This window comes from Triturus cristatus, chromosome 5_2, assembly GCF_964204655.1.
Source record: "Triturus cristatus chromosome 5_2, aTriCri1.1, whole genome shotgun sequence".
NCBI classification, from domain to species: Eukaryota; Metazoa; Chordata; class Amphibia; order Caudata; family Salamandridae; genus Triturus; species Triturus cristatus.
The window spans coordinates 463,123,626-463,195,714 of record NC_140588.1 but is presented as its reverse complement, the minus strand read 5'-3'; positions in this window follow the sequence as shown (position 1 = coordinate 463,195,714).

The window sequence follows — 72,089 nt, the reverse complement described above, 5'->3', positions numbered from 1 at the left end:
CATGTGCCTCTTGATATTCAGAGATCCCTGCTAACAAAGAAGAGGTTGGGCCTCCATTTGGAACACCTGCCCATGAAATGCTGGTGGGACATGCATATGTGTTTTTGGCTTAAAGAATGGCATAATATTACAGCAAATTATTATAAGTTGCAGTGAAAGGTATATTTGATGTGAAAATAATTGAAAATTGTAGGCATGTCATGTTTCAGATGAAGCTGCAGGTGAATGGTAAAGCACATAAGAAAATGCTGAACGGTCAGGTCAGAAAAGCAGCTAACCACCAGTTGGCTGTAGGACTGCATTTATGGAAGAAGGCAAGGAAAGAGAATTTGGTGGAGACAGTGGGTGTCCTTCCTGCAATTGTCTTTGATTTATACAAAAAGAAAAGAAAAGAGGGCAAAAGGTAAATTATAGATGAGAAAAGAATGAAAAGGGAGAGAAGAGAGTGATTCTAAGATTGTAAGAGATGAGCTTGTTTGTTGGTTGATGCAGGATCACCACTTCATAATGAAGATCACGCACAAGAATGAGAAGTAGAAGCAGGAGAGTCACTTCTAAGCAGAGATTAACAAGCCTTTAGTTTGTCTTCACAGTTGGGAACAGTGCTGATTAAAATTATAAGAAGGATTTGGAAATCATGTCAGAAACAGGAATTTTTAATGGCAACATTTCTAAATAAAATAAGGATTAATTAACATTTTAGGTTGCAGAAGAGGGAAGCATGCTCATTAGCATATGAAAGACTTGAAAAAGTGACTGAAGAATTTAAAGTGGATTGAGATAAAAAGAGAATGCATGAGAATTTTAGAATTACATGACAGAAAATGAATTGTGTAAATAAAAGATTGAACTTTTACAAATGATCATGGAAGAGTTACTCAATATATTAAGAGAATGGGAGAATGTGATAAGAGATAGAGAGAAATGGACAGATGATCGAGACAAATCTGAACAATTGAAAAACCCTAAATCAAAAATACTTATAAGTGTGAGTGATTCTGAATGTGAAAGGACTTTTGAAAAAGAATGACCATTAAGGGAAGTGACTGCAGGAGCATATGGGACCAAATATGGAGTGGAAAATATGGCGATACAAAAATATTGTGCTAAGAAAATCAGGGGCTATATTATGTTTGACGCGCATTTTCCTGCTTATTTGTGGGTGCACCTTTCCAAACATGTGCCCACTGCTAACCAGAAAAACTCGTCACATTATGGTGAATGCTCCGCCCCCAGGGCAGCCTTGAACGCGCACTGCCCGGGGGGCAGCACATCCAGGAGAAAAACAGAGCAGCTTCTTTGAAGCTGCTCTGTGTTTTCCCAGTGCAGGTGACAACCTGCCTGCACTTTTAAAGAGGATTAGAGATCCCCTTGCAGACAGGTGCAGTGAGTGACTGCACCCGACTGCAAGTGGATTTCTCCCCTCCAAAGTGCTGCTCTCAGAGGGTGCACTGACAGTGTGCCACCTTTCAGCTTCTTTGCAACTGCGTTCCCGCGTCTGAAATACAGCGCTGGCCCATACACAAAGGGATTCCCTCATTTGCATGAGGCCGCACCCCCATGAAAATGAGTGAACGACCACTAGAGGAAGCGTAGTTTCTGTATGTGCGCCAGCACTTTCAGTATTACAGAAGGGGACATACAAGCGACTGCGACCCCTTCTGTAACACCGAAGTGTCCTGGGGGCATGCAAAGTGGGCGCAAACACCTGTTGCCCCCCTGGGGCACTTCTATAAAATGGCCCTAGGATGTCAAAAATAGCATCGACAGGAATATCAAAAGTAAAAATTTTATTTCAAATGTTGTTTCGAAAATACTGTATATTTACTATCAATCATGTTATTTTATATGTAATTTATTGCTGTGTGTTTGATTCTATATTTCTTTTTTTATTTGTGTTTTTAATAAGTTCATTTACTAAATATGAAATTATTGAAATTTGTCTTCTTAGTTGTACTAATGTATAAAAACAATGGATTAGAAAAAGATTTTAGCAGCGGGATATTGGGTTTTTAGGGAAAAAGAGTGGGGAGATTTTTAAAAAGTGGATATTTTAATGTAAATTTAAAATCAATTATTTTAATCATATGTAAATTAATATTGTAACATTTTTAAATGATTTAGTTAGATTAGATTCTTTTTATGAATTATAATGTATATTTAATTAAAATGTATTTTAAGTATATTAAATTAAAAATAACATTGTTTTATAATTGTTAATTTTGGATTATGATTTCATTTTTTATTTTATGGTTCTCAATTTAGGAATGTTAGTAAATATATTAAACAATATATTAATTATTAATATATATTATTTTGTAGTTCTGGTTAGTGGGACTGCCCTATGCCAATTTCTCCCTGCGCTGCTGTATTCCTCTTTCAATGTGTGCTCAAGAATGCAACACATAGAAAGAGGAAAAGAAAAGTGGAGAAATAAAGAAATTTCTCCTTGTTATGCCTCACTTTGGGAGGTGTACGAATTTGGTGCTTCCCAGGGTTAATATGTTTTTGTAAATCTGGGACATCGTCAAATTCCATGGGTGTTGTGTGGGAAAACCCACCACAACTCCCATGGAACACCTCCCAGGTGCAGAGTGAGACAATACAGCGATTTGCGCTGCATCGCCTTACTCATGATTTATTGGGCCACTCAAAGCTATGCAGGGTGGGTTTGTGTGGCTTCATGGATTCATAAATCAGATTGAGAGCCCTGCATCAAACATGTACTACTTTGCATGGTGCAAAAAGGATGCAGGGCTCTCATATATAAGCCCATTACTGTCCAACACTTTCCCCAAATTGGTTTAGATTAGAGTGGGAATAGTAAATGTAACCCCTTAGTGCCTAATACCTTCTCCAAATTGGTATAGATTGGAGCGTGAATTGTAAATGGCATCCCTTCAGTGCAGAATACCTTCCCCAAATTGTTTTCAATTGGAATGGGATTAGTAAATATCACGTTTTAGTGTACAACACCTCCAACAAATTAATATGGTTGTACTGGGAATAGTAAATGTCACCCCTTTAGAGTCCAACACTTTCTTAAAAATAGTTTACGTTGAAATGGGAGTTGTAATTGTCACCCCTTTGGTGTCCAGGATCTTCTGTACATTGGTTTAGATTGGAGTGGAAATAGTAAATGTCACCCCTTTACTGTCGAACTCCTTCTCCAAATTGATATAGATTTGGGGGGGAATAGTAAATGTCACCCCTTCACTGTAAATCTTCTGTAAATTGATTTCAATTGCAGTGGGAATGGTAAATGTCACACTTTCAGTGTCCAACAACTTCCCCAGATATGTATAGATTGCCATGGGAACAGTAAATGCTCTCCTCTTTACTGTCCAAAACCTTCCTAAAATTGGTATAGATTGGAGTGGGAAGAGTAAATGCCACCCTTTTAGTGTCCAACACTTTATATGCCAACCTTCTGAAAGGCCTCATTAGAAAATTGCAAATAGTTCAGAATCAGGCGACTCGCCTGATCCATAAACAACCTAAATATTGTCATATCAACCCCATAGTGAAGAAACTTCCTTTGTCACCCATTAAATAAAGAACAACTTTCAAGGCTGGTTGATTAATTTTTAAATCTTTGTATTTCAATTATTCGTTCTCTGATTCAGAAGTATATCACTCTCAGTCCTCTACGTTCTGCCCAGCTGAGCTTGCTATCCGTTCCCATATTCAAGAACAAGCACTTGGGTGGGGTTAGATTATCGGAAGTTGTCCCAGAATTATGGAACATCTTTCCTTATGAGATAAGATCTGCCAAAACCTATCCATCTTTTAGGAACGCACTGAAAACCTGGCTTTTAAGGCAAGCTACAATAATTAGGTCCTGGATAGTTGAGTTTCACTAAGCGTCATGATACCATTTGTATACGAGTGCATATATAAATTACAGCTCAAGTCCTGTTTTAAGATATTTTTAAGGGTTTTGATGGTGGGGGGCTGAGGGGCGAGGTCTAGAGGTTAGTAATAGTGTTGTTTGTGGGTTGTTGTACTTTTAGTTGTATTAGTAGTTGTGTTTTTCACAAGGGTGTAGTTTGGGATTTTTATACACTGTTTTAGTAATATATCATTATGTTATGTTACATTGTGTTATGTTACTTATTTTATGATGATTACGTGCAATTTATATGTATTTTGGGGAATTTAATGTGTTTTTTACAGGTTGATTTTCTTATTTACCTTACAGGTTTTTGTCTCCAACATATCCTACGGGCATTGGAACTTAAAATTAAAGGAAATCACTTTTGGTTTATAATAAACCAATAATGTTAAACTTTGATTTGCTTTTTTTTCGGGTCTCTGGTAGCGTTCATTTTTTAAAACACTTTTTTGTGGTTCCTTTATATTTTGGATTGCTTTTATTGGATTTTTTTATTTTTAATTCTTTAGGGCTTTTTAGAAAATAATTTTCCAGTTTTGGAGGGTTATTATTTTTGTTTATGTGGAAACAGGAAAATCTGCACCTACAGAACAGTAAGTCAAATGTATTCCTTTTGTTTAACTGAAAGGGGTAAAAGGCAGGGGCTACACCCCCCTTTATTGATTCTATTTATAGAGACTGCCTTAACCTATGGGGGGCAATACCCCTAACCCCACATAGAAAATTCTAGGTAGACATTATAAGACAATGTCAAATGTTCAATTATGGAGAGTCTCCAGTCACTGCTACTTTTAGTGACGATAGTTATCTAAGAAAATATATTTTAAATGAGTTGTTGATGATTACAAATTGAGCAGCCAGCATGTGTTCCGCCCCCTAGCTAACATGCAGTTCTGGGACTTTTTCAAGCCAAAAATCTTTAAATATTTGAGTCCAATAATCAAGGTAATTTGATTGAGCTCATTAGAAACCGTCAAAGAAGTAATGTAAAAGCTATCTGCCCTTATGCTTTCTGTCGATCTAACAATTGTAAATATAGTTGTTCGGATATTTCTGCAGTCGGTAGTGATGCTTGGTTTTATTATTGGTCCATTTGCAAAAGAGAATCATCAACAACTGATTTCAAATCTATTTTCTGAACAAATCTCATCACATGGAGACTATGTAACCACAAACTAAGAGAATTCATGTATTTTTCTCCATTTTACCACACCAGTCGAGAATAGTTCACATTTTTATTTCACATGCTTTATCTCAAAACCCACAGTCAGCAGACAGAGGTTTAATATTGACCTTGGATCACGCACCTATCTTAATACAATTGGAAATTTTACCTAACACCACTAAACTCAATAGATGGAGATTTAATTACACAATTTTAGATAATGTCTTTATTTCCTCCTTTTCCTCATTTGTTCATGAATATTTTCAACTTAATTATACAGATGAGGTTGAATTCCACTCTATTTGGGTTGACTTCAAAGCATCAACCCGCAGTTTTATCACTGCCTATGTTCCTAGAAAGAAGGGAGAGGGATGTGGTCCATCGGCTGCGCTGCCGCCTCTGGTGCAGGAAACCAGGGTTCGAGCCTCGAGGTTGCAGCCACATCCTGTGATTCTGGGCAAATCACTTAATCTCCCCGTGCCTGAATGTGTAATGTTAATACGGTGAAATATGGAAATTATCAAATGCAAAAAATTGTTGCAGCAATCAAAAAGTTAGAACATATGTAAGTAATTGGGTTGTTGGTTGACTGGGGTGTGAGTCCCCATCAAGCAGTAACCACAGTCTTTGTCAGGGTGAGGCACAAGTCAACCCTAAATTAAACTATGCTCAACCACCCTGGTAGCTTGGCACAGAACCGCGAGGCTTAACTTAAAGGCAATGTGTAAATTATTTGTGCAATACTTCAAACAGTAACACAGTGAAAACACACCAAAAAAGGATCCCACACCTGTTCCGAAAAATAGAGTAATTTTCAATTAATAAAAGAAGACCAAAAGGACAAACATCCAATCAGTAGACCCAGAAATATGCAGGTTTAACGATTTCAGTGAAAACAGCACCAAAAAGCACAAAGTGCCAACAGTGGATATGAAGTTGCAGCGAATGGGGGTAAAGCCACAAGTTCAAGCCAACCGTGATGGAGTGCAGGCCACCCGCAGGGACACAGTTCGGCCCACTGAACAAGGGTACCTTAGGTCCTGGTTGCAGCACATTGCAAGGTTTCGTGCTGTGGACGCGCTGTGCAGCTGAGGCGATGTGTCGGTTCCAAGGCGCTGTGGAGCTGTGATGCGAGGTCCTTCGTCATCATCAAGGATCCCGTCCACAGGGGCTTGTGATGCAAAATCCAGCGTTGAGGAGCATAGTGCAGTCGAGACAAAACATTGGTTCAGAGGGGCTGTGAGGTATGATGCGAGAACCTGCGTTGTCATTGAGGCTGCCATCAATGAGGATTTTGCAATGCAAGGGCTTGTGTCAGGAAAGCTTGGCATAGGCAGTGGTTTAGATGAGGCCCGCAAGGTCGATGAGGAGTTCTTGCATTGGGAGAACCATCAAAGTAGAAATTATGTGTCAGTTCCTCTTGGTGTTGCACCACAGAGCAGAGAAGCTGTATTGGTTCTGTTGGATCCACAGATGGGTGGGCAGAGCACCTTCAGACCCACTTCTAAGGGTCCAGGACTGGGGTGGCATAATTTGGCAGGGTAGGCCTCACAGATGGCAGAGTCCAGGTGCTGAGTTTAAGGTTGTTAGAGCCTTCTGCCTATGTGGCTGTAGTCAGGAGGCTGGATAACTAGCCCTTGGAGTCATTATGGATTCCTGGGTTTAACAGATGCATGTCCAATCCTTCTCACCCACGCAACAGGGCAGCAGATCAGCACAGCAGGGCAGCAGTTCTTCAGCGTGCCAGTTCAGCAGAGTGGCAGTCCTTTCAGAAGTGCAGCAGTCCTTTTACCTGGTAGAGTATCCACAGGCACTGAAGTGCACTGAAGAGGTGGTGTCTGAGGTCCATTATTTATACCTGGTGCCCTTGCTGTAGAAGGTGGGTGAAGCTTCTAGAAATTCTGTTTGAAATGCACATGCTTCCTGACTTCCGTGTCCTGGCTTCAGAGTTACTACAGGGGTATGCATCCCATTGTGTGGAGGCAGGATACGGCCTTTTCAAGAGTAGGCTGGGCTGTGCCCGGCTCCACCCTCCCATCCAGCCAGCGATGGCCCACCCAAGCACACTGTCAGCTATACTCAGTCATATGATCCATAGACAGGCTACAGACAATGAACGGCTAAGGCAGGAAAATGCCAAATTACTACAAGTAGCATTTTCCAAATTGTAATTTAAAATCTGACTTTATCATTATGGAGGATGTTTTGTTACAATTCCGAAGACACCAAACATGAACTGGTTACCTGCTCACATTGGAAATTACAGCTTAATAAATGTAATAAGGTAACTCCAATGCTATCCTATAAGAGAGGTGGGCCTTGCAGTAGTGAGAAACTAATTTAAAAGTACATGTACAACTTATCAAATACACTGCACCCTGCCTTCTGGAATGCCCATGGCCTCACCTAGGAATGACGTACATGTATTAAAAGTGAGTCTGGAAAATTACTGTCAAACTGCCTCAAAATACCAAAAATACAACTTTTATATTGAATCTATCTTGGACAATCATCAGGTTCCATCAAATAAAGATTGAAATATTATAAACAAATTTGTTCACTTTTACAAGGAAATGTACACAGTAGCAAGCAACCAATCTGAGTCTGAAACTGTAAACTATCTTTCAACCATAACAAAATCTTTTGTTTTGATACAAACTTAGGGGCTTATTACAAGTACAGCGGTCATGGGACCGCCGTACTCATGGTGGCGGTCTAACCACTGTGCTCTGGCTGCAGTATTCTGAGTGCGGTGGATGGACCGCAACCAGCCCGCTCCAACACCACCAGCACCACCAGCACCACCAGGATCCTGGATTCCGCAGTGCCAGTGGTGTATAAAGTGGGGAAGAATGGAGGCAGTGCCGATTGCGGCACTACCGTCCATATTAAGAGTTGCACTTCCGCAAGCCTTTTCATAGCAGTGATCCCCACCTCGAAAGGGCTGACAGAAAGGCAAGGAGGGGGTCCCTAACAGGGCCTCTAGGCATATCTGACCATGGGGGTGGGTGCAGGGGGCACATGTTATGCCCCCACTAAAATTCCACTTTCATGCATGCACTGTGTGTCATGCTTGACATGGTGCATACCACACTGTGCATGTATGTGCAGCAGGCTCTCTCATGGTGGCGGTCTGCTTGTTCGGCTCTTCTATGAGCCTAATAGACTGCTGCCGTGAGACCTCCATAGCACCACCCACCCGTCCTGGATTCAACTGAGAATCTGGTGGGTGGGTGCACCACAGGTTTGGCGGTCTTCCTGGAACGTTAGCGGTGGCGGTCCCTGCCAAAAACCGCCAAACTCTGAATAAGGCTCTTAGACTTTACAAAACTAGAAGCAGACATTACTTTGACAAAGCTTCATAATACATTGTATTCGCTCAAAGGAGATAAATTACCAGGTCTGGATGAATTTGCCTTACATTATTTCAAATTGGTACGCCTTAAAATTTCTATTTTACATCCAAAGTTGGCAGGCCACATGGGGGCTTTTAGAGTATCTTTTGAGGAACCCCGGGGGGGGGTCCAATATGGAAGGGGGGAAGAGCCGACTAGGTATATAGCTGTACATAAAACAAGAAAGCAAGGTTATATGCTTGCACAAAAATGTGTGTGCTCAATTGTTAAGTTGAGCTTGAGTCTCACCAGTGCTCCAAGGACAGAAGGTGGCCACCAGTTAGTTTGTTTTTATAAGACACAGCTTCCTGCAACAATTGCAAAGACTCCTGCACTCCAAAGTTCAAAGATTAGCCAGTCTTGGCAAATCCAAAGTACACAATGGGCCTCATTTATGAAAACTGTTGCACCGCTGTCACAAAAAGCGATGTGACAGTTTTCACTGCGCCCTCCTTGCGACACAATGGATGTGCTGTTTTTAATGTATGGGGCTCCATGTCGCAAGAAATGACAGATACGTCAGCAATCCTGACGTATCTGTTGGTGCAAAAGTCATGCATTGCTGGAGTTGTGTCGCAAGCATGACGCAACTACAGCAATGCATTGGGTAGGCCTGTGCTTATGGCATTGCGTTACCCTTATGCCTGCCATAAGGCAGTCATATGAGGCTGTGGCGTCCTAGAAGTGTCGCAGTGAAATCTCAAACATTTGTTGCAACACTTTTACAAGGCTTTCTTGTGGGGGAAAGCCCACCCTGCATACATTATACCTGACGCAGGTATAATGTAGCACAGGACTTTACAAAGTGACACATCTGCTTAGAGATGCATCACTTTGTAAATAGGGTGCAATGTGGTGCATTGTTTCATAAGTGTCACAAGTTATCGTATCCATAAATAAGGCCCAATGTAATTTTATTCAGTTCATAATTCATATGTATCCAAAAGGTCCTGACAGATTCCAGTGGACAACACATGTTTTGTTGATATGGTTAAAGTCACCACTGACCTCCGCAGGGCCAAGACTCTCAATATCTTTTACAGTATCTCTATTGTCATCTATAAGTGTTTTAAATTGAGAGTAAAAATAAAATCTTTACTGGGTTGCGTAACTATCATGTCTGTGTAACTAGAGTCCACTTGTATATTTTCATAAATACTGTGAAACCGGAGAGTACTCCGACATGCATGTGTGTTTGGCAGAGTCAAGACCTTTTGGATACATATCAATTATGAACTGAATAAAAGAGCATTGTGTACTTTGGATCTGTCAAGTCTGGATAATCTTTGAACTTTGGTGCTCAGGAGTCTTTGCAATAGTCATATAGCGGCACTTAACCTGGTTGATATCATCAACATATTTAGTGGGCACAGAACATCCTTACCATCTTTCCAGTGGTGTAGCTAGACCATGTGTGTTTGATGCACACAGTGGGTAATATTTTAGGGGGGGTGTCGATTCCCATGACAGCAGCAGATTAGAGCAGGGATGCTGCCCCCAAAACTTATGCCGCCCCGAGGGCTGATTATATTTCTGTGACTAAGAACTTTTTGACTTGGTTTTCTAAGGGAGAGGATGAGAAGACAGAGTCGGGGAACCATAATGCCCTTTTAGCCTCAGGGCATCTGCCAGTGATTAGAGACAGATGCCCTATCAAAGGAGTTCTTATTACACAACACTTCTCTGGTGGCCTTAGGCGATGGCAACATGCTAGTCCACTACAACTTCTTAAGGCAGGGCATCAGACACTCCTTGCTCAAAACCTCCCATGCCGACAAGGGGAGACCTCAATGGTTCGGTGAACATTGCTTGGCAGTCAATCGTAGATTTTGGATGGCTTTGACTGCTTGCCCTAGAGTATTGGCTGAGATCCAGGCGGCCCGCTTGTTTTTTAAATCCACCTTAAGATCAGGGAAGAAAGCCCTACATAAGAGAGACTGAGAACTTTTGGAGCTTGCTGCAGTAGGCAAAAATAGTAAGGTCTTTTGGGATACAATTAAGAAGATCAGAGTAAGGAATGCACCAGAAAACCCGCTCCTGCACTGTGACGTCTTGGGGTCTGACTGGGTTGTGCATTTTAGCTCCATCTACCACAATGAGGAGAACGTAGATCTGGTCAACTATTTGCAATGTAGATACCAGTACATGTCGCCCCTTTTGGTGTCTTTACGCAAAGTGGAGATGCTGATATGTCAGAGCTCTGGTGGGAAAGCCCCAGGACCAGATGGGAAACTAGTGGACCTCATAAAGTGTAGAATCAATCTGGGAGGCCCTCTAATCAACAATTCTTTCAATCTCTCCCTCAATACACACATGCCCGGCTCTTGGGATTTGTCCACCATGGTACCCATCTTAATAAGGAGAGATATTATGTCCCCAAAATGTTATAGACCAATTTCCCTTATTGACAGGACAGTTAAAATTAAAGGCAGGTGTGTTTTAAATTGTTTTGCCACATGGGCCCAAGAAAACAATAACGTCTCTCCCTTCCAGTTTGGTTTCCGTCCTGGGCTGGGTACAGTGTAGTAATGCCTGAATTTGAACCTGATAGTTAAGAAATACATCCTTGTTAGGCGTTGCCCACTGTACCTGGCATTCATAGACCTTTCCACAGTCTTCGACTGTGTTAACAGGACCAAGCTGTGGCTGATGCTATGGGATCTTGGGGTGGAGCAAGCTTTTTGTACTCGCTGCATGTTGATCTAGCAGCGAAAGTGCACTTGGGCATAACTGAGGACTACTGACGTTACTTACAACCACCTGCTAGGCCTTCCCAAGAATGAAGAGTCGGTCAGATAGTAGAGAATACAAACATACATTTATTAGCAATACTCTGCAGAGGATTCCAATTAGACCTGCACCCTAAGATGTCTGCTGAGGGACTGGCCCCCCAACAGTCTACAACACATAATGAATCTTCCCCAGAACCTCCAACCACGCCCACAGTGGGAAGCACCGACCTGGGCCGAACATGAACAAAGAGGGCACAGAGGGATGAGCTACCACCTGCCAGATAAGTACATGCTATCGGCAACTCAAGGTTACCGCCCTGAGCCTCAGTGTCTCCTAACGTGGGAGCATAACTACACAATCGGATAGGTATGCGAGGGCAGAATGGCCTATTCATTAGTAAGTCAAGAAACAGCCTTGAACAGAGAGAAAATAATAAAGAAATACAGTGTTCTGCTGAGGCAAGCAATACCAGTAAGGAGGCCTAGTTCAGGCACAGTTTAAGCAGCCTAATAGGGATTATGAAATACAAAAATGGAGTCACACTCTCTAAGTGAAGCCTGCACCTTACGGGGATGACTCAGTGGGTTGCATAACGTGAATACAAATGGCGCCTATTTAGCCACACACTGCTAACCTAATATAGCATGAAAACGGGTGCATTGCAGGAATGGGAATTTCAAACCTAACAATACCGAATTCTCCCTCAAGTTAGAGGTGTGCCAAGGCTGCACCATGGCCTCATTGCCTTTATCATCTATATAAATGGCCTGAGTTTCCACTTGACATAGACTCCTGTAGATACTCCCAGGATTGCCCACACCCTGGTGCCCGCATTGTTATATGCCAATGATGCGGTCCTAGTGACGAGTACTCCAAACGCTCTATAGACACGTGTGGACCGATTTGTCTCCTTCATGAGCAGTCTTGACTTAGTCACAAACTTTGGAAAGTGTGGGCCTGGCAAAATTATGATCCCCAGAATTTCCATTAAAGGTCAATCACTCAGCAGTGTAAACAATTTTAGTTACTTAGGAGTCATTTTTAACTCAATTGGTTCCTGGCAATCACAGCTAAATAGCTCATGACTTAAGCTCAGCAGAGTGGCCAGAGCAGTTTTTAATTTACCAAGAGCTGCTAAAAGGGACCAGCTCCCCATTTTAACCATCTACAATGCTCAGTGCGTTCCTGCTGCTATATACGGAGCAGGGGTCTGGGGTCCTCATAACATTCACCCCATACAGGTTGAGGAAAACTCATTTTTCGGAGGCTCCTGTATCTTTCCCCGTCTAGCTCTAGTTCTATCATGTATTCCTAGCTGAATTTGCAGTACATGTTGGACAAAGTCAATTTGGCCTCCTTGTTACTGTGGGTTAGTGTGTGGCTTAATTCAGAGGAATCTCTATGTAGAGATATTGTTACGGACTGTCTCAGTTTGGACAAGGGCTGTACAATCCCATGGCTAGACTATATCTCAAAAACGTTTTGTGCACTGGGACTGTCTGCCCTGTTCACGACCCCTTCGAGCATTAAAACAGATGGCAAGACAAGGGTCAAGTGCCACCTCTTAGAGTTTTGTGCAACAAGAAGGCTGCACACTGAATTATTAAAGAAATCTGTACACAGGTTGTATGGGTATTTTGTATCTGCTTAACCAGTACTGTACCTGTCCTTAGACCTTACGTCTTGAGAGAGATCTCTCTTCTTCTGCTTTAGAGCAAGAATAGTCTGGCGGCTCCTGTGTTTTTGGGAGGACTACAGTGTTTTGGGGGGACAGGTGCCACCCTGCCCTTGTGGTGGCTAAGCATAACAAATGTTGCTGCATTCCATGTTTTTTACACATTTTTTAATCATTTGTTTCAATATTTTCTTAAACCACTATTAAACAACTTGGACCATCAGAAGTGCAGAGAAGCGTTTTCCATTTGCAAATGTTGAACAGCAATGACTAGTGTAAATATGGTGCATCCATGGTGTCACAAGGATGGCGCTATGAAAAGTTTCACATTGCTGTTTATGCCTAGCGATGTTACACCTTTCATAAATGAGGCCCACGGAATTTTTCTCTACTGCCTAGTTTTGGGAGTATTTGCCAGCTGGCTCTTTATTTGTATGACAATCTGTAATTGTTGCTGCGATACCAACTAACTGCACTTTACGGATTTTATATTATTTTTATATTCATTTGCACTAATTCTATATTTTTATTATGCCTCCTCTTGCTGTTTTAAATTAAGAAATGTATCTTTATTGTAAAGCTCAGAGAGATTTTGATATCTGTTCCTTTTCTGTATGCCAATCCACTCAATAATTCTGATATCCCAACTGACTGCATCTTAATGTTTTTTTATGGTTTTTAGCATTTATCAGTACCAATTGTATGTTTTTTATCATGTCTTTTCTTTTATGGCCATTTGTGGCTGAATAAAGATCTTTTGATGATTAAATTGAGACTTTTTTACATACATGCATCTGGATCCTTTTAAGATGCTGATATCTGCCTCATCCATAAAGAAGGAAAAGATATATAATATTGTAAAAATTGTATTTCCCATGTCAGTATTGATTACAACATTTTTCCACAGCTTTTAGTTCTCTGATTTTAATCCTATATCCCTAAACTTCTTGGCAAAGAACAATCTGAATTTGTTAAAGGGAGATATATATCTGATAATACACGCTTATTGTTTGACATTTTGTCGAAATCCACTCATGCATCTCATCCCTTGGCTGAAATTACTTTAGATGCTGCAATGTCTTTCGACCGAATCAACAGGTCTTTTGTTTTCCATACTGTTCAATGATTTGGTTTTGGCTAAAACGTATTTCTTTAATCTCTCTCTTATATATTTGTTCTCTGAGCAGCTAGTTTTACAAATGGTATTACTTCTTCATATTTCACTTAAGGTTGAGGTGTTTGACTAAGTTGTCCCCTTTCTCCTTCTTTTCTTTTTAACTGAGCATTGGAACCTTATATATCTAAAATAGGACAAAATCCAGATCCTCATGATTTTTCCTACAATGAACAACAGATTAAATTAGCAGTTTATGTGAATGACAATGTTATTCCTTTTCATACCCACAATTGTCACTTCCTGCATTTTTGAAAGCAGATGCCTTTTATTCCTTTTTTTCTTGTTATAAATTAAATCATGGGGGCGGGCGTGGCCAGCTGCTGACCAAGATGGCCGCACACTGAATGGGCTCCAAAAAATGTCCGTGAATAATCCCTTAATCTGACCATCCGACTGGTGCTTGGCTAAGTAATCCCTAATTGAGGTCATAGCTGCTCTGGCTTCGGCCTGAGGTGCTCCAGTGTGCAGGGGAGGCGGTGAAGCGGACAGATGGCTGGAGGACTGAAGTGGTGTGGGGCTTGCGCATCATGGCAGCCCTCTGACACAGGCTGGCCTGCAGGAGCAACACAATGATTCCCTCTCCTGGTGTAGGGGCTACCAACTGTGAGTCGGCGAGGAGGTTGTAGCGGAGGCCCAGAGCGGTCGTGGAGTGAGCATGAAGGCAGATTGGGCCGGCATCTAAGTTGGGGCACCTGCCGCATCACGCTGCATATGGGGACCGTAGGTCCACCCAGGACCAGCGCTGAGCAGTACCCTTGGCCCCGACTGGAGGCAAAGCAGCACACCTGGTGGTCATTGGGACTGTGGGCCTGTGTGGCGGCACCTGGTGATGGGGTCTGAGTAGTGCTTCTCCCCGCCCCTCCCAGCCCTGAGGTGGGATGACTAGGGCCTTGGTGTCTACTGCGGCCTAGAAGGGGACTCCGTAGGCAGGGGAGGCGGGCTTCCTTCCTGGGAGGCCGGCGAAAATAGTTTCACCCGGTGCCTAGTGCTTTGTTGATGGCCGAGACTGGGCCGGTGGCCTTGGTCCACTGGAGGGGCCCTGAGAGAGCCTGAAGAGATAGAGAGGTGGTGTGGCCTGAGGAGCCCTGCATGAGGGGGACACTCTATGAATGCTGCAGAGGTATGGAGGTGATCCCCCCGGCCATGTCCTGTGACTGTGCTCCTGTTCCTTACTGGAGGGACACCTGATAGGGTTGCACAGTTTGTTGGCCTTGCCCTGAGAAGCCTCCCCCTAAGCATTGTGTGGGTCACATTTCATAGATGTTATTTTTTTCATTTGGAGAGGAAATGAGGAAAATCTTATGGAATTTGTGGAATGGATCAATGCCTGTGATGCAAACCTGAAATATACTGCTAATATAAGCAAGGTTAGGGCTGAATTCCTGGACGTGTGGATCAGACATTCTGATCAAAAGCTCCATTCATCTTTATACACCAAATCCATGGCCATGAACAACCTCCTCCATTTTGGCAGCTTTCACCCCTGCTGCCAAAAACAAGGCATACCATTCAGCCTATTTCTGCACTTACGCAGGAACTGTACTACTTTAGAGGATTTTTTTAAACATGTGGAACTTCTCAAACTTACACTAGCAGCTAGAGGATACTCCATAAAAAACTGATAAAATATTCCTTCAAAAGGGCTTGATACTTTAATAGAGACAGTATGTTTGGAACAAATAACAAACAAACAGACGAGAAACTGGTTTGTGTCACTAGACACTTTAATTTGGAGGACAGATCAGACAAATTGTCAATGCCCAATGTCATCTGCAGAACATCAACAATGAGGAGAACAGGCTTACATGACAAATGTTTACCCTTAAAAGAAACTATAATCTTCGTAATCTAATGGTTAGAGTGAAAACACATGAACAAAATCGGTTCTGCCAAAAGTCCATCGCAGGCAGTGACCCCAATAAGGGCAACCACAAATTTGGGACGTGCCAAGCTTGAGCTTATGCTATATTTGCAGACTCTATAGATTTGATGAAAGAATTATCTACCTTAAAGATATAACAAACTACCGTTCATCCAACATCATCTATTTTGTCCTTTGTCCCTGTGGACTTGGCTATATTGGCGAAACGGGACGCGATTGCAGGATCAGAATAGGGGAACAAAAATACAACATCTGCATAGGCAAACGTGCTGCTCCCCTGGTCCAACATTGGATGAAACTAAAACACTCGGAAAAGGATCTCAAGTGGACCATCATTGACAAAGTTGCCCCGCCAGATAAGGTAAAGACAGTATTGCGGTTCATAAAAACTGCAAGGTGTTCTGGATTTTATTCGCTTACTAACCATAAAAAGGGTCTGAATGAACACACCCCATGGGAAAATGCGTTATGATGACGCTGTTGCGTGAGTCTTAGATCGGGATTATAGATCTACCCGATCAGCTAAAATTAGCCCTTGTTGTTTTCTGTATGGGTGGCGATTTACCTCTGACTTGGACTCAAATAAGCATATATAAAATATATCTTTTATATATGTTAAGTTATTCTACCTCCCTTTTTTCTACTTTGGACCTTGCTGGGTCCCCTTTTTTCTCTCTTGTAATTTACATCTCTTTGGGCTGTTTTGATCATCAAGTCCGACTTAACATTACATTCCAATATGGCCCCCACATTGTCGTTCTTTATAGACCTGGCGGATGTGTTTTCCTGGACTCCTCCCCTTTCCAGCATGCTGGTATATTAGGAACTTGTCATCCCGCCACGCTGTTTGTTAGCAGCTTTCCATAAGGACTGTGGTGGTGACCACACTCCACTGCAGTGGGGAACTCTGTACCATCGAACCTTGAGTTAGCATTGACATGTAAGAAATTTTGCACTGGTGAGAGGCGTGTACTTTCCGGTCCCCCTTATGAGCCGGCAGATTCTTATTTTATCTGGTTAACACGAGGGGGTATTCTTATCATCTTTTTGGGACCGATGTTCTGTTTTAGACGTTTTGAGCCTATGTTCGGGTTCGGGTGATGAGAAACAGACTGTAACATCTACCTTATGGTATCGTCGGGCCCCAGTTCTAATCCCATAACTATCCTATCTTCAAGACTTCTATATATTACTTTGTGTGGCACCGGAACATATCTGTGTTTGTTCTTTTGCAGAAGGCTTTTACAGTATCGCGATTCTATACACCCTAAGATTATTTGGATTCTATATGCAAGAGAATCGATGGATGCCTAGTCTTGCCTCTTCCTTATCCTTTCACACAGCCTCCTTGGAGCATGCGGTTGACCGCATCCTTAAGGTATTTTTATGTTTTATTTTACTTTTTCTATTCCTTTCGACCCCTAGGGATTTTATGATATCCATGAGGTCATGGAATAGTATCCCTAATTTATTGATGGTACTTAATTTCCATCAGGATGTGAGCGGGAACAGTGAGACGGATCAGTTTCCTTACTCTCCTTTTTATCCATCAATAAAAGTACTCCTGCCTTGTTTCATCTAGTCACATGCCAGGAGCCAGGTACCGGCCCAATCCTAGGTGACAAATTTTTATGTTCACGAATTGACACTTGGTTTATAAGGGATTTCCTACATCAACACTCGGGTGATATCTGAGGTAATCCTACCCATAAGGAATCACTCTTTGGTACAGCACATTTTGGGGTTTTCTAAATGAGTTTCTTTTTCCCGTGATTTTCCTTTCACTTCTCATTTTTCCCAATATTCCAAACATGGGGAAATAAGGAAATATCAGGTGTTCATGCATTCTGTACAATGCACTGATCTTCTAAAAAAATGTTTTTCTAAGATTTAGTCCTCTTACTTACCAGGGCACGTGTGTGTGTGTATATATATATTCACTAAAAAAACCATAGGTTTCAGGGGCGTTATAGTTAGTTGGACATTTCACTCATGCAAAACCATAGAAATTCCCCCGTTATAGTTAGTTCAGTTAACTATAACTCACGCGCCCGCAATGCACTGCTGATGACATCACATATTACATCACTCATGACATGGTCAGTGACATCACTCATGACATCACTGATGACATCTCAAATGACATCACTGATGACATCATCCTTGTGATAGAGTGGCAGACCTCCTCTCACCCTAATATACCCTTTGATACACACACTCAAAAATACAAACTAACATTTTCAAAACAATGGACATACTAATACCAGTTACAACACACCTATTCAGTAATTCCAAGATCTACACACACATCCACTCATTCACCAACAGTCCCTATACAGTCACTCCTACATGTACTCACTCATCATATGTACTCATACACCTATACATCCTGTTACACAACGCCACTCATCCATAGAGTTACTCACACACATAGTCACACATGCAAACAAAGTATCAAACATCCATTTACTTGCATATACAGTTATACACACACCACCACACTTACTTCTACAGAAACGTACACATACTTACTCTCTTAAACAATCACTTATAGAAACACATACTTATTTGTGCAGGAACTCTTCCAATCTCTCACTCTTACTTATACTCACTAACATACATAAATACTCACAAATACTAGTTTAAAACATATGTAGTTACTCATAAAGACACTATTGAGACAGTCATTCACTCACCCATACACACATTCATCTGCCTATACAGTCCTGCACACATGATGTTTCAACACATATAGTGAGTCACTCATTCATGCATCTATGCACAAAGAAATACCCCCACCGAACCATACAGACACTCAGACACTCATACTGATACTCAAAAAACCAACTAATAACCCATATAGACACTCATGTAGCAACTCACCAACCCATGCAGCCACTTATACACAAAGTGAGAGACTGATACAGATATTTACATATTTAAACATTACCCACTAACCCATAAATTCACTAAGATACACTTAATCAGTCAGTTATACAATCAGTTTTACAAAAAAAAACATCCATTTAGACACTTCTATACCCAGTTATTCTTCCATCGACCTTGAGATATACATATATAAAAAACACACATTCACTGGATGATGTCATCAGTGATGTCATTTGAGATGTCATCAGTGATGTCATGAGTGATGTCACTGACCATGTCATGAGTGATGTAATATGTGACGTCATCAGCAGTGCATTGCGGGCGCGCGAGTTATAGTTAGCTGAACTAACTATAACGGGGGAATTTCTCTGGTTTTGTAGGAGTGAAATGTCCAACTAACTATAACGCCCCTGAAACCTATGGTTTTTCAGTGAATTTCTAAGGTTTTTTAAATGCTAATTTCTAACTATAACGTGCCTGAAACCTATGGTGTTTTCAGTGAATATATATATATTTATTATACTATGTATACATGTGAAAATGTCTCGGTCCGCCTGTTTGCCTCAGTGGCACAGAACAAAATGGGTGGAACCGACGTCAGCACGCCGACGAGGTCCTCTTATGGCTCTGATGATGTCATACGGTGTCGCGAGTGGAGCCGTGCTATTATGACATCCTCGTCGACGTGGGAGAGCTAGGAAAGAATTTCCGTGAAATGCTGGTGCAGGGGATATTCACCTAAGTGTTCAGGCTAGTCCTTTGGGAGCAACTGTTTATGTTGCCACTCCAGAAACCGAAACCAGTGATCCGAGGGCAGAGGCCCTGCAGATGGCACACGAGGTGGGGTGCCCAGTCTTGTGCACCGGCGGGGCAGCGAAGTGACAAGCACCACAACCCACAAAAAAGGTAAGGAGGGCACTGAGTAACACAGGATCTTCTCTTTGTATCTCGCAGGAACAACAAAGTTAAAATGCCCTAGTACCAAAATGTAGAATTAGTGCTACAATGGTCTTCAAGAGGACCTGCGATGCCGCTTCTGCCTCCCGTAGCCTGGAGGCGGCACATGGGTCAAGCGGTACGGTCATACTGCGGTGGGACGCACACTCGTTGACCGCTCTTGGCGCTTCTCCACACTGCAGGGAGGACGCTTTCCATTAGCTATGTTTTCTGATGACGTGTCGCGCCGGCCCCATCCAACAACAGAACTCCTTTAGCTCCAAACAGACTCTTCCACTTTCTCACCGGAGGTGAAACCAGGCCACGCGGACACTTTCACAATACAACAGCTGAGAATGCACTTTTCGGTAAAAAAACACATTCCTTCCTCCTAATTAATAAAATAAACGTCTTACTGAAGAACAGGGGCCAGCTTCGATCGGTAAACAGCCTCTACAACGACTTTTTTACTTCGCTATACCATTACAATGCATGTATTACCAAGCATGCATTGTACATCGCGAAGCCATTACTAAACGTTTTTTTAGAATGCATGGTCATTTACCACGCATGCCTTACAACAAATTTTGTTGTTAAGGTATGTATGGTAAATGACCATGCGTTCTAAAAAACATGTAGACGATCCACATTGTTGTAAGGAAACAGAGGCTGTTCCGTTTCCGCACAACGATGTGCACCACCCCTCAGAGACGACATGAAGCAGGAACCACAAGGAGAGAGGAACCATGAGGAGTGAGAGGTAAGGGGGAGTGGGCATGGGGTGTTTTTTTCCCCTAGGGTTTAGGGTAGTGCAGTGGTGTTTGGGTAGTGTAGGGGGTCGTGCTGGGGGTAGTGTTTTAGGGATTAGGGTAGGCCAGTGGTGCTTGGGTAGTGGAGGGGTCATGCTGGGGTAGTGTTTTAGGGTTTAGGGTAGTGCAGTAGTATAGGGGGTCATGCTGGGGGTAGTTTTTTAGGGTTTAGGGTAGTGCAGTGGTGTTTGTGTAGTGTAGGGGGTCATGCTGGGGGTAGTGTTTTATGGTTTAGGGTAGTGCAGTGGTGTTTGAGTAGTGTAGGGGTTTATGCTGGTGGTAGTTTTTTAGGGTTTAGGGTAGTGCAGTGGTGTTTGTGTAGTGTAGGGGTCATGCTGGGGGTGGTATTTTATGGTTTAGGGTAGTGCAGTGGTGTTTGGGTAGTGTAGGGGGTTGTGCTTGGGATAGATTTAGGGTTTAGGGTAGTGCAGTGGTGTTTGGGTAGTGTAGGGAGTCGTGCTGGAGGTAGTGTTTTAGGGTTTAGCATAGTGCAGTGGTGTTTGTGTAGTGTAGGGGATTGTGCTGGGGTAGGTTTATGGTAGTGCAGTGGTGTTTGGGTAGTGTAGGGGTAGTGCTGGGGTAGTGTTTTAGGGTTTAGGGTAGTGCAGTGGTGTTTGTGTAGTGTAGGAGGTAGTGCTGGGGATAGTGTTTTAGGGTTTAGGGTAGTGCAGTGGTGTTTGTGTAGTGTAGGGGGTAGTGTTTTAGGGTTTAGGGTAGTGCAGTGGTGTTTGGGTAGTGAAGGGGGTTGTGCTGGGGGTAGTGTTTTAGGGTTTAGGGTAGTGCAGTTGTCTTTAGGTGGTGAAGGGGGTCGTGCTGGGGGTAGTGTTTTAGGGTTTAGGGTAGTGCAGTGGTGTTTGTGTAGTGTAGGGGGTCATGCTGGGGGTGGATTTAGTGTTTAGGGTAGTGCAGTGGTGTTTGTGTAGTGTAGGGGGTCATGCTGGGGTAGTGTTTTAGGGTTTAAGGCAGTGCAGTGGTGTTTGTGTAGTGAAGGGGGTTGTGCTGGGGTGGATTTAGGGTTTAGGGTAGTGCAGTGGTGTTTGGGTAGTGTAGGGAGTCGTGCTGGTGGTAGTGTTTTAGGGTTTAGGGTAGTGCAGTTATGCTTGGGTAGTGTAGGGTGTTGTGCTGGGGGTAGTGTTTTAGGGTTTAGGGTAGTGCAGTGGTGTTTGGGTAGTAGAGGGGGTAGTGTTTTAGGGTTTAGGGTAGTGCGCCCAACCAACCACAATATCCGTGGACAAAGGGGTTCCTGACTCTTTTGAATGCTCCACCAATTGAATAATTTGGGTCAAGGGCCCTACCACGTCCAAGAGCTATCAATTCCTTTCTTGGGATCCCTTATATACTTGGAGAAAAAGTTATACAGTTTCTCATCAATTTCAGGCGTGTGTGCCACCTTCCCCTTCAGTTAGGGCCTGGGGCATTCTCCCCTCATCCTATTCCTGACCTCCCTTTCAAGGGGTTAATGGATTTTACCCACCACATACTCTGCCACTTTGGTGTCAGGGTTCCACTCCGCCGACCTAGGATGGTAAATTTGGGTAGGCTGAAACATGTCCGAGTGGACCCTGTCCCCAACCCGGGACTGAGAGGAGTGGGACTATGGATGCCAGGGACGCCCCGAGTCCTTATACTCTTCGGAGGAGAAATCGTCGTCCAATACACCCTCTCCCTCTAAGGAAAACCCTCCGCCGGGGTCTACAATAGTGGTGACAGTGTCGCAATTTTCTCCGGACTCCTCCTCCTCCCAGCAGGGTGCATGTTTTAGCAGTCGCGCATTCTTGAGGAAGGTGTCCGTAAGTTTATCAAATCCTTCCAAGTGCCCCGCATTATGCTTAGCGGCCCTTTTATTCCACATCTGGGAGCTACTGGGACCTGCCACCACCAGATCTGGGTCACTGAACACCCCAGGGATGCCTTTCGCCAGCTTATCAACCGGATCCCTAAGAGGAGCCAGCGTCCTAGAAATAGCCAGAGAGAGGGCTTGGTCCACTGTTGGAGGGAGAAGTTGGGGGGCGATTCCTCCTCCACTTCCTGGTAGGAGGAGTAAAAATGGTCTTCTGGAGAAGACATGATAGCAGAGGGTGTGAGCACAGAACAAATGCCCTTAAAATCCTTAAGGCAGCCCCCTCGCCGGTGCTCCAACAGCTGGACTTTCCCCGAAGCTGTTATAAGAATAGACTGAGGTGCAATACCAATTACCACCACCGGGTGGCGCTGGTCACTAACGTGGCCGTGTGGGGAAATAACGCATAGCGGTGTCAAAATTAGGTGAGGGTTGGTCGGGAATCCAGCGGACACTAAAGGAGTGACCGGATTCCCAAACGTGCATAAAGACCAGCGGGGGTGCTCGACGGAGCTGCCTCGCTCGGACCAGACACGCCTGACAGGATCTCACCGCGTGCAGAGCACACAGCGGGAGAAACTGCAAGGGGAAGAACGCTCTCGGGCAAGAGCCTGCTGCGCAGGGAATATGAAACAATACCAAGGCAATAATGCTAATAACGGGCACATAAAACCGCTATACAAACAGCAACAATGTCAGATTAAGCCAAGAATGTAAGGAATGCACTTAACTGACGAGCAGTGAAGAAAGAGGAAGCGGAAGGGACATCACGATATTATATACGATGGACTGTGATATGATTGGACTATAGTTGCCTTAGAGACTACCCACCTAATGGTTCATGGGTTGTGTAGTCTTTTGTTTAATGATTGTTGTGTTACGTTTTCTTTGAACTGCTATGCAAATAAAGTGAGGAAAGATATGAATAATCCTCGCCTCCATCCTGCCATAGAATTCATTAAACTTTATTTGATCTGATTTAGAAACATAGATCATAAAAGTGTACATAAAAACAGTAAATCCTCTTTCCTAATACAATACAGTGAGAATTAATTAAAACCAGTAGGTAAAAACGGGTGTTACAAAGCCCGGTTCAGCGCAACTTCAGGTTAAAAGAATCATAAAGTTCAATGTTTGACCAGATCAATCTCATGTACTTCGTGCAAAATGCGCAATAAGGGGTCCAAGTATGATGTAACACTCCAATACCTGACCAGTCTGCACTATATAAAACTGCAGAAAAACTAAGAATAAAAAGTGTTTTGCACACTTCAGTCATTGGGCTATATGTGGGCTACATCTGGGTGATATTTGTGCTACATTTGGGCTCTTTTTTCTCTGGTGGCCATCTTGGGAGTCTTATTTGTTATGAAGTTTCCTAATTTCCTCATTTACTGCAGTCTCCTCAGTAGGAAATGCTTTCCGTTTTTTACTTTGATTCCATCAAGAAGGCATTCAGATGTGTCACACATTTGCCATAAATTCAGAATGTTAGCACTCTTGTTGTTCATTAGATCACTGTAGTAAAGCTACTGCTCACCAGGGAATTAACTGTAAGCCTACTGCTCAAATTGAAAGTGATTGTTTCTGTCTGCATGTCAGAATTTTCTAATGAAATAGAAGAAGATTTGAGATCTCACTTAAAACATGCCCTAAATGTTCTTTCTGCAGCACTAACCATAATTTCTATGGCAAAATGAACCCCCTCATTTAGTTCCTTTTACAATTAAATGTTTTAAGTGCTACCAGTTTATTCCAATCAAGATGGCTTCAGGTGTGCCATAATTTTGTCACAAGTAAGACTGTTAGCTCTCTAGTTTTTCTTTAGAACACTCTGGGAAGCTGCAGTACAACACAAAGGCATTTACTTACAGGCTGCTCCTGTTGAAATATAACAGAAAGGTATTTGAGATCACACTTGAAACATGTCGTAATTGTTGTGAGATCTCACTTAAAACATGTCCTAATTTTTCTTTATATACAGCATTAACCATAATTTCTATGAAAAATGAACCCCCTCATTTTGTTCCTTTTTAAATTAAATGTTTTAAGAGTTACCAGTTTATTCCAATCAAGATGGCTTCAGGTGTGCCATAATTTTGTCATAAGTAAGACTGTTAGCGCTCTAGTTGTTCTTTAGAACACACTGGGAAGCTGCAGTAGAATACAAAGGCATCAACTGACAGGTTGCTCCTGTTGAAATATAACTGAAAGGTATTTGAGATCACACTTGAAACATGTCGTAATTGTTCTTTTAACAGCACTAACCGTAATTTCTATGACAAATTGAACCCCCTCATTTTGTTCATTTTTAAATTAAATGTTTTAAGTGTTACCAGTTTATTCCAATCAAGATGGCTTCAGGTGTGCCATACTTTCGCATAATTAAGGCTGTTAGCTCTCTAGTTGTTGTTTAGAACACTCAGGGAAGCTGCAGTAGAATACAAAGGCATCAACTGACAGGTTGCTCCTGTTGAAATATAACAGAAAGATATTTGAGATCACACTTGAAACATGTCGTAATTTTTCTTTCTACAGCATTAACCATCGTTTCTATGAAAAATGAACCCCCTCATTTTGTTCCTCTTTAAATTAAATGTTTTAAGAGTTACCAGTTGATTCCAATCAAGATGGCTTCAGGTGTGCCATAATTTTGTCATAAGTAAGACTGTTAGTGCTCTAGTTGTTCTTTAGAACACTCTGGGAAGCTGCAGTAGAATACAAAGGCATCAACTGACAGGTTGCTCCTTTTGAAATATAAAAGGAAGATATTTGAGATCTCACTTAAAATATTTCCTAATTTTTCTTTCTTCTGTACTAACCATAATTTCTATGACAAAATGAACCCCCTCATTTTGTTCCTTTTTACATTAAATGTTTTAAGAGTTACCAGTTTATTCCAATCAAGATGGCTTCAAGTGTGCCATAATTTTGCCATAAGTAAGACTGTTAGCGCTCCAGTTGTTCTTTAGAACACTCTGGGAAGCTGCAGTAGTGCTTGGGAACCCACCAGGTGAGTAAAAGGCCCCTCACACACCAACCTAGTTGGTGTCATGCTTCATCATAGGGGCCCCAACCGGGTGGCCGAGCGCCTCCCGGTTGTGCTGCGACGCCTGACTACAGCGGAGCTGGTGTGGTGTAATAGTGTGATGTGGTGGAAGTTTAAAAATACCTCTGAGAATCCTTGCCGAGGGAAGTTTATTAATGGCGGCTCAGGATATATTAAAAATAAGATTATGTGATGCAACTACGAAAGAGTTTAATTTCTAATAGTTGACTATGTGGTTGGTCTACATGTTTCAGCCCACGTCAGGGTGTAAGGGGCTTTCTTCAGGACCAGCAAGTGCAGTGAGTGGCAAAGTGGAGCCACGTGAATGGTGAAAAAATTAAAAAGGTAATTTACCTACACACTCTCTAAGGTGTGTGGAACCGGTATCGGCTCAATGGCAGACACCGCAGCGAAAAAAGACCTGTGGGAAAAAGAACACAACACAAAGACACATATAGCAAATGATGCTAAGAATCGCAGCAATTATAAAATGCAATCTTTACTTGTTGTGAGAAAATCAATACTTGCAGACGGTCGTACCTGTGGCAACACACACACTGTGACATGCTGCTACTGTCTGATGCTGATTGTTGTCAGGTGATAGAAAGGGCGTACTACGCCCTGTGAATACTATCGGTGAGGGGGAGACAGCAAAGAGCGTGTAAGCTGTCCTCGTGGGGTGCCTGGTAGGTGCAGCAGGCAACTTATAGAAGTGATTCCGTATTGCCACTGACTGAAATGGTCGGGCTCGATCGCAACAAGTACCCAGTGAACGCTAGTACGATTAGCATGCCGGATGGCTGTACGTATAACTGACTGAGTGCTGGGTACAATTGCGGGGAGGTATACCCCTGAGTGGCGCGCTATAGGAGAAATAAAAGAATAAAAGTAATTACACTATGGCTGATTTTGATCGCTGATCAGGATAGGGAGGAGTGCGCTCCTCGGAACACAGATTCTGTGAAAAGACGAAGTAATACCAGGCATGAGCACCGGGAAGTAAATGGCCGGGCAAATCCAGCAATAAGAAGCGCGCGTCACCTTACTTGGTCAGGAAGCAGCACCCGCTTGGCACCTACTGTGGTCTCCCGGATCCTGGATGGTGTGGAGTCCAAGTTTGTGGAAGAATATAAGGAGACTGAGGCCATTGGGTACGTGCTGAAGGACCAGTGATCACGGGTGGGGTAGAGCAGCCTGCGCATGTGCCGGGAAGAGATGCTGGTTACACGCGCATGCGTGAAAGAAGTGTCTGAGGCACGCATGCGTGTAGAGTGCTGCTCGGGCGCGCGTGCGCAGAAGGACCAGGATTAATGAGTGAGAATGTAACAGAGCTCATAGGGAGCTAGTTAAGGTGCTGAGACAAAGGTATTGACAGCGGGCTGGTATGGGCAATGTCAGTGATATCTGTAAGCGGTAAAACAGCCACTTTAGAGAATTAAAGTTATGAATGATGTCAGGCAGGGATAAATGTGCTTGGACTCTGTGGGTCTAAACAGAGAAAGAGAGCACGCAACTAGGATCTCTTCAAACTGTTCCAGGGGATATTGTCGTTTAAGCCAATGGTATGGCTCGAAAGACGGTATATCCATCTCTGTTCCTGTTCTAAAAGGCGGCTCTGGATGTTGGGTAGATTGTGGTCTAGGGCCTCCAGAACCACCCATCTCATGTCGTTGGTAGTATGGCCTTTCTCTAAAAAATGGTTAGTCATTTTCGTGATGTTTTTCTTGCAACGTATTGTGCTGCGATGTTCGCAGATCCTTGTTTTTACCTTGCGGGTGGTCATGCCAATATAGATGAGGTTGTATGGGCACGTTATTCGGTACACGACATTTTCAGTGTTACAGTTCGTGTGTTTACGAAGTTCCCATGTTTTTCCGGGTTCGAGATTCAGGCATTTGGTCGTCTCAGTGATGTGGCAGACACTACAGTTGCCACATGGAAAATGTCCTTTGATGTTAGGGAGACCCCAGGCGCTGAGGACCGTGTTGGTGGGTCTGGGAAGGTATGGCGGTCTAGTAGATACAACAGTGTCTTTAATGGTGCGGGCTCTTTTGTTAGATAAGAGGGGAGGTTCCCAGTTGAGTTTGCCCGTGTTGAGTATTCTCCAGTTCCTTTTGATGATTTGGGCAACCTTATTCGTCACTGTGTTGTAGGTAGTCACGCATGTAAGTGGCGGATTGGTGGGTTCCTTGATGTAGTTATCCAGTAGGCCATCGCGATTTTGATTTCTGGCCCTTTTGTTGGCTGCCTTGGTTATTTTTTGGGGGAAGCCTCGTTGGTGCAGCTTGTGGCAGAGGTCAGTGGCCTGTGTCTTGTAATCCTTGATGTCACTGCAGTTTCTGCGGAGGCGGAGAAATTGGCCATATGGGAGATTTTCACGGAGGGCTCGGGGATGGAAGCTGGTAAAGTGCAGTAGGGAATTGCGGGCCGTAGGTTTAAAGTGAGTCTTGCTCATAAGGCCTCCCGAGGCTGCTTTAATATCCAGGTCAAGGAAGGTAGTTTGGTGCCTGTCTGCGCTGTGTGTGAATTTAAGATTAGGGTCACACGTGTTAATCCATTCGCAGAAAGAAGCCAGAGATTCTTGTGATCCCTCCTAAATCAGAAGGATATCATCGATATATCGTTTATAAAACTTGATTTGGGGAATGCGTGGCGTGTTGTTATTGAGAAGGTGTTTGGTCTCAAAGTGAAAAACATACAAGCCTGCAAGGCAAAATCCCATATTTTTACACTGTGTGACCCTAATCTTAAGTTCACACACAGCGCAGACAGGCACTAAACTACCTTCCTTGACCTGGATATTAAAGCAGCCTCGGGAGGCCTTATGAGCAAGACTCACTTTAAACCTACGGCCCGCAATTCCCTACTGCACTTTACCAGCTTCCATCCCCGAGCCCTCCGTGAAAATCTCCCATATGGCCAATTTCTCCGCCTCCGCAGAAACTGCAGTGACATCAAGGATTACAAGACACAGGCCACTGACCTCTGCCACAAGCTGCACCAACGAGGCTACCCACAAAAAATAACCAAGGCAGCCAACAAAAGGGCCAGAAATCAAAATCGCGATGGCCTACTGGATAACTACATCAAGGAACCCACCAATCCGCCACTTACATGCGTGACTACCTATAACACAGTGACGAATAAGGTTGCCCAAATCATCAAAAGGAACTGGAGAATACTCAACACGGGCAAACTCAACTGGGAACCTCCCCTCTTATCTAACAAAAGAGCCCGCACCATTAAAGACACTGTTGTATCCACTAGACCGCCATACCTTCCCAGACCCACCAACACGGTCCTCAACGCCTGGGGTCTCCCTAACATCAAAGGACATTTTCCATTTGGCAACTGTAGTGTCTGCCACATCACTGAGACGACCAAATGCCTGAATCCCGAACCCGGAAAAACATGGGAACTTCGTAAACACACGAACTGTAACACTGAAAATGTTGTGTACCGAATAACGTGCCCATGCAACCTCATCTATATTGGCATGACCACCCGCAAGGTAAAAACAAGGATCTGCGAACATCGCAGCACAATACGCTGCAAGAAAAACATCACGAAAATGACTAACCATTTTTTAGAGAAAGGCCATACTACCAACGACATGAGATGGGTGGTTCTGGCGGCCCTAGACCACAATCTACCCAACATCCAGAGCCGCCTTTTGGAACAGGAACAGAGATGGATATACCGTCTTTCTAGCCATACCATTGGCTTAAATGACAATATCCCCTGGAACAGTTTGAAGAGATCCTAATTGCGTGCTCTCTTTCTCTGTTTAGACCCACAGAGTCCAAGCACATTTATCCCTGCCTGACATCATTCATAACTTTAATTCTCTAAAGTGGCTGTTTTACCGCTTACAGATATCACTGACATTGCCCATGCCAGCCCGCTGTCAATACCTTTGTCTCAGCACCTTAACTAGCTCCCTATGAGCTCTGTTACATTCTCACTCATTAATCCCGGTCCTTCTGCGCACGCGCGCCCGAGCAGCACTCTACACGCATGCGTGCCTCAGACACTTCTTTCACGCATGCGCGTGTAACCAGCATCTCTTCCCGGCACATGCGCAGGCTGCTCTACCCCACCCGCGATCACTGGTCCTTCAGCACGTACCCAATGGCCTCAGTCTCCTTATATTCTTCCACAAACTTGGACTCCATACCATCCAGGATCCGGGAGACCACAGTAGGTGCCAAGCGGGTGCTGCTTCCTGACCAAGTAAGGTGACGCGCGCTTCTTATTGCTGGATTTGCCCGGCCATTTACTTCCCGGTGCTCATGCCTGGTATTACTTCGTCTTTTCACAGAATCTGTGTTCCGAGGAGCGCACTCCTCCCTATCCTGATCAGCGATCAAAATCAGCCATAGTGTAATTTCTTTTATTCCTTTATTTCTCCTATAGCGCGCCACTCAGGGGTATACCTCCCCGCCATTGTACCCAGCACTCAGTCAGTTATACGTACAGCCATCCGGCATGCTAATCGTACTAGCGTTCACTGGGTACTTGTTGCGATCGAGCCCGATCATTTCAGTCAGTGGCTATACGGAATCACTTCTATAAGTTGCCTGCTGCACCTACCAGGCACCCCACGAGGACAGCTTACACGCTCTTTGCTGGTCTCCCCCTCACCGATAGTATTCACAGGGCGTAGTACGCCCTTTCTATCACCTGACAACAATCAGCATCAGACAGTAGCAGCATGTCACAGTGTGTGTGTTGCCACAGGTACGACCGTCTGCAAGTATTGATTTTCTCACAACAAGTAAAGATTGCATTTTATAATTGCTGCGATTCTTAGCATCATTTGCTATATGTGTCTTTGTGTTGTGTTCTTTTTCCCACAGGTCTTTTTTCGCTGCGGTGTCTGCCATTGAGCCGATACCGGTTCCACACACCTTAGAGAGTGTGTAGGTAAATTACCTTTTTAATTTTTTCACCATTCACGTGGCTCCACTTTGCCACTCACTGCACTTCCTGGTCCTGAAGAAAGCCCCTTACACCCTGACGTGGGCTGAAACATGTAGACCAACCACATAGTCAACTATTAGAAATTAAACTCTTTCGTAGTTGCATCACATAATCTTATTTTTAATATATCCTGAGCCGCCATTAATAAACTTCCCTCGGCAAGGATTCTCAGAGGTATTTTTAACCTTCCACCACATCACACTATTACACCACACCAGCTCCGCTGTAGTCAGGCATCGCAGCACAACCGGGAGGCGCTCGGCCACCCGGTTGGGGCCCCTATGATGAAGCATGACACCAACTAGGTTGGTGTGTGAGGGGCCTTTTACTCACCTGGTGGGTTCCCAAGCACTGCTTGTCAGTGATCGTACCAACACCTTTGAGTTCGTCCAGTTTTGATAAAACTTATACATACTACAGGGGATATGGACGCACCCCTGCCTCCCTAGCTCTCTCATTGTTCTCTTCAAGCTGCAGTAGATCACAAAGGCATCAACTGACAGGCTGCTCCTGTTGAAAGATAACAGGAAGATATTTGAGATCACACTTGAAACATGTCCTAATTTTTCTTTCTACAGCATTAACCATAATTTCCATGACAAAATGAACCCCATAATTTTGTTCCTTTTTAAATAAATGTTTTAAGTGTTACCAGTTTATTCCAATCAAGATGGCTTCAGGTGTGTCATACTTTTGTCATAAGTAAGGCTGTTAGCGCTCTAGTTGTTCTTTAGAACACTCTGGGACGCTTCAGTAGAACACAAAGGCATCAACTGACAGGCTGCTCCTGTTGAAATATAACAGGAAGATATTTGAGATCTCACTTAAAACATGTCCTAATTTTTCTTTCTACAGCACTAATCATAATTTCTATGACAAAATGAACCTCATCATTGTGTCCCTTTTTAAATTAAATGTTTTAAGTGTTACCAGTTTATTCCAATCAAGATGGCTTCAGGTGTGTCATACTTTTGTCATAAGTAAAGCTGTTAGCGCTCTAGTTGTTCTTTAGAACACTCTGGGAAGCTGCAGTAGAACACAAAGGAATCAACTTTCAGTCTCTGCCCTTGTTGGATGTACATGATTTACTGAGAATGACAGACTTCATTCTCACATTACTGAGAAAGATAATGTGAATTCCAGAAAATATGCTCTCATTTTAGCTTCAGTTTTCTCTCAAACATGATTCATGATATCACAGCAGAAGGTTTTTCACAGGGTAAAATCACCTTAGAACAAAATTCCTGAAATTAGTATGGTACCATCAACAAATTAATTCTAATGTAAATAAAGTCTGTTATCATCCTTTATAGTGTTCCTTTTGGTAACCCTTAAAATCTTCGATTCACTACAATGCATTTCATGTATATTGGTCCCAAGATGGCTGCCAGCAATTCCAGGATGAAGTGCTAACAGCCAATCAGATCTCACGATGAGATGTGTTGTTAGGCTCTGCCCAGATGTTGAAACGTTTTCTTTTTCTAATTTCTCATGAACTACTTAACGGATTTACACCACTTAACAAAAAGGGATCTTTCTGAACCAAATTTGGTGGAAGTCCGTTCAGCAGTTCGAGCTGTAGCTGTGTCTAAAGTTTCCTATGGGAATTAACATGGAGAAAACACGTTTTGGGATCCCCCTTTTTTCTCGGCCCCCGCTTGCCGAATCACTCCGAAACTTTTAAGATAGGAGCTGACAGGAGCGCCCCACGGTCGCCATTAGATAGTTATAGTTAGGACCGTGTTTCCATAGGAAATCTGAAAATTCTATTTTGAATAACTTTGGCGCCGGTTGACGGATCCTCACGAAATTTTCAAAACTAATGGGGCGCTCCGCTCAGCTCCTACCCTGGAAGTCTCGGGGTGATTCGTCAAGCAGGGGCTGAGAAAAAAGGGGGGTCCCAAAACTCGTTTTCCCCATGCATTTTCCCATAGAACGGCTAAACAGAATTACTTGAAATTTGGCAAAGAGGTATTCCTCAGGTCAGGGATGTGCCTTTTGCATATATGGTGTCAATCTGTTCAGTAGTTCCTGAGAAAATTGCAGTTAAATGTACATAAATATCTATAGCGGTCACACGGTGCGCGCGCGCGAGCGTAATTCTGATTGGTGGTTACATGTCGGTCAACATTCGAATCGGTCGAAATCAGGAAGTGTTGTCCGCCATTTTGTGTGAGACAGTGAAAAAGAAAGGTGGAGAACGTGAAAAGGGGGCAGGGTACAGAGTTCCTGACCCCCTAGCTTTTGTCAGGAGGACCATGAAGGGTGAAAAAAACATATATATATTTTTTTTAAATCACGGGGTGCGCGCACCGTGTGCGCTCCGTCGCGAGGTGCGCGCACGGCGGAAAAAAAATCATTAAAAAATAGAATTAGAAATCAAATTTGACCCCTTCAGCGCGGTGCGGATTTCCGCGCCACGCTGATGGTTCCGTGCGCGGGCAGGGCCATGACGGAACGGTTCCGTCATGCGCACAGCACAACCGACGTGCATGACGGAACCGTTCCATCATGCGCGTCGAAGGGGTTAAGTGTTTAGATGTTAGGTGGCTCTAAAAAGAGCCGTTGTGTTAATTGAGGGACAGAGGAACAAAAAAATGGCAACATTTAGAGGGTGCCGCACGTGTGCTGCTGTATCTTGCTCTCTATTAGGGGAATGCTGGTGTCCCCATAAGAGAGAAGAGCATTGCACGCATTGCACCGTATATGCACCCTCTTAAACAGAGGGTGTATATCCAGAGGAACAGAAGCAGGTGAAGCTGCCGCCGCAGATGAAGTGCTCGGCTGAGCTGCCGATGATGTGCTAGGCTGAACTGCTGCGGATGTGCTCGGCTGAGCTGCTGGAGGGTTTTCTCTAGCAGCTCGAGCATAAGCCACAGGATGTACATCTCTAACGTGCCTGATCATAGTGAAGATACTGAAAGAGTATTTCTTTTTAGGATCTCCTCTTGATAAGACACGATCGCAAAGAGTGCAGGTGACTTTTGGAGCATTCACCTTCTTCTGCCCCTCTGGAAAAGTGAAAAATTGCCATATAAAAGAGTTTTTCTGTTTCCTCTGTCTCTGTGGCACAAGGCTCTCCTGCTCACTCCCAGAAGATGACTGCTGCTCTGCCATTCTCAAGTACTGGAGTACTGGAAAAGCTGCTCAGCTCCTTCTCCCAGGGAATCAGAAGTAATAATGAGGGGAGTGGGTGTGGTGTTGGAAGTTTCTGGAACTGAAACTACTATAAACCAATGAAAAGTGTTGTTTCTTAATCACATGACCTGAAACTACTATAAACCAATGAAAAGTGTTGTTTCTAAATCACATGACTTGCCATGCGCGCACCTTGCGCGCACGGTGTATGCACGGAGCACGCACGCATGCGCGTACGGAGCACGCGCTCATGCGCATACACGCACGGAGCACGCATGCACGTACGGAGCACACGCGCATGCGCGTATGGAGCACGCGCGTACGGAGCACGCATGACGTACGCATGCGCACATGGAGCACGTACGCATGCGCATACGGAGCACGTACGCATGCGCGTATGGAGCACACATGCGTGTATGGAGCACACGCGCATGCGCGTACGGAGCACGCGCGTACGGAGCACGCACGACGTACGCATGCGCACGGGGAGCACGTATGCATGCGCACACGGAGCACGTACGCATGCGCGCACAGACAAAAACCCTTAAAAAAAAAAAAAAATTTTTAAAGTGTTTATAAGTTTATAGAAGATATTAACTATGCTGTTCAACTCTATCCAAATTAAAAAAAAAACTGAGCCAATCCATATTACAGGATAAAGTTAATCTATAACTATATATATATAGGTAGCTTATTGTAAAATAAATATTTAAAAAATATAATAATACATTCATAAATTAGCATTTAAAAAACCTGGCAAATTCCCTTAAAAAAACATAGGTTTCACACACGTTATAGTTAGGAATTAGCATTTAAAACACATTTGAAATTCACTAAAAAAACCATAGGTTTCACACACGTTATAGTTAGGAATTAGCATTTAAAAAACCTTGCAAATTCACTGAAAAAACCATAGGTTTCACACACGTTATAGTTGGTTTTTTAAGAGTGAAATGTCCAGCTAACTATAACATGTGTGAAACCTATGGTTTTTTCAGTGAATTTGCAAGGTTTTTTAAATGCTAATTCCTAACTATAACGTGTGTGAAACCTATGGTTTTTTCAGTGAATATATATATATATATATATATATATATATATATATATATATATATATATATATATATATATATCAAAGAAAACAATCCTACTCCAAACGAAGAGGCACGTACTCGAGGTATGCATAGATAAGACTTCTTTATTGTTGTTCAGGTCTCTCACGACCCCCGCATAAAAAGAGACGCGTTTCGCCTGCGCAGCAGGCTTTGTCAATCTAATTGGCGCCATAGAGTTTTTGAAATATATAGCCCTCCTCCCTCCATCAGGCATACAACGGACATAGAAAGTGGACTGTGTAATCGGAAATATAGCTAGTAAAACATACTGGTTTTAACATGTGCAACAATGCAAAATGCAAACAATAACAAATATGAAAACTGCATATTGCGAAAATGAGCAAGTAATGTCGACTATTAGGCTTGATCAAATTCCTTATGTATACACAGCAAATATATAAATATGTCTTATTGGCCTGAGGTTAAACAAGTTGTAATGACATGCCGAGGTGCTTTTATGATAATTAAAGATGTGGCGTCAATGCTCTCAAAACAATCGGCCGATTAACTGCAGAAATAAAACTGCAAAAATTAAAACTGCTTAAAATGCAGATAGTGCTGCAACATGACGATTCGTGTTAATTCTCCCCTCATTCCCTTGTGACTACACAAAGCAGAAGCTGCCCGGTTAGATGAATGAAAATATTGCCATGGACGGAACTGAATTTCACTGTGTTTTCAACTGCATACAAAAACGAACACAGAAAGTGAAAGCATACAGGGCTGGTAACACGTCCACGGGGCTCTAGCTGCACATGCTGTGTATAATTATGACAAAATGCCGGCCTTTGGGTGGTAGCTACTCTTCTCAGCGGGACTACGTGACCCATAATCCCCTTAGGCAGCTTTGGTGTCCGAGAAAAAAAAGTCAGTGTCATACCGAAAATGCAAATATTTCATGAATTGACAGTGTCCTTAACCGGATGATTGTTGCACAAAGGAATGAAAGCTCGAATTTCAAATAAATAGACTGGAAGTATCGCAAATGTCAATGTTAGTTAAGCAGCACAGGATATGTCTTTGTCATCGACATGCACACGGGGTTGGAGGAGACCGATGAGAATAAATAAGATATGTCCAACACACCTCACCGCTTATGCATCAGCAACCACAGTGCCCAGTCACCAAAGGGCGTCAGTATTCTGGACAAGGCACTTCTTGCTGCAGAGAACAGACAAACGTGCTGGCTGTCGACAAGACCGCCCCGCTCCGCAATCCAGAATCTCCACAGCTATCGTCCTTGTTCCTCTTTCCGGCGAACTCTCTGTGGGCTCCACTACATAGCACTACCATGCTCCTCCAGCAAATTACGGTCAAAAGTAGAGCCCAAACCGACTGGTGGTACGTGTACAGCGCCGACTGCCGACGCTGAATTTTATCAAAGAAAACAATCCTACTCCAAACGAAGAGGCACGTACTCGAGGTATGCATAGATAAGACTTCTTTATTGTTGTTCAGGTCTCCCACGACCCCCGCATAAAAAGAGACGCGTTTCGCCTGTCTAATCTAATTGGCGCCAGAGAGTTTTTGAAATATATAGCCCTCCTCCCTCCATCAGGCATACAATGGACATAGAAAGTGGACTGTGTAATCGGAAATATAAAGCTAGTAAAACGTACTGGTTTTAACATGTGCAACAATGCAAAATGCATATATATATATATATATGTGTATATATTGACTGAAAAAAACATAGGTTTCAGGCACATTATAGTTAGGAATTAGCATTTAAAAAACCTTAGAAATTCACTGAAAAAACCATAGATTTCAGGGGCGTTATAGTTAGCTGGACTTTTCACTCGTACAAAACCATTGAAATTCCTCCGTTATAGTTAGTTCATCTAACTATAACTCACGCGCCCGTAATGCACTGCTGATGACGTCACATATTACATCACTCATGACATGGTCAGTGACATCACTCATGACATCACTGATGACATCATTTTTTAAATGCTAATTCCTAACTATAACGTGCCTGAAACCTATGGCTTTTTTCAGTGAATTTCAAAGGTTTTTTAAATGCTAATTTCTAACTATGCCTACAGAGATAGGACATGTGAAGAAAGAGGAAAAAACGCACAGAAAGAAAAAAAAGAAATGCAGAAAGAAGCAACAGAAGTCCTCAAAGACGAAGAAAAGTGCAGGAAGAAGGATAACATGCAGAAAGAACAAACAGAAGAGCAGAAAGCAGCCTTGATGCAAAATCATCCTGTACTCTCAACTTTTTCAGACGGATACTGGTGGTAACTGAGTCTGATTAACCAGTCCTAGAGCCAGTGCTATGTTAAAAGACACTCAGAATACAGTGAAAACACCTACATACACTAGGGAACACTATGCGTTGGGGGCCCCCTGTGATTAGCATGACCTCCTCTGTAAGCCCCTAGTATATAATAGGGCTCTTTTGTCTCTGGTAGTCATCTTGGGAGATTTATTTGTTATGAAGTTTTCTAATTTCCTCATTTACTGCAGTCTCCTCAGTAGGAAATGCTTTCAGTTTTTTACTTTGATTCCATCAAGAAGGTATTCAGATATGTCACACATTTGCCATAAATTCTGAATGTTAGCACTCTAGTTGCTCATTAGATCACTGTAGTAAAGCTACTGCTCACCACGGAAGTCTGCTGCTGGTATTAAAAGTGCATATTTCAGTCTGCATATCAGAATTTTTTTATGAAATAGAAGAGGATTTGAGAAGTCAAAATGTGCCCGAATTTTTCTTTCTGCAGCACTAATCATAATTTTTATGACAAAATGACCCCCCTCATTTTGTTCCTTTTTAAATTAAATGTTTGAAGAGTTACCACTTTATTCCAATCAAGATGGCTTCAGGTGTGCAATACGTTTGTCATAAGTAGGACTGTTAGCGCTCTAGTTGTTCTTTAGAACACTCTGGGAAGCTGCAGTAGAACACAAAGGAATCAACTGACAGTCTCTGCCCTTGTTGGATGTACATGTTTTACTGAGAATGTCAGACTTCATTCTCACATGACTGAGAAAGATAATGTGAATTTACAGAAAATATGCTCTCAGTTTAGCTTATAGATCACCTTCCAAACCTCTGTGGGAAAAACATGAGAAAATAGTTTTCTCTCAAACATGATTCATGATATCACAGCAGAAGGCTTTTTCACATGGTAAAATCACCTTAGAACACACCACAATTCCTAAAATGAGTATGGTACCATCAACAAATGATTTATAATGTAACATAAAACCTTATATTAGCTGCAATGCTTTTTAATGAGGTGCTATCATGTATATTGGTCCCAAGATGGCTGCCAACACTTCTTGGATGAAGTACTGACAGCCAATCAGATCTCACGATGAGATGTGTGGTTAAGCTCCGCCCAGATATATCTATCTTTTTAACTCTAATTTTCTCAGGAACTACTGAACGGATTTACACCATTTAAGCAAAAGGCATGAGTCTGAACTGAGGACTACCTCTTTGCCAAATTTGGTGTAATTACGTTCAGCAGTTCGGGCTGTAGCTGCGTCAACAGGTCCTACGGGAAAATGCAAGGGGAAAACGCGTTTTGGGACCCCCCCCTTTTTTCTTGGTCCCCGCTTGATGAATCACCCGAAATTTTCAGGATAGGAGCGGATCGGAGCTGGCCAAAAGTTTGGAAAATTTTGCGAAGATTCGTCAATCGGCGCCAACGTTATTCCAAATAGAATGCTGCTGATTTCCTATGGAAAATAGGTCCCAACTGCCAGTAGGTAAAATATATATATATATATATACATAAAAAAAAAATATATATATATATTTATATATATAAAAAAAAAAAAATATATATATATATATATATATATTCACTGAAAAAACCATAGGTTTCACACACGTTATAGTTAGGAATTAGCATTTAAAAAACCTTGCTAATTCACTGAAAAAACCATAGGTTTCACACATGTTATAGTTAGCTGGACATTTTACTGATAAAAAACCAATGAAATTCCCCCGTTATACTTACTGTAGGCAACTATAACTCACGCGACCGTAATCCTCTGCTGATGCTAATACTGTATTTAGACACTTATTTGCCCATGTCTTCTTCCATTAAATTTTAGCTATACATATATTACAAATATTTTTTTTTCATAAAGACACATATGTCATCAGCAGAGGATTACGGTCGCGTGAGTTATAGTTGCCTACAGTAACTATAACGGGGGAATTTCATTGGTTTTTTATCAGTAAAATGTCCAGCTAACTATAACATGTGTGAAACCTATGGTTTTTTCAGTGAATTAGCAAGGTTTTTTAAATGCTAATTCCTAACTATAACGTGTGTGAAACCTATGGTTTTTTCAGTGAATTTGTACGTTTTTTTAAATGCTAAGTTACTTTACGCCATTCGTGGCGTGCACGCCCACTTAACGCAGTTCGTTCCGTGCGCGCACCGTGCGCGCACAGTGAGCACGCGGTGCGCTTCGCGCACCGCGCGCCCACTTTACGCAGTTAGTGCCGTACACGCAAGGTGGGCACGCAGTGCGCTACGCGCACCGCGTGCCCACGTTACGCACCGTGCGCACATGGAGGACATATTATCCGCTTCCTTATGATAGGTAATCTGTTAAATTTAATTTGTAAGTGATGACAATAATATGCCATGCACAGAGAGTGTTTTATTTTTTTTATTAAAATTTTTAGCGTAAGCGCACCGTACGCGTACGGTAAGCGTAATCGGCGAAATTTTCAAAAAATAAAAATTTACCGTTTTTGGCCTTGGGGGATCTTTGAGGACTCAACTAACATGGCTATGTGCATGGGCGCTGTCTAAACAGCCCCTTTATATGTTTTTTGCCTTTGTTTACAGCCCCCCCCTCAGAGTGCGAGAGAGAAAATGGCGGCCGCCGCTTCCTGGTTTCGACCGATTCGAATGTTTACTTAGATGTAACAGCCAATCAGAATCGCGCTCGCGCACGCCACCGTACGCGTACGGTAAGCTTACGGTAAGCGTACCGTAAGCTGGCTCAGATATATATATTGATTTAAAGGCTATTTTCTCAGAATCTACTGAACAGATTTACACCAAACCTACAAAAGGCACTTCCTTGACCTGAGGACTACCTCTCTGCCAAATTTCTAGTAATTCTGTTCAGCCGTTCGGGCTGTAGCCCTGTCTAAAGGTCCTATGGAAAAATGCATGGGAAAAACGCGTTTTGGGACCCCCCTTTTATCTCAGCCCCCGCTTGACGAATCCCCCCGAGACTTTCAGGGTAGGAGCGGAGCGTAGCGCCCCACCTATTTTGAGAAATTCGCGAGGATTCGTCGACCGGCGCCAAAGTTATTCAAAATAGAATGTTGCGGATTTCCTATGGAAACAGGGTCCTAACTATAACTACCTACTGGCGACCGCCAGTAGGTAATATATATATATATATATATATATATATATATATATATATATATATATATATATATATATATATATATATCCAAATAAATAAATAGGTTTACTTATGGACCTATTATGTCAATTTCAGAGACAGCAGTGGATGCCCCCTAGTTCTTGCCCCATGCTTGATCATTTAAAGCCCTGAAGAAGGTGTGACCATATCTGTAGCTCTTCACCGAAACGCAATGACAATAATGCTTGAAATGTTGTACTAATCAATGGTAAAAAGAAACTACTTGAAGAACATATTCACGCAAAGGAATGAAATCTTAAACAATATTTTGCTGTTACCATTTTTGCCATTTGTCAGCTCATCAATATTTTGTGTCTTTCATATTTGATTTTGTTCCTTTTGTCTTGTTCAGTGGTTGGTTGCTGGTGTGAGTGTATAGCATGGTTTGAGTGAAGCTATGGAGAATTGGGGCATATCTACTTGAGTATTAGTGGTGCGTCCTGAGTGGCTGGGATATTAATCCCTCTGTGATTTTCAGTATTGTTGATATGCTATGTTATGTGAAATGTATAGATTCATGCATTTTTTATTTGATGAAATTCACAATAAATTAACTATATATTTTTTGATACTATAAGATTATGTTTGACTCTTGCTTGGGGAAAACATGGCGCCCGCGTGTTGAGCGGCGGCGCACGTCCTCAGAGAAGCTCTCCACTCCTCTCTCTCTCCCGCGAGAGGCAGTTCGCTGCGGAAAACAACATGGTGCCAGCGATTTGAACGGCAGTATATCCTCGGAGGATTTTTTCTCCTTGCTATTCAGAGAAAACAGAGATCATGGCCTGGAATTCCCCCAATACTCAGGTAGAGGTTGTGTCCTCCATGCGGTATCTTGGCATAAGAATAACTCAAGATATAAGTAATATCACCACTTATAATCTCGAGCGAGTACATAAAGAATGCCAGAAACAACTAAAGGCGTGGAATAATCTCCCGCTATCCATCTTTGGGAGGACAAATCTTCTAAAAATGTCTATCCTACCCAAATATACCTTTTTGTTTAATTCGATCCCTATGGCTTTTGACACTAAACAACTACTTAAATGTCAACAAGGACTTAATTCTTTTATTTGGAAGAACGGAGCTACAAGATTGGCTTGGAAAAAGTTGAGGAGAAGGAGAGAGAAAGGAGGCTTAACGTCTCCAGATATTCAATATTATGCTTGGGCATTCCAATTATCTTACTCGAGAATGCTCCTAAAAACACCAGTGGATAATCTTAGAGGTAGGATGTTCCAAGCTATGTTGGAGGGGTCCGATCTTCCATCTGACGGCTTTCTTTTTAAGTTTGGAGACCAGAAATTCTTTAAAAAAATAAAACTAAAAATTCTTCAATCTTTGCCTAGAAGTTGGTCCACAATCAGAAATAGAATAGGGCTGTGCTATTATTCTAACTTAGCACCCATGTGGGATTCGCCAGGCACTCCCTTGTGCCTTAAAGACAGGTTGGCAGGTTCAATTAAAGAAGCTGGAATTATAAAATGGGGAGAACTGACGGTAGGTGGGTCAATGATACCTTGGGAGACTATGCGGGAGAAAGTCGGACCAGGATTATCTGCCTTCAAGTATATGCAGTTGAATAGCTGGGTGCAGGCTTTGATAAGAAAGGGAGCCCCCCTGGGGAATTACAGCAATTTAGAAAATCTTTTGGTTACAAGGCCAGGGGGGGGAAAGGAAGTTGCTTGTTGGTATTGGGCGATCTTGGAGGAGATAGACGATGACTCTAATCTCCCTGAGGTGTTATGGGGTAGTAATGTAGGCGAACAGTGCCAGCATTTGTGGCTGAACTCATTTAGTCTTCTGTATAAAATTGTGAAGCCAGCTTGGCTAAGGCGAAACCACCTTTTTACACTACATTGCGCATATCTATCCCCTCAAAAACTAGCCAAATTCCAACATGGGAAAAAATGCAATAAATGTGACCTAGTAGAGGCCTCGGATGTGCACATGTTTAAAGATTGCCCAGTTATCGGTCTCTTTTGGGAAGAGGTGATGGAAGCAATATCCTCTATCCTAAATATCACTCTCACCAGCACTCTTCCCTTGATCATCTTTGGGATTGATGAAAATATTTTAGGGCCTGCTAGATCCTTCTTGTTTTTTGCAATTTTAATGGCTAGGAGACAGATTTGCAGATTCTGGGTGGATACAGCTCCTCCAACATATACAGGATGGTTATCGTCCCTATATGAAGTTTCTAAAACAGATCTGGCTAGACCCTGCAGTATAAAAAATAAGAAAACTGCTTTTTGGGATTATCTGATACAGTGGAAGTAGGTTTACCGGGGTTTTTTTTTTTTTTTTTTTTTTCCCCCCGGTCCTATGATTATGCCAGTCTCTCTACTCCATGGACCTACAACAAGGGTCTTCTCCGATTCTCTGGTCCAAATAGGCTGAAACATGCCTAGATGGAGTTTCTAAAGGCCGCCTTTTTTGTGTGTTGCTCTCTCCTTCTTCCGCCAATTTGTTGTCCGCTCTTCCTTGTGCAACTGTCCAAATCACACTAATGGCTTCTAGGTGGATGGGACAAGATAGCACAAAATGGTGGTTGGCGGTTTTCTTTTTTCACACATAAGGGCTGGGCAAATGAGGACAAAAAAAAAAAAAAAAAAAAGATTATGTTTGACACTTTATTATGAAATATTCCTGGCATCTAGATACACACACTGTTATTACTCTGTGGATGATTAGGTAAGCATCTCCTAATACGGTGAGATACTCCACCAGTTACATTTTTTACAGGCAGTTTGTTTTGTCTCTTAGATACAGGTGGCCCGAGGGCCTGCGAATTGTGCGGGAGGAGGCCCCCCTCTTTGGGTGGGCTGGGCACCCCTGCTTGGTGCAGCAGCCTGTCAGGGTCCCTGGAGACACAGTGAGGAACATGGGCCCTCAGCTGTTATAAACTAACCAGATTGACGAATATACCGTCAACATGGCAGAGTCTGGGGGCACCGGTGGTGTGTGGCAACTGCGGATGCAGATCATGGGGTGGCATCACCCTCCCTGAGTGAAATCATGGTGGCCATACAGGGCCTGGGGGACACACTTGAACCCAAATTAGATTCAGCCACAACAGATGTCAACCTGCTGCATGCAGATGTCTGCAACATTGCAGAGAAGGTCTCCATGGCTCAGATGCAGATAGGGGGCCTAATCTCCAAAACCAAATGTCTAGAAGAACAAGTAGGAGCGCTGACCAAGAAAAATGTCACTATTATGGCCCTTATGGATGACCAGGGGGCCATGCCAGGCGCAACAATATCCACGTGGTAGGGGTTCCCAAGAGAGCAGAGGGACAATGTACAGATCTATTTCTGGAAGACTTCAGCCTCAAGAATCTCCCTCCAAAAAGACTATACAACTAGTTTACGATAGAGAGGGCTCATAGGGCACTGGACCCCCCGCCAAAGCTAGGAACCCCTCATGCACAATAATAGCCAGAGTATTCAATTATAGAAATTGAGTTGCGATCCTCCAGGCTGGTCGGATCCATGGAGACCTACATTTAGAGAATTCAATCATTCACTTCTTTCCAGACTTCACCCTTCAGTTGCAACGATCATGCTGAAGCTTTGAGTCAGTCAAGAGAGTGCTCTGGGAAAGAATCATCAAATGCATGATGCTCTATCCAGCCAAACTCCAAATTGTCACAGACGGAGAGACATTGCATTTTATGACTCCAGAGGAAGCGTGAAACTGGCTGGAGGACTGGAACAAAGTGGGTTGGAGAAGGGACCACAACCACAGGACCCCATCCCCAGTGACAGAGTTTCAGGGATGGGCCGGTCTGGTGATGCCAAAATTTGTCTTCAAGGAAATGACATACGTTGACCACAACAGTGGTAATACTCTTTGGGTTTCTGGTGTTAGGCAAGGGTGGTGGTTACTGAATGGTCCTGTTGCATGGCTGGTCCTGGTGCCTGGCTGAGGAAGGAGATACTAGATCTACAGAATAATGACTTACAATAAAAAGAAATGAAGCAATACGAGCACCTATTGCTCCTCAGATCAGGGAATTGCATTATATAATGTGTTTATCCCCTATTAGTTCACGTTGGTGGACTCAGTGCTCCCACACAGTTACATGCAAATGTGGGTGCGGCATACACTCTGCAAGTTGTGAAGGTGGGGGCTTTACGACTCACTAAACAAAGAGGGGGGAGTTGGGGGATTTGTTCTGTTTAGTTCTGTTTTTGAGATTTTGTGCTCATCAATGCAGTATGCTAATGGGGGGGCTGAGTGTGAAAGCTATGGTACATCCTACATTTGAACACAAATACACTACATGCCCATGCTAATGGAGGGATATAAGTGCAGATAACTTGACCATTGGTCATGGAATGTGAATGGGCTGGGGAACAAAATCAAATACGTCCTAGTATTGCAGTATTTGAAGCGACATTCCTCTGGTCTCATTCTACTGCAAGAAGTGCATTTCGGAAAGAATTATTTTAAGGCCCTGGACCGCTTTGGCTACAAGATGCTGGCACATACCGGCTATACCTCAAATTCGATGGGGGTTGGTATACTGGTAAAAACTATATTAACGTTTACCCTGACTTGCACGTGGTGGGATGATCAGAACTGCTTTCTTGGCCCTTGCAAGCACCAGGGAGAGTGGTACCTTAAACCTTTGCTCCCTCTATGTCCCACTGAGATTGCATGCCACAGTATTTCCTAAAATCAGTGACCAGCTATTAGTAATGCCTATGGGTACACTCCTGTTGGAAGGAAATAAGCATACTGTTATGAGCCTTAAGATACCAGGCAGAGCTGCGCTTTATAAAATGATGACCCTACCATGACTCCTCTACATGCTCCAAAATACACTGTACTCAATTCCGATTGAGTGCTTTACCCAAATAGACCACAAATTCCACTTAACACTCTGGAACGGGGGAGCACCACATGTTACCCTTGGGAAATTTCAAAGAGGGGAACTTTCACTCCTAAATGTCAGGAAATACTACAGGGCCTCACAGCTATTAGGGGGTAATGAACGGGTATTGTCAGCTATATGGGAACCGGGCTGCCGGGTTGATAGGTATACCACTAGGGATGGCAATTATGAACCAGGCCTCTACTGCAAAAAGCTGGAAAAGACACTGCCCATGCACACGGGTTGGTAACCAAGGCCTGGAGGGAGGAGAGTAGGTATTTGGGTTGGAAGGGCAGACTCAAGGCATTGAACCCATTGTGGAATAGTGACTTACTCCGCGAGGTGGCAACCCTGTTAGGTTTTTCCTGGTGGGCGACAATAGGTATAGAATACCTAGGCAACGTATGGAGTGAGAGATCCCCTGTGCACTTTGATGTCCTCCACCAGGAGTATGAACTAGTGGATGCTGTAGATTTTTGCTATCTCCAGCTAGGACATGCGTTGCAGGTCCACATTCGTAAAGGGGTGGACCTTGCAGATGCCCCCACCCTGGAGGAATGCTTGCTCACGGAGCCTTTACTAGACAAAGGGGTTTCCACGATCTATCAACAATTTATAAATTATTCCCCTGACTTGCTGAGAAGCCTCTTCAGTACGTAAATGGAATACATGGGCAGACTTGAAGATGACAACTGGGCTGAGGCTCTTCAGGGCTTAAGTGAAATAGTTATTTGTGCCTGATTCAGACTAATCCAGCCTAAAATACTCCACAGGGTGTATTATTCTCACACCACCCTAAATAAGAACAGGAAGGACACGCCACAGTGCGCTAGGGGCAGTACCCAAGAAGGCACCTTTCTCCATTTCCTGAGGTAATGCATTGTGATCCAGGATTTCTGGAAGGGAATGACGAGGGTGATGTCCCGAGTGATATCTCAGCGGGTACTACTCAATGCTAAATGGCTCATATTAGCAATACAGTGGGAAGAGATTTGGCCTCGCTATATGGGGATTAGACTGAAGTTGGCAGCTGTAGTGGCAAAAGTAAATATTGCAAGGAAGTGGGAGGTGAGTCTCCCCCCAAATGCCGGAGAATGAGAGGTGGACCTTGACGGGTGTCAGAGGGTGGAAGAATTAATACATAAAAGCAGAGGGTACCCAAAAAGGTGGGAAGAGGAGTGTGGAGTCTGGCGAGAATTCTGGGGTATTGATATAGTGATCTCATGATTGACAGCTCATTATGCTGTGTGATTGTCTGTTGTTGAGAGTCTAAACTGAATTATCATATGGCCATAAAACGCCCCGGGTAATCTATGTCTCTGACATGTTGTCAGTACTGTGAAACGCTGAACAAAGTATAATTGCTGACTGTATTAATTCTGTAATGCAGTGCAGGATGAGCAACTGTTTATGTTTAATACGAATATTTTTTTTTAAATGTAAATCATGACGTGTGAAATGTTATGCTTAAATAAATTTACCTTTCAGATTTTCTTGTCACTAATTTCTCATCGAACATGACTAAAATTACATGTGTAGGTATATGGTTTGCTCAGTCTATCAAAATCGCCATTTCATTAAATCTACACTATTGTATAAATAACTTTTACATCTCTCTTTGGTGGGGTCATCTAGACACCATAAAGATAATGTTAGTACCAATTGTTTTATGCACTGTTTCTACTATCCCATTACATATCCCTTTCAAGTATTTAAAAAATATGTACTCTATGTTTGCCTCTTGTCTTTGAAACAAAGAAAAATCGTGTATCACCCTATTGAAATTAAAACATCCTAAAACAGATGGCTGCGTACATTTCGCAGAGTTCCATAAATACCATACAGCTGTTTTATTAAAACACTTTATTTATTGGATTTTAGAGTTTTCAGAGTATTACCCACTATGAGTCGACCTCGAAAAAAAGTTTTTTATTTCCTTTTACCGTTCATGAATATTTGACACTCTCAAGAAAATCACAGAGTATTTCTGCTCCAATTTTTAAACACCTATGTAAAACCTATATTGTCATAGACTCTTTGAGACATTAATTCTTACCTTAATTTCACAATCTGGCATAATAAATTACTACTACAGAAAAAGAAACCTATTTACTGGAAAATGTGGAGGACAAAAGGCCTAATAGCGGTTAAACAATTACTAGATAAAACTTGTTTCAGATATTCCCACAGCCTCAACTTATATTTGGCTTTGCATCCACTTTTTAAAATAAATTGCAAATGTTGCAAAGTATTATAGATAGCACAAATAATTAGTTTCAATCTTGTTGCAATCGCCATTCCTAACTTAGGTGGCCTTCTCACAGCTCTGAAAGCATCTGCTATTTACAATCTTTTACAACAAACTTTTATTAATAGAAGTAAAAGTGATACTGAATTAGACTGCCGAAAGATATTTAGGCATAATAATATTTGTTTCTACTTGGAGACAAAATTTCAAAAATCTTCCCCTGCAGCAAACACTACATAAACACTATTTTACATTTATAATAGACTATTCATAACCTCACCCACTTCACACAATATATACTGACCAATACCTGTTGGTCATGTTGATCACAACACACAGATATAAAACAGTTTTTATTCACATGCACTTTTGTTCAGTATTTTTGGTTACAAACCTGGAATCATCTCAATTCTATCTTCAAATCAAAGGTACCTTTGTCTGTTATTAATGTTTTCTTGAGAAGTATATGTGAGGATTGGGAAAATGTTCCAATAAATGTACACAAATTAGATCTATTACTGGCAGTTGCATTTTAGCGAATAACAAAGATTTGGAAAGATTTTGCCCAGTTATCTTTTCAAACATTGTGGGATGTTGTATTTTATACCGATCGATTAGATACAGCCTACATTCACCCTATTTCACTTGTGTTGAAATGTTCTGTTTTATGATACCCAATCACTACCTTTCTAGAAATGTATGCAAAACCCTTCTTTGCACGTCAACCAAGCGTAGAATAAGTTCTTCAACCTCTTTGACTTTCTCTTTTTTTTTCTTTATTGATCATTTAATTATCATCTCTAATTTGTTTTATATGTCTAAAAATATATAATTTAATTAGCAGAATGTTTTCTATTTTAAACCATGGATGTTTTTCTTATCACATTATCATTATTTTATGCTTTCCTCTCCTCCCTCCCCCTTTTCATACCCTTCAAGGTACTTCTCAATTTGGTTGTATTATCTCATTGAATTTTGTTAAACTATAGTGAGCTTCTTTTAAACTTAAAAAGAGAGGTAGATCAGGATGGTTCTTTGTGGACGGAAAAGTAAATGGCCATCCAGTCTAATTTTTGGTCTATATAATAGCTACCAGATCCATGGTTCGACCGATTTTAGTTCCCAACCTACCCCTCTCAGAAAAAGAAATCCAAGTGTATGCATTTCATGTAAACAAGTGAATAATAAGTTGTCAGAAAATGTCCTGTTAAAATTGGTTTAAGTATTAATAATCATGAATTCATAATCAGTGAGACAAGAACTGTAAATTTGTGTGGTTGGGATCTTTTGTGCAAGCTAAATTGCATGATTTACTGCACACAGGATGGTGTTTCTATTCAAACAAACTATGAAAACATGGACTGTAAAATAAAATCATAAGAGAAAAAGATTACATTATTACCAGTTCTCACTACAGAGGATTTACCTCCAGATTTCAGGTACACTGTGAAAAAGAAGTTTGGGATTTTATCAGAAAATACATTGAGTTGGCTCTGGAGTTTAGTGCATAGCCAGAGCAGATCACTGGTTAATCTGAATGCAGTGTATCCCTATACTTCTCAATACAGGCTTACTTGTGTAACTGAGGAGGGGATTGTGGCTGTCAATGATAAAATGATCAAGCATGGCTTTTTAATGGTGGTGCTAGAAAGTCCACGTAAGTCATATGTAATAGGCTTAAACAAATTGAGTGGAAAATGTAGAAAAGTACTGGATTAATATATATTTGTTTTTAATAAGGGCCAGCTTCAGGTTCGTGATTACCTAATAGCAAATTGTTGTGACTCACTATTTGGTAATCTATGTATAAATGTGTGAAACAGACATTTAGCAATTCTCAGTCAGTCACAAATAGACCCACCTCATTCATATTCATGAGGTAGGTCGCAATTTGCTACCCATTAAGAATTGCCAAAATCAAAGGGATAGTGGCCTGCTCGGATCAGCAGACCACCATGTCTGTGATTTCTTTGAAATGAAGCAATGTTTTTTTTTTTTGAAAGGCAGCCCATTTTCCTTAAAGAAAAATGGGATGCATTTCAAAAAGGAAAATTAAAACTTTTCTTTTCATTTTTCAAGAGTAGGCAGTGGTCTGTGACCACTGCCAGTTCCTAAAAAACTTTTTTACAAGCATTAGGGACCCCTTCTGGTTTGCAAATGGATTACCACCTACTTGAAATCGGTGGTACAATGTGCATATTTTGTAACAGTATTTTGATTGCAAAACCTTCACACATACCACTCCGAGTCACTATTAGGAAGGGATGCCTTTAACATGCCCCTTCCTAATACCGTATCGCAAACCCATTTTATGATTCAGAAATAGGTTACCGTATCTCAAAATAGGGCTTTGTACATTTAAAAAGGCTTTTTTTGTGGTCACAAATGACCCGCTTCTGTGACTCGGGCAGAATACAACCTGAAAAAAACCTATGTGCATCTAGCCCATAGTGATTACCTGTTGTCTGAATTTAGCAGTGAGTTTATTTAAAATTCCGACCACTACAGAATGGTCCACAGTAATTGATTTGTCTCAAGCATTTTAATCTATCTATCTTCATGAGGATAGCCATTAACCTTTTGCATTCAGATTTAAAAATAAAGTTTTCTTTTAGTGTAGAATCACACAGGTGTATACTGAAAGTCCTTGAATCTTTTCACAAATACTCAAGAAAGATTTGGAAAGTTGAAATTTGCCTTGTGATATATTAATGATTTCATGATTGCAGCCGAGACAAAAGTATGCAATTACTTAATTTTAATATTTGACTGAAAAGGGGCATAAAGTGTAACCCTGGGCACAGTTTGCGAAGCAGCGCTACTCGTAGCTACGCGAAGTGCACTTCGCACTACACGAGCTACGCGTAGCTTCACAAACTGCGTAGTACACTGTGCAAGATGCTGTTCGCACTGATTGTACAGTGCCGGATGTTTGTCAGCACTGTGCAAGCAATGCAAACTGCATCTTGCACAGTGCAAGCGGTCGTTTTCTGCCGCTCGAGTAGATTTCTACTCGAGTGGCAGCTTTCTCAACGCAGACTGGTAGTTTCTCACCGCGAGCGGTCACGAGCATACGCGACCACTCGCAATGAGAAACCTGACCTCCCTGCGTTGAGTAGCTCACCGGGAGGTTTATTTTCCACGCTCGCAATCGACAACTTGATGTTGCTGATCGCGAACGAGGAAAAAGTCTCGCCGGGATGTCATTTTGCTTGCTCGCGGTCGCCAACTTGACATTGAGGACCGCGAGCAAGCAAAAAATGACTGCTGCACTACGCTACGCTACGTGTGTTTGCACTGTGCTACGTGCAATTCGCGTGGTGCGAAGTAGCGCATACTTCGCAAACTACGCGAGCGTAGCGTAGTGCTTTGCCCAGGCTTAATAAAGTGTTCCCTACTAACTGCAGTATTGCCAAAGAGAAATCATTTATTTGGGTTTCCATATTGGGAAAGGAGTGAGGAAGGTGTCCAAAGAACACATTTCTGCAATTCTGAGAATGAACTCACCAACAACAGAGAGAAGTGAGGATGTTTCTAGGAATGGTTGGCTCCTGTCATCAATGAATTGCAAATACGTCCTTGAATGCAAAGTCCCTACAGAGACTGACATACAATGATGTTGGGGATTCGGTGCCATAGGGCAATGAATGTTGGAAAGCCTGTCTGCAGCTCAGGCACTGTTTCTGTACCACACCCACTCTAGGAATGCCTAATTATAGGGATGACTTTTATTTATTTTGTAATTAAAAGGAGTACACACTTTCTTTTCTTACTTAGCAGCACGGATCTGGGAAGAAACCAATTGCATACTTTTCTGCAACACTAGATCCAACAGCCGCTGCTTTGCCTGGTTGACTAAAGAACATTAAAGCTACTTCTTTGAAAATAGTACACAGTGAGATATATATACATATATTTTTTCAAGTAACATTATTGCCATTTGTGAATCACACAAACACAGACAGCTGACTACCTAGGTGGTGTTTCTTGTTCACTGTGAGTATTGTCTTTGAGTTACATTTATAACATCACCATTGGTATCAGCTCCACAGACCCTGCCTTTGCATTTATATCCTATATGTGGGTATTTGCAGTCAGTATCTGTAACAGAAATTGCGGGTGAGGAAGTTACTGAGCTTCAATCTTACCGTGTGGAGCTTCTGAGTGCTTTACCCCACATTCCCTTTATTGTTAATGTTTTATATGTAAGTGTATTGCACATCCGTCCTGGGTGTAGTGATTCTGAATGCTGAACCGCCTCATGAGCGCCTGTCCTTTCTGAGTCTTAGCCATCTTGTTCCTTCGTGCAGGCTTCCCCTTTGGATGCCTTTTCTTCTCTGACTTCTTGTGTGATCCTGGGCAGTGCTGTACTCCTTTTTCTGTGTACATTTTCTACCCGGTCACCACTCTTTGTCCAAGTACCTGACTGTGTCCCAGACAGTACAGGACAGTCCCTGACAGTTGAATTATGCATCAAGTCAAGACCAGCCATTCGAGATGCACCACGCAAAGTAGCTGGTTTAATTTTATTTGGGGATGTTTCTAGTCTGAGAGACCATCATGGAATTTTTTGAGCATCATATGCTGCTTGCACATCAACACATGAAATGTAACTTAAGCACAAGTAACAGAATCGATTGCCTTTACAAGAGCATGCTGCCTGGTCAATGAATTGAGTTTTTCATTTTACACAGGTAGCCAGCATAGGTTTTTGCATGGTCATTTATTTTTCTCAGTAGTGGCCCTTGCAGGATTTCATGACATCCACTGGCACTCCAATTAAGAATTTTGTCTATATCTGAGCTGCTGAACTATATGTCCACATCTATTTTTTTTCCTTGCGTAAATATTACTGAAGGAGTATTTAACTAATACCTGCAACATTTACTACTTAATGGATAGTTTTTTTACAATATCTGTATCATATTGTTTTTTTTAATACTGTACTTTGCTTTTAAGACTGAGATTTTATTAAGGTATTGTTTTTATAGAAAGAAGATGGCTTCATTTAAAGAAAGATTTTGCTTGCTCCTGAAGCAGTTTCTTTATCATTTTTATTTTGGTAGAGTTTATACTTCTGTGTCGCATATGCTTTAATTCATATTAATATTACACAACATAATAACAATACTTGAGATAGTAGTTTAGATTTTGAAATAGTTTTGATGAAAACCTTTGGGAAAATACTTATGCAAATCTACGTAATGTGTATACGACCATGACAAATGTTTCAAATTGTTATATCTGTGCAAACCTGCCTACTTCGGTTTTAGAAGGTGTCCCCCTTTGTCCAGTTACCCATATCATATGGTCTTTCCTGTAGTGTTTTCTTTTCCCTTATTATGCAGCAGGATTTTCTGGAAGAATATAAAAAAGATTACACTGTTTCTATAACCAAATTGCCTGAAGTTGTAAGATCATATTGTCCTCCTAAATATAATAATCGTATAGTAGTTCAAAACCTACAATTTGGCCTGTCAAGATAAGTCTTTTTTACAGGTCATAGCCTATTTTTAATTATTAATAGGTCAATCCAATGTAGGCCTTCTAGCCCACAAGGCAAAGTACAAAGGGACAGATTTACAATAACTGGCGCATCCCTGCAGATCAGCAGGGATGCGCCAGTTAGTCAGTCAGTCAGTCAGTCAATTACTTTATTCGATGCTTATAGTGGAAGATCATAAAAGTTCAGATAAAAAACAGTTTAAGAACATCAATCAATCAGTGCAAAATCAGGGATTATATACATGTCAATATAAAAATAAAAAAAACAGAGTTATAGCAATCACAGATAAGAAAACCAGTCACTAAAAACTGTTTAAAATTAACTCGCTAGTGTTGTGCTGCCGCCTGATCTTCCATGATTGAATTAGGAAACACGCCACTGAAAGGCAAACCATAGGATTGGGCAGAGATTGTAAAAAGAAAATTACTACCCGACATTATTAAAATGGAGATTGCGCATCATAGGGAAGATAAATCTTGTGCGTGGTTCCATATACAATTTGCAGAAAAAGGAAAATATTTAGATTTGACTGCGCAGAGGAACCATCGCAGGGACAAGGGGGTAAATCATTTATAGAATAGATTCCTGCAGGGTGTGCCATCATACACAGGATAAGATTTAACCGGAATCTAATTAGAAGGAATCTGTGCCATGGGTTTGTCACAGTAAAAAGACGCAACATTGTCCCATCCAGATTCTTCGGACCTTCAAGGTATAATTTTACCAACACCTTTGTGCAGTTTTATTGCAGTCTAGAATCTGCTCTTTGTTTAAGGAAGCAGGCTTTTAGCTCCCGTCTTGAGATGCTCATACAATCCCTGGGTGTAACAAATAGACGCTCCAAGTCTAAGAAAGAGAGAGTAGATTTAATGTACAAAATCTATGAAATCCTATGGGCATTATCCATGGATAAACAATCTTCAATTAGTTTTTGGGAAATCTGAATGGACTCCCTTCTCCAAATGGAATGCCACAAGATAATTGGGGCCACAGAGATTGTATCAGATAGATATGGGACCTTCAATTCTGTATGGGTGATAAAGTTAGAACAACTAACAGAAAGGCCCATTATTTTTTTCCAAAAGGTATCCTCTATCACTTGGCAGACGCCAGTTATTTTGCGTGACGTTAGGAACTCCTTGCATCACCATGGATGCGTCGCATTTACAATGCGGCGCACCATGGTGCAAGGAGAGACAGATGCATGATGCATCTGTCAGCAAATAGGTGGCGCAGTGCTGGAGTCGTGTCGCAAGATTCACATGACTCCAGCACTGCTTAGGGGCATCCTATACTTGCTATACTGCGTCACTCCTTACGCCTGCTACAAGCAGGCATAAGGTTTTGACGCAGCATGGACGTAAAAGTGAATCTTGTAGATTTCACTGCGTCACTTTTATGAGGCTTCCTTGCGACGGAACGCCCACACTGCATATATTATACCTGACGCAGGTATAATGTAGCACAGGGCTTTACAACGTGACGCATCTCACTAGATGCGTCATGTTGTAAATCTGTTGTATAGTGGCGCATGGTTTATGACGCCACTGTGTCACAGAAGTGAAGCAACGGTGTCCTGAAGATGATGCATGGGGCTTGTAAATCTTCCCCATGGTATTTAACAGAGTATCAATTAAAATTCTAAAACTGTATTTTTGTATTATACTAGCTAGAAAAATATTTAAACAACTATTTTTAATATTTTTATAAAAATTAAGGAAGATTCACTTTTAGATAGTTACCGTTTCCCTGTCTAAAGTTCCTAGAGGCTAAATTTGCATTTGAAAGCCTACTTCTGCCTGTCAGTGATTAGCATTTGAACCAATTTGGAGAACGTGTGAAAAGCCCCCTTGGAACACACAACAGACTGACCTAAAGAGGCAGGGATGACTCATATGAACCTCAAACAATTTGCAGGGTAGGGGCTATGAACATTCTTTTTGATATTACAGTGTCAGATGTATTTGAGTGTCAAAACCTCCTTGAAACGTCTGTTGTATTCACATATAACCCTTTGGGGCGCACTTGAAAGGCAGAGGACAGGGTGCTAGGATACTTCTAATGTATCATCTGCCTGGTTGGTGAAGTACCTGCTTTGTCCCACCAGACTTCTGGCTCTAGGTTTTACATATAATACAAAACAGTTCTCGCGTATCCACTGTGTGGTTGCTAGAAAATCAACTTTTATTCTTCTACACTTCTGTCTCGCTGTTTATTTGGGGTGCAGTGGCTGCTTGAAACTGGAGTTTGTTGTTATGTGGGAAGCATAGTTCCATTTCTGTCCACACAACCAGCCCTCAGAGCCCTAGTTTAGTGTACTTGAAGCCTTTCACCACTTTGCAAATGCCCAAATTGTGCATAGTTGCCCCTGGTAACCTTTACCCTCTTAGGTAGGGCATTTCCATCCACTAGCTCATACCAGTCATGAATGTGGCAATTCCAGGCATCCACTTCAGAACACTCCTATACCCAAGAAAGAACAGAAGAGGACTGAACCTGTTCTATGCCACCTGAGAAGGGTCCTGAGGGGATAGACCCACTGTTTCTTTTTCCCAGGACAAAGAAATGGACTCCAAGAGTGATAAGGCTTATCTCCTGCAACAGGGATAGAGCAAACTACAATAGGTCTTCCCTGTAACAGCCCAGCTGGATATTGGCAATTGACCTGAACTGGACCCTGCTGTGGGCCTCTACTCGACACCCCGTGAGTCTCTAAGTGCTTCTCCTGAGGTCCTGGGAGGCTTTAGAAGTATACTCCTGTGTTGGATTTGGACTTAAAGGAGTAAGTCAAGGTAAAATATTTAAATAATTTAGTGACTGTGAGGGTTCACCTGGACAAGGGTGGTGATTATTCCTTAAGACGGGTAGTCATCCCTCCAATAATAATCCATTTCATTACAGTGATAATATAACTAACAATACAAAATAGGTTTGTTCTTTCAGAGAAACTAGTGTTTGGGTAACCATTATTTAAATGGTTTAATAAAATTGGTGAGGGATTTCTTATGGTGGGTGAATAGTTTGGAAGTAATGATGGGGTACACTAAAGAAAATTCTAACACCATTAATAATTATAATGTTAAACATGATGGGCCTTTTACTAATATTGACACTTTTGGAAATTATTAGTTTTAAGAGTGTTTTAAAGTAGTATTAGTATTGTGAGAAGAAGAGGATGATCAGACAAAGGAAAAAGGAGAAATCCAACTTGAGGAACTCAAAGCAGAGATACTTAATAAATTGAGGACCTTGCACAAGATGAAGTAGTTGTAATCAAGCGTAATCAATGAAGTGTCATAGTGTAGTACAGTGTAGTGTAGTATGATGATTTAAAAAATCATCAGAGGGAGGAATTGTTAGATTGTTTCTAATCATAAGAAAAGAATGCTTAATTTAGAAGGCCCAATTCACAGAGGGCATCTGCACCCATGGAAGAGGCCCTCGCAGTCAAAGGGGGGGCCCGCACTCATGGTAGGTCCTCTGCAATGAGAAACTGCAATGTGGAGGTCCCACCATGAGTCCATGGCCCCTCCACAAGTGCAGAGGCTGTTTCTGAAGCGGGCCCTAAGTGTTTAGTTTGACTAGGCCATAGCCATCTTGCATTGTAATCTTTTCACATTTTCAGAAAGTGCTTGTTTTTTTGTGGACGAGCATTCTCCATGTGCATGTGTTTCTCTGTGTGTGCCTCCATTTCAGCAAATCAGCACAATAGGAGCCTTGTTTGTGGTGTTGTTTACAGGATCTCTCTATCTTTGATTTGCTTGAATCTTTTCTAGGGACTTTTCATTAGCTGAACTGTCTATTGTATTCTGTATCATAAAAATGTCATGTCATTTCCATTTCCTATACACATCACTTTATTATTATGCAGCAGTTTAGGTGATTGCTAAATGTGTTTTATGTGGGGGTGTGGCTTCATTGCCACTTAAGAAGGCCACCTGAGAGGGGGCCCCCGCCGCAGATAGGACTTACGGGCAGTTTGTTGCAGATTTATACTCCATTTTCAAGGAAATTGAACTTCTAAATGCCAGCAGAACAGCACAGGATGGATGCCTGGAAGCTGTTAATTTTAGGCTGAAGCATTCCCTCACTTCTGTTTTGCCATCGTGGCTGCAGCTTTGAATGTGGTTGCCATTTTTGATACTCCGCAGCTGCGGAACACTGTCTGAATGGTGCGCAATGTAAAAAGGCAAGTCCCTAATTTATAGCCCACCTGTTTTTTCTTCTTAAAATTGCTACATTCGCTTGGAACTTTATTTGCAAGAACGCTATAATTTAAAAGACTCATATCATTTTTGGTTGCACCAACTGCATCTTTTGTGCTAATTGGACTGTTTTAGTCACCCGGGTGTCTTGGTATTACAACCTTTTCAATTTAGATAATGCCACACAGACAATTTGCTTCATTGCCTCTATATTTTTCACTGTAACCGGTTTAATTGTGGATGCCTTTTCCTGCTCTATTTACCTGTAGAATATGATGCACTCTCATGGAGATTTGCTTTTACCCTTTCTTTAAAGCATCGAAAGATATGCTTCTCAAGAGTCAATCTGCACTGGTACTATACTGGCTTTCCTTGTCACTGGAATATTTCTGAAGTATGAAATATCCTATTTCTAACTTCAGTGTTCGCAGTGACTGTTCTTCTGGCCATATCATGAGTCCTTCTGCTCTACAATCTACTGCAACAAGGGTGTCCTGTTTGAGTTATTATCTTGCATAGGTCGAATAAAAAGAAATGCAGTTTGTTTTCCCACCTACGTCACAATCGATTCCTCCTTCAAGTATATGTTCAACTCATAAGAACTTATTTCTGGATAAACCGACTTCTTTGGTGAAATGGCAAATTCTATTACTCTTGTTCTTAGTCCATGTTGACACCCTCAAAAAAAGCACAGTCACCCTCCTCATGCTCATAAAAATCTCCATCTCCCATCTCTCTAGAGATTTTGTTGGAAGAAATATGAGCACTGCATCCTTTTGTCAAGGAAACCAACAAACGTAGTTTATGGAAAACCGTATTTCTTTGGAGGAGCAAGAGATTGTGGACTTACATGCTGAAACAAATAAAGTTATACGTCTAGTAAAGGAAGTGCTCCAACTAAAGAAGCACACAGAAGATTTGGTGAACTGGAATAGGTGGAATAATCTCTGCATTTATGGCCTACCTGATGAGATTGAGGGCAGTGACCCTGTCTCCTTCTTTACCTTCTTTTTTCTAAAGGTGTTAGACTTACCTTCTTCCACCTCGCCTAATATCCAAAGAGCTCATAGATTGGATCCTCACATCTCTTTGTTTGGCATTATGTACCAAACAAAGAGGAGTTATAATCCTTTTCCTGGAATTAACTGGTTTATTGAAATTTCTTACTGCTGCCAAGTCTGAACAACAACTCACTTGGTCTGGAAAAAGAGTTTGCCTGTCGCAAGATGTCTCCTACACCACTGCTACCAGATTAAAGGAATTTCTCAGCCTCCGACCTGCCTTATCATCTTTAGACACCTGTTAAAGTCTTTTCCATCCTTGCATCTTCAAAGTGAGTTATCAAAACAAGACCCAGCTGAACCTAAAAAGCTTATAAACATTCATACTTTGGATACGATGGACACAGTGGTCTACACGCTGATTATCTTTTCCAATGTGGTTTTTCATATGTCTTATTACATTCTTGAAATATTATTAACACTAATATGTATGTTATAATGTATTATTAGTTCACTTTTTAATGTTTTTCTAATCATTTTGATTTTTATTTCTTTTGCTTCTTACAGATTCACCATATATGTTTGTGATGTACGACTTCCCTCCTGATTGTATATCATTCTGATGTGGCTCATAGTCTCCCCTTTTTGGAATGTGTCATTTTCACATGTGTTGTGAGCACCCCATATTTTCCCCTTTGTTGCTCATTCATGTATGTGTTTTCAGTTTTCTTTTTTAGACATGTGCTGGCTTTTGTTCTTGTCCATAGTTTCCATTTTTACCCTCCTCTTTCTTTCTACCTTTTTTCTTTTTCCTCTTTTTGCTATTCTTTTACTTTCTTCATTGTTCGTTTGCTCTCTATACTGTTCTTGAGCTGTATTGTAATTTCCTTATTTGCTCGATTGTTCTCAGGAAGTTTATCCTTTATATATGTTCCATAATTCAGAGTAATTTCATGGAATGTTAAAAGTTGCATTAATCCCATCAAACAACAGAGAGTATGATCCAATTTAGGCAAATCAAATCCTGATTTAGTTCTCCTTCAAGAAACTCATTTTACCAAATCTAAAGCTTTAAAACTTAAGCAGAATTGAGTGGGTTTTATATTTGTGTCCCCCTAATTAGGAAAATGGAGCTGTGGTTTTATGTAAAACATCTCTTAATGTAACTGCTTTCACAAGAAAAAGATGAAATGTGTAGATGGATTGATATTAATTTTCTCCTAGATAACATTCCTCTAACTGTATTGATTTATGCCGCCACACAACCTGACCATCCATTTTGGCCTTTAATTGCACAAAAATGCCCACAATACCACGATTATTTTTCCATCCTGGGAGAAGATTGAAACCAAATTATGGACCCATTCCTTTTCAGACAATTTCTGTTCAATTCATGTCTCATAAAAGGCCCAAGAAATTCCACTATTTCAAAGGGTGCTTTGGTTGATTCCTGGAGATTATCCAATCCTACATCCCGAGATTACACTTTCTATTCATCTTCACAAGCTTTACTCACAAGGTTAGATCACACATTTCTTTCCAAATCCCTATCACAGAATATCATACAGTCTGATATAAGTCCAATTATACACTCTGATCATGCCATGATCACTACATACTTGGATTTGGTTCCTCCTCATTCTCCTTTACATAAAAGGAGATTTAATAATTCTTTTTTACAGGATGCACAATTTTCTACTCCCTTTATATCTTTTGCCTCTGAATTTTCATCCTTTAATGATAACACCACTATTCCCCCTTCTCTTGTATGGGACACGTTTAAACATCTGCATTTCATTTTATTTTAAGTTATGTATCTTGAAAAAGAAGGGTTGTAAATAGAAATATCTCAGGTATTAATAGCATTAAAATTAGGGAAAAGACCAGGGGGCATATGTATCAAATGATTTTGTATTCGCAAATGCTGCGAATCGCAAAAAAAACAGCGTTTGCGAATACAAAATCGCAAAATGAGATGTATGAGGCATTTCGCTAATTTTGCGATTTCTTAAGTTTGCGTAAGCATTTAAGAAATCGCAAATTGCGATTCCTTAAATGCTATGTAACACGCACCCAAGTTGTGTGATTTCTCCTTAAGAAATCGCAAATTACCACCAACTTCAAGTTGGTGGTAATTTGCGATTTCTTTGACAAATGCACTTTTTGGCATTTTTCAAAGTGCCATGTGGCGCACATACATGCCCTTAGGTCATGTATGTGCGCCATATGCGCACACATGCTGATTTCAGGGGTGCATCAGGGTGTCATCATGACACCCTTGCACCTTTGAAAATATTCTCAATTTGCGATTAGCAAATAGCGATTCGCAAATTGAGAAAGACTTCCCATTCATTGCTATGGGCCTCCTGACCCATAGGAATGAATGGGAAGGTATTCCTTATTATTCCGAGTATATCTCAACTTCTGAAAGTTTCTGGAAGCTACAATTTGTTTTATTCACAAGGACGGAAAGGATGCCGCTGATAGTAAGAATTATAGATCCATTTCACTGTTAAATGTGTATTGTAAGGTTTATTATAAACTCTTAGCACTTTGCTTAGAATCCTTTCTCCTGCATCTTTTAGGGAGAGAACAGTCAGTATTTATCAAAGATAGGCTCACGTCGGATAACACTTGACTATTTCTGAATATCCTTGGTATATCTCCTTCCTTTAATTTCTTCCCTTGCAACCATCACAATAGATGTTGAAAAAATCTTTTACAGAATAGATTGGGATTTCATGCTCCAGCTGCTACACTTTATATCAAAGGAAACAACGGTTCTTGTGGACAATGTATGAATGACTAATAAGAACAAAGCATATTAGCATTCAATCACTAGAATTAGGATGTTGTAGGAAAATCATACTTCAGAAACCAGATACTGTTTTCACATAATAGTATTGTATTTATCAAAGGTGAATTATCAACAGTGCTCAGTGTCCCAAGTGAAAAAATAGAAACCACATACTTGTAGTGACCTTTTGTGATAAATAACATGGTTTCTTAATACATGAAAAGTCAGTCTGATTCTGGAGAAGCTGACTTATACAGTTCCCTATTACATACGTTTACCACCATCCTTGTCAAACTCCAATGTAGAGCACACTAACAACAGCCCAGATCTCACAGGACATCTTCCAAAAATATTCAGCGGTGATTCTACATATTGTCACAGATCGTGTGTCATCATTCTTCTTCTTATGCTCCGTGGTTCTATTGATCTGAAGCCACTCCTTGCCAGAGTGAACCCTCCATCCCCTCCATGGGTGCCCAGCTCGTCCTCATGTGAGTATTATACACTCCTTAATCGTCACTTTATTGGTGTGCACTCCACCAAACTTGACTTGAGATCCATTAGGTGTGCCTTACCTTTTGGTCCTGATGAGACCCCACATCTCTGTTTCTGGGGTCAAAACTTTGTCAACTTATATTATAAACAAACCTGTATTGGCCTTTCTTTCAAAAATAATGTAAAGTCGACTTTATAGATTTTTTTACAAGGTCATTTTCACGTATTAAGAAACCTTGTTATTTATCACAAAAGGTCAATACAGGCATGTGGCTTCTATTTTTTCACTTGGGACATTGAGCACTGTTGATATTTCACCTTTGATAAATACATATTTATTATTGTCCCCAGTCCTTTTATAGTCCGTTTTTTATTGCTTATGAATGCTGTCTTAGATAGGTATTTCCCTTTATAACATTCTCCTTTCCTGCTCCTCTTTCATCTGATTTCACCAATTTCATAAAAACATGTCCTAGAACGTCTTCTATTTATAAATGTCTTCGTCTCCCGGCTTCCTCTCGAATCAAATCCAAGTATGGACTTTTGTGGGGAAAAAGTGTAGGAGTGAATTGGGATGTCTCCTTTTGGAATAGGGTTTGGACATGTCTTTATAGAACCTCTAGGTCAGCCAGTATTACTCAATCCCTGTTTTTCCTTTATCATAGATTATATTTTACTCATGTACAATGCTCAAACTTTTTTGCAAATACCTCTTCTCAATGTTGTTCTTGCGTGTTTCCTATTATTGACCTTATGCATATGCTGTTTAGGTGTCCTAATACACTTTCTTTCTGGCATAAGTTTTGGTTCTAAATCAAGAAGATTTTTAACTTGCAGCACCCTCTCAACATTCTTTATCTTTTTTTAGGTTAATTTAACTAATTATTTAATTCCATCCTACCCTACAGGTAAATAATTAGACATCCTATTAGCAATCGCCTTTCATCATCATCTAAATTACAAGGTGTAGTTGGATTGTGCTTGTTCACATCATAAATTGGATACTATGTATACTGTTAGAAATGGGGTCTCTATTTGGCAGAGGTAGGTACCTTTGTCCAAATAGGGACCCTTGCTTCTAGTCAGGGTATGGGGGATACACTTCTAAAATAACCCCTGCTCACCCCCTCGGTAGCTTGGCACAAGCAGACAGGCTTATCTCAGAGGCAGTGTGTAAAGCATTTGTGAAAAACAGAGAACCTCTCCTTAACATATAATTCTAGAGCGGGTGCTACCTCAACCTTTAAAAATACATTGTTCCACAAGACATTAATTCATATTACATTTTTATTTATCAAAAATATTTTTTGTATGTATGTTCATTTGTTCAAGTGAATAACATCAACATAACTTCATATATGAGCCCAAAACCTGGGTTCTCAATGGAACTCAAACCATGCACTCAATCAACATCAAACATACCACTACATTCATACCATACACTATCATACTGTCAAACATAGCTAAATAAAATAATACATATTGCTCCAGAGGAGGTGGTGCATCTGTTCCTTACTGCTGCGCAGGGGAGGTGATGTGTCAGTTTCTTACCAGAGAGGAGGTGATGCATCGGTTTCATACTGTGCTGGGAGGTGATGCATCAGTTTCTTACTGCGTCACTGAAGGATGCGACAGACTTGAGGCCTCGATGCGATGCGACAATCCGCACAGCAGGCCTTGCGTCAGAATAGGTGCGGTGATCTCGGACTTTGGAGATCAGTGCACTCGATGCAGTGTGCGGCGATTCCTCGAGTCGCGGGCAGGCGCTGCGATGATTTCTTCGACGTTGCCTCGGAAACAGGTGCAGATGCATCGCGTTTCTCAAAGTTGCATTACTTTTCCATGCTCCCAGCTGCAAACAGACTCCAGAGGTAGAAAACAACAGAAGGCAGCTCGGAGCAGGTCAGAACTCTCAGCAAGGAAGTTCAGGGGAGCTGGTGGTCAAGTCTTTATGTCCCTGAGACTTCAGAACAAGAGGCAAGCTCAGTTTCAAGCTCTTGGAGATCTTCCTCAAGTAGGGGACACAGCAAACAGCAAACAGCAAAGTCCTTTCTCGTTTCCTTGGCAACAAGTAGCCACTGCAGGCCAAGCCCAGACAGCAAACAGCACAGGGGCAGTATTCCTCCTCTGCTTCTTCAGCTCTTCTCCTTGGCAAAGGGCTTGATTCCCAGAAGTGATCTAAAAGTCTATGGTCTGGTCCCCAATATTCATACTACAAAATCCTTTGTACTCTGGTGGCAGAGAAGCCCTGTGCTCAGTTAAAACAAGTTCTGTCCTCTCTGGTGCAGCTACCTAGCAGAAGGTGGAGGCAGCATTGTCCTTGGCAGACCAGACCCATTCAGGTGAAAGGAAATCTCCTCCCCCTATTCTAAATGCAGCCCAGGTCTATTCAGCCCAGCCCTCATCCAGACTCTCTGGAGCCACTGGACATCCCCAGCCCCTGTCACTCTAAAGCCAGACAGTCAATGCACATCATAAGCAGAGGCACACTAGATGGCTAAGCAAGAAAATATCTACTTTCTATAGTGGTATTTTCAAACACAAAATGTTAAAATCACCCTCACTAAAAGATGCATCTTATCATTCTGAGTTCAGGCATACTAAACTTTATTTTCCTACCTTGTTCCCAGGGGTAGTTATGCTTTTAAGATGTTATAAGCAACCCCCTATTCTATTTTATGGGAAAAGGTAGCCTTGCAATAGTGAAAAACGAAATTGGCAGTAGTTCACTGTCAGGACATGCCACACACACCAGGGCATGTCCTACCTTTCACATACACTGCACCCTGCCCACAGAGGTACCTTGGGTCCACCTTAGGGGTGTCTAACCTGTAGAAAAATGGAAGGTTAAGGCCTGGCAAGTGGGTGCACTTTCCAAGTCGACATGGCAGTACTAGACTGCAAACAGGCACTGCAATGGCAGGCCTGAGTAACATTTACAGGCTGCTTATGTGGGTGGCACAACCAGTGCTGCAGGCCCACAAGCAGCATTTGTTTTGCAGGCCCTGGGTACACACAGTGCACTGTGCTAGTGACTGAGTAGTAAATCAACTAAGCCAATTATGGAAACTAACAAACATAACAAAAGTTCTCAAAGGGAGCCCTTGCACTTTGGCACTGAACAGCAGTGGCAAAGTGCCCAAATCATTTAGACCAGCAAAACGAAGTCCAACACACAGCAAAAACACAGGAGGGAAAGGCAACAAATACAGGGGAAACCCACACCAATGATGCCAGGTCTAACATATACTAATCAATGCTCATCCTCTCATAATGTCCAACTGTTATGGTTACCTCTAACCACAGTCCTTAGAGGGATTGATAATGATGTTTCACCACAGCTGCTAAATTATCTGAAAATGTTCAACCTCCATGAATATTTTAACTCTCTGTTCCTTATTTTAAATTTACTATGGTTTCTCTACTTCTGATTGAATGATCTTGTTTTGTTTTTCTATATAGTATCCTAGTTGATGAGAAGGTTATTCTTTTGCTCTCTTATTTGCATATATGATGTTTCTCCTTTTTAACATGATTCCCCTTCCTCTCCTTCCCCACTTATACAATTATAAAGACTTTAATGATTATTCCAATGTTTTTGTACAGTATACTTACTAATGCTTCTTCTTATTGTTTATTATATCAATAATATTCATTCTGTGATGTACATTGTTGAATTAAATAAGATATTGTAAAAAGAAATAGAGGCGTCTTATGTGATGTAGCTTATGTATTTCAAAAGTGATTGGTTTACGTGAAGGTATCTTTGTTAATCCGGCCCAAATATGTCATATTTCACTATATTGAGTGTGTGGTTTTCTGTCTAGAGCCCCATAAAACTAATGCTTTTAGGATGTGTGTCACAGCTTTTTTCACTTGCTTAGAGAGCACACTCTATGTCTGTCTGTTTGCTTACTTTATACGTAGATTTTCCTGGGCTTTCAATTAGGACAGACTCTATAGCGATCCTCTTGCTTAACTATAGTTTGGTTCTGAGTGCTATTTTAGTAAGAGATACCTTATGTTAATTCTCTTGCATTATTTGTTAGTAATTACCCTAATTTTGAATAAACCTTGCATTCTTGTCGGGGTTTCCTTTTTTGGCATTGGGTTTGGTCTTATGAAGACTCAGACAACCCTGATCCTATGCCACAAGCCTCTAAATTGTTTACATAGCGCATCAACAATGTGTAGCATAATCAAAGTCATGCCAAACTGACTCCTAACATTTTTTTATACATCTCTTATCATTTGAAATACTGATATTCAATAGGCTATTTGCCGAACACAGATATGCCTTCATAAGCAGAGCAATCTCTTCACATTTTCTCGTGTGCTATTGGGAGTTTTGGCTTCTAATTATGCTGTTGGTTCTGTTGCAGGATCCTTTTTAACTCTGCTCCTGCATATGAGAGAAATACACTTACAGGCTGGGGTGGTGTGCTTGAATTGCCCAGTTGTGCACTGTAGTTGTTTTTGGTGCTATCTCGACGTGCAGTATAAGTTCTGTTTTCTACTGGGTGAGTTTTATTAAATTCTTCTTTCTATTTTTCTAGTTGTGAGAGTTGTGGTTATATTTATGTGCTAGAACCTTGCAGTTAGTGTGATAGCGATTCCTAAATGTTTCAGGGATGATTTCTTGTGACACGCTGTTGTTTTCTATTTCTTGGCTGCATCATAATCATGATCGTTCAAATGTGTTATTTCTCCATTACCAATCATTTCGTCTCATGGTTCCCTTTCATTGTTGAATGTAATTCTTATACACCCCCAGGTTTGTACAGGGAACTCTCTGGGTAATATTGCCTTTCACAAGAAGCCTTTAAGTTTCTTATAGCTATAGAAGTTTGACTGTATGTGTCCCTCCACACATATCCCCAGTTTTAACAGGGCAGACTTCATGTCTGCACTGATGAACTGGGAATTTGCCACCTAAAAATGTTCCTAACATCTTACTTGCACCATCAGGCATCCAAGGTCTTTCTGGTGCATACAGCCTCAGATCCAGTGCTCAGTGACGCATGCATTGCAATGCCAGACCAACACTTTCCTAATGGACCTTGGTTTTGATGCAGATGTTTTCCATATCCTCAGACAGGATTGATTGTTGACTTCACCTCTGAGGTACCACAAATGTTCAACCAACGCAGAACTATTATCTCAATATATGCATGCCTGGATCTCCTCTATTGGAAGTGACAGCGATGGTCTCCCCCTCAGGACAGTGGAGCAATCCAAACAGACCACTGTTCTTGAGCCATCCAGGAAAGAGTTAGGGTTTGCAAATGCATTTCTTGTGTTTTATTGTCCTTCGTTCCCTGACGCTGCCACTGATGACAGAGCTACTGAAATTTAATAAACACGTGGCTCTCCTCCAACTCTTCCCAGCCGCCTGTGTTACAGTTTAGCAAGAAGTTAGGTCGGGCGAGGTGCAGAAAGGCGATCTGAGGTAAAGTGCATGCGGTCTCTTGTTTGTCTGCAGCATTCATAAATTAAAACGAGGCATTTTCTGTAACATAGCAGAGGCCTGTCCTATAGGGAATGAAAGGGAGTATGGCAGTTCAAGAAGCAAAGAAATTACCAATTATTTTTTTAATCATCTAAATGACTAGATGCTATTAATTATCTGACCTCCGTGACATCCTTTCAGCCCGCCGGGAGAGATTTGATTCTAAAAACTGGGAATGGAGCACACATTTCGAAGTTCAGGAATGCTGGCGCAGCTATACAACTGCATGCGTGTGACAGCGAGCATAGCCAAACTGGGAACCTTTGTTAATAACCGTACATTCAGATGAATGGGGCCTGATTGCGTTGTAGTCTAAGGACTATTACGCGGTAAATAAAAGTACTGCGTCGTTCCTGGTTGATCAGGTGATCGCTTTATTTGGGGAGGCCCGCGCCCGGTCGACCGCAGTTCATATTTTAACCCCCAGCCAGTTCAGGTATTATTTCAGGACATTAAAAGTCACTGTTATAAGGGTTTCAGCTGGAGGTGCTCTCACTTTTCTCTGCTTCCTTAAGCGAATTGCGCGTTGACAAGATGTACGGTACCTCCCTTGGACTGTGCACCTTAGTAAATGTTTGTTGAATTTTAGGATGTGGGCTTGTGTACACTGATAAATAGGCTTTCCAATTAGCTACTTCCAGGTAAAGAAACAGGATGCCAATATTCACTGTGGAAACATAAACATGTTCTTTCCAAACCCATTAAAGTTTGACTTCGGTTTCCGCTGCTTCCCTGCAAATGCATTCCTGGCTAATCTTGGTGGCTCAAATGTTTCTACTGGATTAGATGGACGCTAGTCTTTATTTCGTACATTTTAGACCCGAGAAACATAGCGGAAGCCAGCGTTCACCGGTCACAAAAGGCAATTAGCAGTTATGGAAAAAGATGTAGGATAGTCTGAGATTATGAAATAAACAAAAATGTACCTATCAAGCACACTCACATTATGGGCCTCATTAGGATGGCGGCCGGATGCATCGCTGTGGCAAGTGAGTGTCTGACAATGAGTCGGCAGTCCCACCTGCCCTATTATAATTGGACCGCCCTGCAGGCAGTTGTACATTGCCTTTTTCTACTGCGGCTTTGAAAAGGGCTGGGGCACAAACCGCAGCAAAAAAGGCACTTTTCAAACATCCTTGCACCGGGTGCAAGGGCTCATGGGGTGCCTGGCACAAGAAGTATGGATGTTTGGGGTGCAAAACATGTGCCCCCCCCAGCCACCTTGCTTGCTTTGGGCCCCCAAAGTCCTTTTCAGGCTACCTTTTCATTTTTTTTTTTTTTCATGGCGGCGGGTCTGCCATGAATGGCAGTTGGAAAGGGACATCCTAATCTCTACGCCTCCATTGTAGGGATTAGTGTCAGACGGCTGCCCGACATGGGCCTTCCCCCCAACATAATCGCTCCAACCACCGGTATTGTAAACCGATGCCCTGGATGTCGGGCGGACCACCACCAACGGCCTGTCGGTGGCGATCCGCCCAACATCAAAATTGAGGGCCTATGTTAGGAATAGCAAGCCCCACATAGGTAAATACAATGGCTGCCATTTAAAGAAGTACAGCATATTGGTGGGACATGTTCTGGTAAGGTAAATCATACCTAAATCTTTTAAGGGGAGGCATTCATGTATCTATCCCATCCAGTGTGGACATCCTTTGCCATTTTAAAACACTTTTTCCGTATTAATTTTAAAATTTTACAATTCCAATAGCTTTCTTCAGAAGTCTAGTTCCCTGCACAGGGTAGAATATAACAAGTTCAGTTCAACAAACAAAAGCCCAGATTAACCAAAATTACATACAATGCAACCCAAAGCAGCTATGCAATTTGTTGTGCAGCATTGCGTGAAACAAAAAAATAAGAAATGCGCCATATCTACTAAGAGATGGTTCACGCCTGCTCTTTAATAGCACAGGCACACTGAGTACTGCCTAATACAAACACAGGCACTCTTGCTGCAAAAGTGCCAGCCTTATGGATGGGATTGTTTTTGTGCTGGACGAAATACTTTCCAGCACAAAAACAATACTTAGAGGCTTATTCCTCTTTCCTCTCTCCATGTGTGGCGCAGAGTGCTGCATCATAGAAAGAGGAAGAAAGGAGGAGAAATAAACATATCTCTCCTCACTATCACCCCAACGCAAGGCAGCTCTATCACCAAGTTGCATTACTTAATTTTTACTAAACCATGAGAAAACATGCAAATTGATCTTCGCAAGGCTTAGTGAATCTCAAAATAAATTTGGCCTTGGTTTCTTAAAAAAAGTAGTTCATGCCAACTCAAAAAGTTAGTAAATCTGGGCTGAAATGTGCATTGCTTGAAAAAAGAGAATTAATAATAAATAGCTATTCATGGACTACTTTCTACCTAAGATTTAGTGATTTCTTATTATATTAGTGCTATTATCATTTTACTTTGATGCCTATTTTTAAATATAGTTATAAATGTATTAATGTTTTTAGTCATAGTGGTGACAGGTTATACATAAGCCCCTCTCCTTTTCTTTTTTCCACTTATAAATATTGTAACAGTATTGTTGCACTATCTGTACATGGAAATTGTATGTGTTTAATAGTATCTTTTATGGTTTAAAAGAACCGAAATAAAGATTTGAATGAATGAATGATTTCTAATTTGTGTAAAATACATATTTTACCAAGATCCAGCTGAATTGAACTCAATTGTTCAACAAAGGAAGGATTAATGATTGAGTTAGACCTTTCTGGATTTACATCTCTGGACTGCAGGTAACACAATATCTTAGTAAACTGTGGGGGATATTCTCAAGAACGTGTGAAAACCATTGCAAAAGTTACTTAACGCAACCATCAACATCGCAGTCTATCGCGGGAAATCTACGCCATGTTAACCAAGTATTCACAACATGGCGGTACCATGCGATAGTCTCCAGATAAAGCGTCAACTGACCGCATTAAAATCAACGCCATGACGTAAAAATGTGAAACACGAAAGCAAAAAAAGCTGCGATGAGGTCAAGCGCGATACAAAAATCAGCGAAAACCAGCTACAGGCCTACACACACGCGTCAGGCAGGAACAATCACCATAAAAAAAGAAAAAAAACAGACAAACAACAGCGAATCACAATGGACATTGCTGGAGCAAGTACGGAGGAGAACCAGAACCCCACAAGCCCCCCGGAGGACCAGCCTACCATCAACTACTGTTTGTCACCTCCACTGTGTCAATCGCAAAAAAAATGGACTATGGCAGTCCATTGTGGACAAGGTGAATGCAGTCAGAGAGCTGAAGAGGACAATGGACGAGATCAAGAGGCACTGAAATGATGTCAAGCGCAAAACCAAGCTGAAACTCTCCAACAACCGGAAGGCAGAAATGCAGACTGGAGGTGGGAGCCCAGCGCCACAGGAGGAGCTGGACGACATGGAGGAAATGGTGTCCACAGTCATCAGTGGGGAGACGGTGGCAGGAGTTGGGGGACCGGACACTATTCAACAGGACCGGACACAACAGCAACAGGGTGAGTAAGGACCAGGGACTCGGGGAAGAGGGGAGATGGGCACAATGGAACATATGAACAAGTAAGCAGAGCACATCTGCGGACAAACCATGCCCCAGACCACCAACTCCCACCAAGAGGCCAATGTACCCAAGTATGCAACATGTCAGCACTGTACAAGCACAGAAGTCAAAGGTACACTGCATGAAAGGGAGAAGGGGCAGCAAAATCAGAGCTGCAGGGGCGACTCCCCCAAAATGCAGCACACACACATCACACGCAGAGCACATCAACACTGACAACGATGTGGCACAATCCGCAAACCACCTACAACAGAACACAGGACACAAATGGTGCCGCTTGGGTGCAGACACTGGCCAATCACATTTGGTAATACAGGGAAATGTGAGTTGATAATGTACAAGTACAAACACACACAAGTCTGTTGTCGAAATGTCCACTGTCCCCCATCAAATAGGCAGCTCCTCCTAAACAGCCACAATGTACCCAGTCATGCTGTGTTTATGAAAACATGTACAATGCGACAACATACATGTGGACACATTGTTAAACTGCATCCCCCTTCACATCACAGAGGGAGAATCAACACCTCCCACAGAGCAGCCTGACCCTCTCTTCTCTGATGATGAAGAGGACCACCACAGCTTCAACTCTGACACCCTCCAACTGCTCGTGGAGAGCCTACGCAGCCCACTTCCGGGAGCTCGGCAGCCCAGCTGCTACAAGGAGACCCCACCCCTGCACAGACCACACAGCAGGCAGCACCCCCCACCACGGCTGCCTCCCAGGACCCCCACGATGAACACATGGCCTTCCAATGCTGTGTGTTGGGGTACACGGAGACTCTGGCAGAACAGGTGCGGGTGGGCTTCGACCACATGGCAGCCAAACTAGATGCCATACGTGGGTGTGTAAGTCCCATCAGGGACCTCTCACGGTCCCTAACGGACACCCACAGTCCACTCCATGCTCTCCAACAGACCATGGCTGACATCACTGGAGCCCTGATTCAGAGAATAGAACAACTGTCCAGTCAGAGTGGCTCTAGCGATGTCACAAGGGAGTTGGGAAACATGTGGAGGTCAATGGAGACCTTGGAGCGGGCAAATGCGGAAAGTGCGGCTGCCACAGCTGCACACCAGCGAGAGGTAGCTGGGTTCCTCAATGGCCTCAGGACCATCCTCATGGCATTGCTGCCACAAGGCCTGGCGCTGATGCATGCTGCTGCTACCACTCCATCCAGATCTCCGCCCCCTGTTGTGTCACTGCCACACAGTGCTGGAGACAGAACACCACCACCCACACGCGAGGCACATGAAACAGCAGAGGGCGAAGATGAGGATGATTCTGCCCTCATGGTAAGAAGGACGCAGCAGCATGCATCTCAGCCATAGGTCCAGCTTCAGCTTGGTACTGCCCTCTGCATCATCAGCTTCCACTGTCCCCCGATGCACTCTGCGCCACTCACCTTGGACCTCGACATGGACTGCCATATGCTGTTTGATCGCCAATGACACAGCAATCAGACTACGGACTGAACTCTTCCTCTTCCTTTGGACTTGACATTCCCTGAAGGACCCTGGCTGGCCCTCCACGGGCCAACATCGTCATGTGGGGTTTGCATGGCCCTGTACTGCTCCAGATGCAACACTCCACTGAATGTGCATTAAACATTCATATTCACACAGATGTGTCATGTCTATGGTCTTTCAGGTTTGGAAGTATGGATGAATGTAGGCTCACTGGACTCCTCTTACGTCCATGTGACTCATGTCATATAACAGGGGTCACAGGGTGACACATTTCCGAATGCGGTCCGGGTGGCGCTGACAAAACAACAAGGAC